Raw genomic sequence first — 72,089 nt, forward strand, 5'->3', positions numbered from 1 at the left:
TTAGGGGTTTTAGCAGAGCTGTCATTATAACTTGAGTCTCCCAACTGGCCAGATGTGCCCCCGCTCCGCCTGTGCCTGCCTCAGTGTTTCTCTTTCTTAATGCTTGCTGTACTCTGCTGTAACGTGTGCCTTTTCAGCTGCACTAACACAGTAGCCACTATTTGGCTGTGGCTATTAAGAATTTGAAATGTGTACAGTCCAAGATGAGATACAAGTGTAAAGTAGACAGCAGGTTTTGAAGATTTAGTATATAAAATGAGTGCCATTTAGGTCATTAATATTCCATATTGTGTTAAATAAAATACATCATTAAAATTCTCATCTTTTTGTTTTTTATGTGCATACTAGAAAATTTAATATTGTGTATTGCTGCACTATATTTTATTGAAATAATGCTGCTTTATATTATTTAACACCAGGTTTGTTCTTTTTTTTTTTAAAGACACTTATTCAGCATCATGATCAGCCTATAAAATTTATCAATTACCAACATGGATGCAAAAAAAAAAAAAAAAAGAGAAAAAAAAGAGAGAAAAAAAAAAGACATTAAATCCTTTGCTGGAATGCTTTACACTTTCCGCAGAATAGAAACTAAAATAACCTGTCATACAAGCAGTCACACATATAGTCCTCCAGTTTTTTTGCCCATGCGCATAAGTATTGTCTAACGCATGTCTTCTTCATTGCAGCTAGGCCCTGCCACCACTATGCTTGGCTGAATTCACAATCTGTTGTAATCCGCAGCTTCCATGCCACTCTTCTGGCTCTCCCCTCCTGCTAAGCTTTGTTTCCTGGCAGCTATTAAAACCTTCTGCCCATGCCATAGCTACTGCTGCTGCTAGAACCAACATAGCCATCTTGATTTCATGGTTTGGCAAGATGTTGGCTGCCACCACCATAGGGGCCAGAGTTCTGCCTCCAAAGTTTCTTCCCTAAGTGGGTCCAGAATTTGCAGACTGATTGTTGTAACTGCCAACATCATTGCAGCTTCCACCACCTCCAAAATTTCTTCCTCTACCACTGCCTAATCCTCCTCCACTGTTGTTACAGCTGTCATAACTGGCAGTCCCGCCATAGCCACGACCCTGGTTTCTAAGTCTGTCTCCCACTTCCATATCCTCTGCTTCCTCCAGAGTAACCAGGGTTGCCTCCTCCATAACCACCATCATTACCAAATCCATTGTAACCATCCCCACTGCCAGCATCGCCGCCACCACCCCGGCTGACACCAAAGCTACAATGTCTATTGAAATTTGCTCTATGACCAAAGTTGTCATTGCCACCAAAGCCACCTCCACAACCATCACCAAAGTTCCCAGAACCTCTTGAATCTCTTGCAGTTCGTCCAAAGCACTAGGCATCTCCAGCTTCCACAGAGCCTTCCTATTTCACAGTTGTGACCAGTCGTAGGATGGTATTTCTGAACGACAGTCTCATCCAGAGTCGTGGTCATCAAAGGTCACAGAGGAAAAGCCCCTCTTCTTGCCACTGCCTTGGTCAGTCATTATCTCATTCACCGCAGTTTTCCCATCCTGTTCAAATTCATCTCCAAGAGTGTTCTTCAGTGTCTTCTTTAACACCACCAACGAAGGTGTTTTCCACAGCTGGACAGGCCCCTGAGAATCTTCCCAAGGGACAGCCCTCTTTGGTCCCACAGCTGTCCCTGCTTTCATGGCTGCATCCACCTCCTCCATGGGGTCGTGGGTGACAAACTCAAAGCCCCTGGAGCACTTGTTGTTCGGGTCTCTCATGGCCACACAGTCCGTGAGCGTTCCCCACTGTTCAGAACGGCTCCTCAGACTCTCAGCGATTGTTTCCAAGCTCAGCCCTCCAAGGAAGAGCTGCTGCAGCGGCTCACGCTCTTTAGGGGGCTCTGACTTAGACGAGGCAGTAGTGAGAAGGGAGAATTCAATGCTTCCTCGGTGGTGTCCATGGGCAGAAAGCGGTAAACCAATGAACATGTCCCCAGATTTATCCTTCACACAGAAGCAATAAAAGCGTTCTCCAAAATGTGATCTTATCTACATTACAGAAAAACAAAGGCTATGTTTGAAAAAAAAAAACTTACTAGCTATTTCAATGATGAATAACAACAGTAGCCGATGTTTGCTGAGCTCCTGGGTGCCACTTGTACCAAACACCGTGTGCATTGTCATGTTTAAAATTTAACCTGGGGTGTGAGTCCTGTAGTTGTCCTAAGTATACAAAGAAACTGAGCTACAGGTCCAAATGATATTACTGCTTTTATGGTGTGGCAGAGCTGCGGTTCAAGTCCCTGCCTCTTGGCTTCAGTGCCCGCGTCCTTAACGCCACTGGTTCTGCTCTCACGGGGCACACCCTGCAGAATCAAGTGCTTCACATGGCTCTGCAAACATGGCCAGTGACTGAGATTCTTACTTCAGAGAAGCGTTTGCCTTGTGTGACATCATTCTGGCTGCCCAAGTAGTCATTCTGGCTCATAGATGAAAAAAAAGTCAATGTCCACTATTAATACAGCATCGATGCCAGGACTGACAGCAATGGCATCCAACAGGTCCGTGTAGGAGCCAGGCATCTCCTCACGTGGCTTGGAGGGGAGCAAATATCTCAGAAAGAAAGGATTATAAACCTCTCAGTTCTGTGAACCCCACAGTCACCACCCATTATGTAAGAAAGCAGAGAAAACGGAGAGGAGGGAAGGACTATTCCAACTGGGTTGTTGGAAAAACTTAAATAATGTGTGTGAAGGCCCTGAGCACAGCACCTGGGTTAAATTAAGTCCTTAATATTATCTGTCCCTTTCCTGTTTCCCTCCCTAAAATCTAAAGTTTAGGATCCGCTACTAACTTTACTAACCATGGCACAACTCAAATGCACCCATTTCCAATTGCAAACAGATCATTGAGAGACAAACTAAGAGTTTAGCCAAATGCCCACAGAATCAGTTAAGGAGTCACACTTTCTGACTTGCTAAGATTTTCCATGCCTTTCCTCAAACATATTATTGCTATGAGAAGTGCCATCATCTTTATAGTTCCCCACATTACACTTTTGTTTTTCCCTCCCAATTCCCATTAACTGTTTTTTTTAAGCACATCTGAGACATGCATAAATTCCACTTGAAGCTTGTGGTCCATTGGAAACAGATAAGAACTTTAAAAATAACTAGAAAATTAAAATATCTTTATAATAACCATTTCCCTTACTTGTCTTAGAAGTGTCTTCTTAGAGTTGCTTTTCTTGATGCTATGTTTCTTGCATTTTTTAGAAAGATTTATTTATTTATTTGAAAGGCAGAGTGATAGAAAGGGAAAGAGATCTATCTGCTGGTTCACTCCTTAAATGGCTGCAACAGCTGGGACTGGGTCAGGCTGAAGCCAGGGCCCTGAGACTCCATCCGAGTCTTCCATATGTGTGTTAGCAACTCATATACTTGAAATATCTTGTCCTGCTTTCCCACATGTGTTGTCAGGGAGCTGGATCAGTAGAACAGCCAGGACTCAAACTGGGGCCTGAAGAGATGCCAGCATTGTAGGCAGAGACAACCTGCTGCACCACAATGCTCTGTTTCTTGCTTTTGAATTCCATTTTTCTTGTTCTCTCTTTCTCTCCCCCCTTCCCCTCTCTTGCTCCCTCTCTCCCTCCCTCCCCTATTCTAGGAAATACGTAAGTGATCTTTCAAAGATACACATGAGATCGTGAAACAAATTAATTCCAAGGAAACAAATTAATTCCAAATTATTGCAAAGAGTGAATACACAAAGAAAAGAAAGATGCAGCAGAGATTGTGATGAGGGTAAAAAATTCCAATTATGATATGTCTTTAAGAGCTTCCTGGCAGACACTGCAAAGAGGGCATGTGTGCACTTGAAAGACTCAGAGTTCATAATATACAATGCAACTGCTTGCAAGTAGAACAACCTAAGAGAAATTTTCTCAAGGAAACATTGAGTAATTTGAAAAACCATGTTCTCAACTGTAGTCTTGAAGTCCAAGGGCAAAGAGTTTATTGAAGATTTTTAAAAATTGCATTTGAGTATTCTAATGTTACTTATGTTAATCAAGTCCCTTGTGGTATGAACATTTCTTGGTGTTCAGTCACAAATCCTTGCCCAGGTTTCTATAGCAGGTGCTGGCTGATCTTATCTAGAGCAACTCCCCTACCTTCCCCAACCCAGAAGGACTGTATTGAATAGCCTTGTCATGCTGATTTTCTTAAGGAATTATTTTCAGTCTATTGCTGCTTTTCTCAAGGATCTTCAGTAACTCCTTACTGGCCACTGAAAATTCAAACTTGAGTTTCTCTATGGCAATGATACTTCTTACTGCGACCTACCAGTGTTACGCTGAAGAAGGAAAGTTTACTTGAGTTGCAAAAATCTTGGAGAGGGAGAAGAAGTGAAAGTCTAGGAGGGACCATGGAATTAGTGATTAGGAGACTATGGAGTCATCTTCAAGAGAGCAGTCTGTGTAAAGTGGCTGGGGGAGAGCTAGGCTTACATTTAGGGTCATATGGTTTGGCGCATAGATGTTCTCTTCTTGTTTAATGTGGGCTTTAGGTTTGTCATCCTTTTTTGGATTCCTGTTGTGGTTACACCACTTACCGCTTTAAACAAGGTACCTAAGCTTGTTCTACCTGAGTTTTCTTATCTTTTGCACTCTGTAAGGGCTAGCTGCTCATCGTCCTGGGGTGAGGCAGGGCCTCTTTGTGTGGAACACAACACTTCTTTTCTCAAAAGAGCCTGCATCTCTTTTACTTGCTACATATTCTCTCCCATCACTTATTTAAAAAAAAAACTCTGAAAAGAACATTTAAAACATAAAGCTAGAAAAACAATTGCTTAGTTTTGTCAGATTAAAAACCATAGGAAATATAGGATGGGAGACTTAAAATGTAATGGACTAGGCATTCTAGAAGATACATCAACAGTTGCCCAATAGTAAACTCTCAAAGACACAGGAGCACATGGACTCTTCTAAGGTGCCGTTTGTCCAGTGATATTCAGCAGTCAGTACCTCTTTCTAAAGGAGTCTCCTGCTTGTTCTGAGGTGCAGTAAAAAGGTCAGATGCTTTGCTTTTGCTTCAGGGTCCTCTCGTACTGCCATCAGCTATGAAAATAACACCAAAGATTCTCAAAATTTATCGTCTGAAACTCCACCTGCATTCAGCCATGGCCCATGTTTCCATGAGCTCATTTTTCATCAAATCAATTATTTATGAAATTCAATTTTAGAAGCAGTGGATCCAGAATCATGCCTTGCGTGCATCAAAGTCCTCACAGTCAAAGCACCTGGCCTCAGTCTTCTTTCTGAAACCACTGAAAACAACTAAAATGGGTTTTGAAAATTAGGAAAGAAAATACACATAAGACTTGAAGACAATCCAACTTCTGACAGGTGCAGTCAGGCTGAGCGTAGTTGAGGGATGAGGCTGGAAGCAGAGGGGTGACTCTGTAAAGCTCAGGTGCTGCAGAGACTGAGTGGGTTGCTTATTCTAATGAGCAGAACCACTGGGCTTGTAGAGCTATGAGGTCTGAGTCGGAAGGAGGCAAGTTTTGGGCATCCCTGACCCTTCTGAGAGGGCATAGCTGAATGGACAAAGAGCCATATCATTTCTGCTAAAAAGCAGCAGCGTACTTTGGAAACGTATATTCATTAAATAAAAGTTAAAAAAAAAAAAAAAAGAAAATATGTAAATAGGCAGAAGGTATGCATGATATCTATTGAGAGTCTTAAGGATGTTCCAGGGTCATTTTGAACTTCTTCATTCTCATGCTGTTTCATATGCTTATGGGCTGAGCTGTTGGATAGAATAGCTTTACTCTTAATTCTTGTCCTGCCGTCATAATGACTGTGTAATTATATGGCTGCTATTCATTTGTTAACTCCATCTGACCCTAATTCTAAGTTGTCTCTTGTTACATTTTAGTATCATATACATTTGCTCAGATGTAGTTGTAGTAGATCATTTATGATTTCTCTCCGTAGCTAATGAGAGTGTGGTCTGTTTACTACCATTCAGTCCTCTTTAATACAGGAGAGGAATGAATTGTTTTGCATAATTGTAGTTATGTATTTTAGAATTTTTGTTTTGCTCTGTTTTCATCAATTATCATGTTAATATTATAATAATACGAATAGAACAGATTGCATGTTATTCATAGGTACAATTCTAAGAATATAAAGATACTTCCCTCCCTCAAAAAAAAAAAAAAAAAAAAAAGCAGCAGCATGGAAGTGCGGGCCATTGGCCTTGGAGCTGAAGGGAAATGAATGCTGAATCCCTCCTTGTTGGTCAGCATGGCTGGCAAAACCTACTTCCTGCTAAGGACAGAGACCCGACCGCTGGACAGAGAGAAATCCAAGCTGATGGCTGATCCAGCTCATTCCCTGGCCTCTTTACCATATCATCCTTTAAGAACATCCCTATAAATAACAGTCCACCTAAAACTATGAGTAATCTCATAACAGATGACTAATCAAGCCAAAGGGATTTGCATGGAACGTAAGGCAAATATATCACAAGAAAAATAACTGAGAGGGAAATAAAAAGCAGATTAATACTCCATAAGATTATACCCTACTATAGATAAAAATTATAGAGAAATCTGTTTTCACACAAGTGAGTATAAAAATGGCTTTTCTGAAGCAATAATTGAAAGAACTATGCTAACTCAAGTAAGAGATAACTAAACAGCTGAGTGTTTTTTTTTTAATAAAAAAAAAGAAATTGTCTAGCCTGACTATGGGAAGAAATGACATAATTACAGGAGTAAAAATTAACATTAGAAGAAGTAGAAACAGAGACACTGAAACAAGCAAGGATAAAGAATATAGACTTGGAAAAAACATAAAGGAAAATAAATAGGAAAGAACCAAATGTTTACAATGATAGTGCGAGATGGGTGGATATGGAAAATAGGAAAAGGAATTTCAGCTTTCACATGAATGATGTCCCTATTAGAGGAAACAGAGCAAATATTCAGATAGAATAGAATAAATATTTTCTCAAGTAAAAATATCTAAATCCACAGTTTTGAGGTGGGCCCAGTTTTTTCTGGAAAGAAATAAAGTCAGCAAAGTCAACCGTGTGATATGGCTGAGTAAAAATCACTAACCTGAAAAGACAGAATAAGAATATGAGTTTCAAAAAATTAAACAGTAATAACAGGAAAAATTTAAGTTCAGTCTCAAACTTTTTGATAGCAATATTAACTAATATTAATAACTAACTAAGCAATATTAATATTTCTAATATTAACTATTAGAAAATGGCAAAAAATGTTGTCAAGTCCTCAGAAAATGTCTAGCCCAAGAATTTTCTGCGTAGTCTAATTGTTTGATATTCCTAAGCATGTAAGAACTACAGAAAATAAAGAATTAGTGTGTCCTTTCTTCAAATAACAAGAAAATATTTGAAGATGCCCATCAAGAGAGCTGAAGAGGGGCTAAGGGTGGTGATGAGGCTAGGCATTGAATTTGTCAAATAAAGGAATAGGGATAGGCAACTGGAGGAACTGTGTTCATAGAACAGAATTTAACATAGAAATAATAATAACAAAGCAAGTAAAAAATTCAAGATAGAGCAAAGGAGAAAAGGCAGTATATGTATGAATTCTTAATAATTTGTAGCATGATTTCCAAACCTACTGTTTAAATGATAAACCAAGTATTAGAAGTGCTAATGTAATACTTAAAAGTATAAAGATAACAACTAGAAGCATTCATGATGATTATCAGAAGCCAGAATTGGGCAGTGTAGGATAGGCAAGGTGAAAGAAGTAAGTGTAGTAATTTTCTAATCTCCTATTGTCATAAGACACTATCTTACAATTTTTAAAAGTGTGATAAATCATGTTTGGGCCAGAAACATACAATTTTGTTAGTAGTAATATTACAGACGGCATCACATGCATAAATAAGCCAAAAGTATGAATTACTTTTTTATAATTTTTAAATTTTTAATTAGTTTTTAACAGATTCAATGCGATTTGTAGATATAGTTCTCTCCTTGATATATAATGCTATCCCCTTCTTCCCTCCCTCTCTCTTCCATCATCTTTCTTTCTCCTTTTTTTTTTTTTTTTTAGTTTTTGAGGTAACACATTTTAAAATTCCATTTTAAAAATGTAAAAATTAAATACAGTAAAAAGGCTTAATACTTCACTAAATAAGCAGTTTAACAAGTATAAACCAAAAAGACCCTAGTTTAGTGGGAATATAGACAATGGCCATAAACAATAATTGAGTGGAAGAATGATGACTTCACCCATATACAATAAATTTTAAAGTATTAACAGATTATTAAAACTGTTGTAGTATGTTAGTATAACATTCTTAATCATTGGTTTCACAAAGTTATAAAATGAAGTTTTACAAAACCATATTTGCAGCAACACTGCAAATACATTTATTTCTTTTCTCTATTTTTTGTTTTTGAATTTTAGCTCCCACATATAAGGGAGAACATGCAATACTTGTCTTTTTGAATCTAGCTTATTTCACTTAACATGATGTTCTCCAGTTGCATCCATTTTGCTGCAAATGGTAGAATTTGTTCTTTTTTATAAATGAATACTATTCCATTGTGTATATATACCACATTTTCTTTATCCATTCATCTGATGATAGGCACCTTGATTGATCCCAAATGTTGGCTATTGTGAACAGTGGAGGCTTTTTTTTCCTTTAAGATTTGGAATATATCATCCCACTTTCTTCTGCCATGAAGGATTTCAAGAAGTCTGATGTTAATCTAATTCACTTTTCTTTATATTTAATGACATGTTTCTCTTATGGTCTTTAGGATTCTCTCCTTGTTTTTAACTTTGACAGTTTTATGATGATATGCCTTGGAGAAGACCTTTCTTGGTTGAGTCTGCTTGGGGTTCTTTGAGCTTCTCGTATCTGCATGTCTATGTCTCTTTCAAGACCTGGGAAATTTTCAACTGTTATTTCGTCTATCAGCTTTTCAATGCCTTTTTCCTTTTCTTCTCCTTCAGGAATACTTGGGATAAGGATGAGCTGCCAAGATAGTGGTGAGAGCTTAGCGGTGGGGGTGGGGGGGGTAGAACTTGAAAGTCAGAGTAACACAGAGAGAGAAGGAGAGGCAGAGAGAGAGAGAGAGAGAGGTCTTCCATCCTCCGGTTCACTCCCCAGTTGGCTGCAACGGCCAGAGCTATGCTGATCTGAAGCCAAGAACCAGGAGCCTCCTCCATGTTTCCCCATACCGGTGCAGGGGCCCAAGGACTCGGGCCACCCTCCACTGCTATCCCAGGCCATAGTAGAGAGCTGGATTGGAAGTGTAGCAGCAGAGACTCAAACAGGCGCCCATATGGGATGCCAGCACTGCAGGAGGCGGCCTCACCCACTACGCCACAGTGCCAGCCTCATAAATAAATCTTTTTTTTTTTTTTTAAAAAGAAGCATGGGCCGGCGCCGCGGCTCACTAGGCTAATCCTCCGCCTAGCGGCGCCGGCACACCGGGTTCTAGTCCCGGTTGGGGCGCCGGACTCTGTCCCGGTTGCCCCTCTTCCAGGCCAGCTCTCTGCTGTGGCCAGGGAGTGCAGTGGAGGATGGCCCAGGTGCTTGGGCCCTGCACCCCATGGGAGACCAGGAAAAGCACCTGGCTCCTGGCTCCTGCCATCGGATCAGCGCGGTGCACCGGCCGCAGCGTGCCGGCCGCGGCGGCCATTGGAGGGTGAACCAACGGCAAAGGAAGACCTTTCTCTCTGTCTCTCTCTCTCACTGTCCACTCTGCCTGTCAAAAAAAAAAAAAAAAAAAAAGCATGAGGTCATGCAGGTTCCACTTTTAATGAGATTAATGCCCTTGTCAAAGTAACTCAGCCTTGGAGGCAGCAGATGGCGCAAGTAGTTGGGTCCTAGCACCCATGGGGGAGACTCGGAGTCCTGCACTCCTGGCCTCAGCCCAGCTGTTGTGGGCATTTGGGGAGTCAGTTAGTAGGTGGGAGATCTCTGTCTTTGTCAGCTGTTTCTGTCTGCCTCTCTCTTTCAAATGAAAAAAAATGTCTTGAGGCAACCTTTTAGTCCTTCCACTATGTGAGGACACAAAGAAGGTTGCATCCATGAGGAATGAGCCCTCATAAGAAACCAAATCAAATGGTGACTTGATGTTGACTTCCCAGGCTCCAGATCTGTGAGCAATATAAGTTTCTGTTGATGATAAATCATCAGTCCAAGGCATTTTGTCATGGAGGTCAGAATATGTTAAGAAGTTAGCTCAGGGTGAGTTAAAGACAAAGATACTAGAGACAAAGAGCATTTTGTAATGAAAAAAGATATAATCCATACTGAAGGTCTAATTTTCATGAATTTTTAAAATTTTATTTCATTTTGTTTATTTGAAAGGCCAAGTTCAAGAGAGGAAGAGAGGTGGTGGAGGAGGATTGATTTTCTATCCACTAATTCACTCCCAAAAATGGCTTACAAGGGGCCAAGACTGGGCCAGACCAAATCCAAGGGTCTGGAACTCCATTGAGGTCTCCCAGATGGCAGGGACCCAAGCACTTGGGCCATCTTTTGCAGCCTTTCCAAGCTCATTATCAGGACACTGGATCAGAAATGGAGCAGCCTGGACTTGAACCGGTGCTCTTATGGGATGCTGGCTTCACAGGTGGTGGCTTACTCCACTGTGCACAACTCTAGCCCCTGAATCTTTATATATACACTATGAAGGCATCAAAACTCATAAATCAGAAACTACTAGGGATATAAAAAGAACAAAGTAAAGAGGAGCTTACCGGTACAAGAGACTTTAATTCACGTGTAAGGAAAAATCCTTTAAGAATAAATTGGTCCTGGCCGGCGCCGCGGCTCACTAGGCTAATCCTCCGCCTAGCGGCACCGGCACACCGGGTTCTAGTCCCGGTCGGGGTGCCGGATTCTTTCCTGGTTGCCCCTCTTCCAGGCCAGCTCTCTGCTGTGGCCAGGGAGTACAGGGGAGGATGGCCCAAGTCCTTGGGCCCTGCACCCCATGGGAGACCAGGAGAAGTACCTGGCTCCTGCCATCGGATCAGTGCGGTGTGCTGACCGCAGCGCGCCGGCCTCAGCAGCCATTGGAGGGTGAACCAACGGCAAAAGGAAGACCTTTCTCTCTGTCTCTCTCTCTCACTGTCCACTCTGCCTGTCAAAAAAAAAAAAAAAAAAAAAAGAATAAATTGGTCCTAAATAGAATAATTTTTAAGCTAGATCTCTCTACCCAATAGTCACACACACACATACTTGTTTTTCTAGTTATATATGTATTGCCAAGATGGGGAATATGTCTTCTTTTCAAACTGTGCAACATTAAAAAAGCTGCAACAGGGGCTGGCATTGTAGCATAGTGGATAAAGCTGCCACCCGTGATACAGGCATCCCATAAAGACATTCGTTCAAGTCCTGGCTGCTCCATCCAATCTAGCTCCCTGTTAACAGCCTGGAAAAGCAACCTGGCCCAGCACTGGCCATTGTGGCCATCTAGGGAGTGAGCTAACAGATGGAAGATTTTTTTCTCTCTCTCTCTTCCTCGTGTGTGTGTGTGTGTGTTCTTCTTTCTCCCTCTGTAACTCTTTCAAATAAATTAGTTAATTTTTTAAAACTGCAACAGGAATTCTCAATAGATTTCAAAGCTGGACTTTAATAAAAAAAAAAAAAAGTCCGTAAATGTATTACAAAAGTAGACACGCAAAACTCCACTATCCAGATATTTAAAAGCCACATACAAAGATCAGAATGTGCTATGGCAAAAGTACAGAAAAGAGCATTTTTTAATTTCATGGCAGAGAATTGCCACACCACTTGATGGGCTCATTGCTTCATTAAAAAAAAAAAAAAAGATTTATTTGAAAGGCAGAGTTAGGGTGTGGGGGGAGAGGAAGGGAGAGAGAAAGAGAGAGAGAGACAGACACATCTTTCACCTGCTGGTTACTCCCCAAATGGCTGCAAAGGCTAGGGCTGGGCAAGGACAAAGTCAGAAACCAGGGGCTTCTTCCAGGTCTCCCACACTGGTGCAGGGACCCAAGCACTTGGGCCTTCTTCCATTGCTTTTCCCAGCCCATTAGCAGGGAGCTGGATTGAAAGTGGAACAGTTGGGACTTGAACCGGCACCCATGTGGGATACCAGCATCTCAGGTGGCAGCTTAACCTGCTATGCCACAATGGCAATCCCTCATTGCTTAATTTTCTAAGGTTTCTTGCCTCCTCCCAAAAAGAGGGAAGAATGAAATTTATTTCTTCAACATTGCTCTTAGAAATAAACCGTTAAGTAGAAGTATGGATAAAGTGAGGATGTCATCACAAAGATGGCACTACTGTTGTATTGTCTTTGGGATCTGAGGACAGCGCTCCCGGACAATCCTGCCTTCCATCTTGTCTGTGCTGGGCCTGATTTAGTTGTGTGCTGCTGAAATACCCTTTGTACTTCATACCTTGCAGCTACAAAGACATTCTTTTCACCTCTAAAGTTCATTCTGGAGGCCTTAGTAGCTTAGAAACCCTGATTTCACTTTCTTCAATTTCAGTTATACTGTCAATTGCAGTTGGAAAATACCGAATGGAAAATCCCACAGATAAGCAACTCATATATCTGAAATTGCTTGTCATTCTGAGTAGCACAATGAATTCTCACTCTGTACTGCTCCATCCCTCCCAAGATGTCAATCATTGATTTTTCCAGTGTATCTGTGCTATATGTGCTACTTGCCCACTTGTCACTGGGTAGACCTCTTGATTATTAGACTGACTGTTATGGAATCACAGTACTTGTGTTCACATAACCTTTATTTTGTTTAATAATGGCCCCAAAGCAAAAAGTAGTGATCCTGGCAATTTTATTATAGCATAGTGTCAAAGTTTTATTATTATTATTATTATCATTCATTGCTGTTAGTATTTTACTGGCTTCATTTATAAATTAAACTTTATCATAGGCATGTAATGTGTAGGAAAATATACAGTATATAGATACTCTCTAGTTTCAGGTTTCCATTGGTGATCTTGGAATATGCACCTCACCCCATGGTTATGTGGGGACTACTGTGTAGAACAGCCTGCTCCCATTAAGTCTATTTGTTCCCTAGTCCAAACCACAGCTTCCCACATAACCCAGATGTATTGAGATTGTGCTTTCCCGACTCACTCAAGGCCTTGACCACTCATTTTCCTGGAAAGCATTTTGTAAATGGTTGAGAGAACTAATGTATTACTGTGTCCCAGAGACATTGTTCAGGTTATCTTCTCCAGGGACATATTATAGTATTGAGTAATTATCTTCTGATGATGCCTGGTTTCTGCATATGTTGCTCTGTTTTTATATTAATTATCCTTCACTTACATGTAGATAGTTGTTAAGAAAATAGCCTTTGATTGAGAAAAAAATGATGTCAGCACAACATGAAACCCTACCTTGGAGCAGGCATTTAGCTTAATGGTTGACTGCATCCTATATTGGGGTACAGATTCTATTCCCAGCGTTGATTCATAACTCTAGCTTCCTTCCAATGAAGACCCTGGAGGTAGCAATTATGACTCAAATAATTAGAATTCTGTCACCCATGTGGGAAACCTAAATTGAGTTTGTCTTCTGGCTCTTGTCCCAGCCCAGCCCTGGCCATTGTGGACATTTGGTAAGTAAATCAGAAGGTGGTAACACTCTCTCTCTCTCTTGACAGCCCATTTCAATACTTTTGTTAAAAACTAGAGTGGGGGAGGATTTTGAAGAATTTCCTATGATAAAATTTACTGCATTCATCACACTATTCAATCCATTCTTCAATATTATAGTAAAATTCTTTGCAGCAAAAGCATCCTGGTGCAGTATTATGTGGGATAAAAAGAGGGGCTACTTTCTTATGAAGGCAATGGATCTTGCATTTTTCTTAGAGAGTATCAGGGGCAGAATCAATGCAAAATGATTCACATATGTCAAGCATTAACTTATGCTTTCCAAAAGCACTTGTGACAGGGCTGAACGCATCCATTCCTTTGTAGTTGTTTGCAATGGTTCACAGAACAAGCATTCTTTGATCTGTTTCTCCTTTATGTATATCACAGACACAGGGAGCTCACTACAGCTATCATCCTCAAATGATCTAGGTGAATACCCACATCAAGAGGGCTAATGTAAATATCTCCTATAACTTGCTCCTTAATGAATTCTAGAACAGATCACCTCATTTTCTTGGGGACAAATTGTTCTTTTCTACATCTGCTTTTAATACTTTCTTTTTCAGAACTTATAGCAATCTGAGTTTTCAGAATTTTCTGAGTATTGTAGAAATTTCTTTCCTTTTCCTTACAAATATGCAACAGGACAAGAAACGTACCATAAGCATGGACTTCTTGGGTGCCAAACTCAAACATTTCAAGACATTTCTAGAAACAATTTCTTTTTATTAAAAAAGATTTTATTTATTTACCTAAGAGGTAGAGTTACAGACAGTGAGAGGGAGAGACAGAGAGAAGGGTCTTCCATCCTCTGGTTCACTCCCCAATTGGCTTCAATGGCCAGAGCTGAGCCAATCCAAAGCCAGGAGCCAGGTACTTCTCCAGGTCTCCCATGCAGGGGCCCAAGTGCCTGGGCCATCTTCCACTGCTTTCTCAGGCTACAGCAGAGAGCTGGATCGAAAAGTGGAGCAGCCAGGACTAGAACCAGCATCCATATGGGATGCCGGCACCACAGGTGGAGGATTAGCCTACTGCACCACAGCACTGGCCCTTATAGAAACAATTTCATTTCCAGCTGCAGAGACTTATTTTGATGAAATGTTGGACTGCTGTGTTGGTTTGAACATGTAGTTTAAAAATAATGAATTGCAAATGATGCATTGCTGTCCATAGACATTGCACAGCAAACCTCTAAGAAATATAGCCCTGCTCCCATTTGTGTTTTCCCAGAGAAATGACATGAAATTTTACTGAGTGAACAAGCCCTTGCATTGCCTGTATTACCTGTGTGAGCATTTTGATAGCCATTAATCCATGATAAACAGTTTCCACATTCTAAGCCCAGGGCTAAGTGCTTTATAAGTATTACTGGATATCTTTCACAACAACACAATGTGGGTAAGGATTATTGTTAACCATCATTTTAGAGAGGCAAAAAATGATGCTTAAGAGGGTTTAGAAGATTGGTTTTTCAAATCCAGTTTCTCTCAAAAGGACCCAATATTGCTAGAGAAATAGATAATTCCAAGTCTGGAGCAGAAAATGTACACATGAGTCTAAAAAACCTTGTCTTATCAGATGGCAATGGAACTAGTAAAGACTAGTAAGGTTAGGGTGACCAACTCATCTGAGGTTGCTCAGAAGTCTCCCTGTTTTCAAACTTAAAGTCTCACAGCACAGGAAAGCCCTCAATCCCAGCAAAACTGGGACAGTGGCCATGTCAAAGGTCACATCAGAGGGACAAAATAGGCTCCCATGGGACAAAGATAAGAAATTTTGAGAATTAGAATGAATTAACATATACCAAACACATGTGAACCCATGAATTAATGACACTAAAAAACAGAACAGGCACACAACTAATTGGTCACCATCAGAAAGAACTGATTTATTATTTTGAGAATCAGCAATTTATCTAGCCTTTCTTAAGCAAATATGGTATCCAGACTGTAAATGATGGAGAATTTCTTTTTCATGGAAGTATTCTATCTAATGCACAAAGAGGGAAAATAAAATTAGAATATCAACATTTTGCAACCTCCAAAACTCTACCTAGGCATTGAGTATAAATTGCTGCTAGAAAAACTAACTCCATTTAATTTATGATGAATTCTCATGCCAAAAAATTGCCTCTAAATCTGAATCTGCTTCTAATCAAGTCTGTAGATCCAAACACAGGAAACCCAGAGGACAGAGAAGGACATTGAACACCCAGGATGCAATCCAGAAAATGCTGATTGTGGGAAATTTACAGGGCAAACAACCAGTTTACTTCCAGCAATTCTTGCATGGTAAGCCAATAAGGGCATGGTGAATGGCTGAGTCTTTGAGGATTTACTGAGCATGACTCCAGAAGCTCAGAATTCCCTGAGTGCTGGGAACAGACATAGCAGAGGGCTCCAGGCTCACACTGTGGAGCACAGATTCTTTGTTTAGTTCATGTGCTGAGTGAGTTCTGTGTAAGGGGGTGGGGTGGCGGAGGGAGGTTGCAGGCACAGAGAAAGGCAGAAGCAGTGATCATGACAGCCGGGGCGATCACCCCCTCTCCCCTACTGACTACAGAGGACAACTACAAACTGATCATAGCTTGTCCCACCTACAAACTGACCATAGCTTGCTGGCTCCATCCAGCACGTATCTCTGAATACACCCTAAAACTGCAGGCATTCCACTATACCTAGAGGTACATTCCCAAAAACTAAGACCAAAGGAGATGCCAACAAATATTTCTCCAGATTCATAAAAATAAATGTAGAAATTCAAGAAACATGAACAAGAAGACAAAATATCTTCTCAAAAAAAGAACACAATAATACTTCAATATTATATTGTGACCATAAGGAGATTGATGAAATGACTGAAAAGGAATTCAAAAGAATGGTTGTAAGATTACTCAGAACACAGAGAAGCAATTACATGAGTTAAAGAAAACTGTGAATGATGTGGGTAAGAAAGAAATACTAGAAATGAAGAATTCATGTGTTGAATAAAGCATACAGTGGAAAACCTAAGCAACAGACTCAGTGAAACAAAAGAAACAATATGCAAGCTAGAAGACAAAGCTTTTGAAATATCTCAGAAAAAAAGAAGAAGAAATTAAAAAAACTGAAAACAGAGTTCAGGATCTATGCGATATCATCAAATGACCAAATATACAAATCACAGGCATTCCTGAAGGAGTGGAAAAAGCAGAATGACTTAGAAAACTTATTTAGTGAAATAATAGCAGAAAATTTCCCTGATTTGGACAAAGATATGGACATCCAAGTCTAAGAAGCACATAATTGATTTTTTTTTTTTTAAGCCTTCTGGCTTTTTTTTTTTTTTTTTTTTTTTTTTTTTTTTGATAGGCAGAGTTAGACAGCGAGAGAGAGAGACGGAGAGAAAGGTCTTCCTTTGTTGTTGGTTCACCCCCTAAATGGCTGCTATGGCCGGTGCGCTGCGCCAATCCAAAGCCAGGAGGCAGATGCTTCCTCCTGGTCTCCCATGTGGGTGCAGGGCCCAAGCACTTGGGCCATCCTCCACTGCCTTCCCAGGCTACAGCAGAGAGCTGGACTGGAAGAGTTGCAACCGGGACAGAATCTAGTGCACCGACCAGGACTAGAACCTGGGATGCCGGCACCACAGGCGGAGGATTAGCCTAGTGAGCGGCAGCACCGGCCAAGGAAGCATATAGTATCGCAAATAGACATGATCAGAGAAGATCTTCACCATAACAGATTATACTGAAAGTTTCAAAACTAAAACACAAAGAACAAATCCTAAAATGCACAAGAGAGAAATGCCAGATTACCTTTAATGGTTCCTCAATTATACTGACAGGGGATTTCACATCAGAAATCCTGCAGGTTAGTAGAAGATGGAAAGATACAGAACAAATCCTTAAAGAAAAAAACTGTCAGCCCAAAATATTGTACCTAACAAAGCTCTTGTTTATAAATGAAGGTGAAATAAAGATCTTCTGGCTGGCGCCATGGCTCAATAGGCTAATCCTCCACCTGTGGCGCCGGCACCCTGGGTTCTAGTCCCGGTCGGGGCACCGGATTCTGTCCCGGTTGCCCCTCTTCCAGGCCAGATCTCTGCTGTGGCCAGGGAGTGCAGTGGAGGATGGCCCAAGTGCTTGGGCCCTAAACCCCATGGGAAACCTGGAGAAGCACCTGGCTCCTGCCATCGGATCAGCGCGGTGCACCGGCCGCGGCAGCCATTGGAGGGTGAACCAACGGCAAAGGAAGACCTTTCTCTCTGTCTCTCTCTCACTGTCCACTCTGTCCAAAAAAAAAATCTTCTAAGACGAACAAAAATTGAAAAAAATTGTCACCACATGGGCAGCCTTACGAATGATACTTAAGGAATGTGCTACACACAGAAAGAGAGAAAGATAATCAGCATCATGAAAGAATGTGAAAGCAGAAAGCCTCCTAATAGTAGTACAAAAGAGATCCAAAACAAAAATAGGAATATTTATGGAAAATGGCAAGACCAAATCATTACTTATTAGTAATAACCTTAAATGTAAATGGACTAAACTCTCCAATTGAAAGACACAGACTGCAGGATTGGCACTGTGGTATGGTAAGGGTAAGCTTCCACCTCTGGCATCAGCATTCCATATGTGTGCCAATTTGTGTCCCGGCTGCTTCTATTCTGATCCAGCTCTCTCCTAATGTGCCTGGGAAAGCAGTGAATGATGGCCCAAGTCCTTGGGCTCCTACATCCCTGAAGAAGCTTCTAGATCCTGACTTTGAATCTGCCCAGCTCTGGCCATTGCAGCCATTTAGGGAGTAAGCCAGCAGATGGAAGTCCTTTCTGTCTCCACTTCTCTCTTTCTGTTACTCTACTTCTCAAATGAATAAATAAAATCTTTAAAAAATACTAATTAAAAAAAAGATACTGACTGGCTGAGTGGATTAAAAAACAGACCATTTCTATGCTGCCACAAGAAACACATCTCACCAACAAAGATACACACAAACTGAAAGTGAAAAGATGGAAAAAGATAATCCATATAAATGGGAATAAAATCAAGTGGAAGTAGCTATCTTAATATCAGAAAAATAGACTTCAAATCAAAGACTATGAAGAGAAACAAATAAGGTCATTATCTAATGATTAAAGGACCAGCTCAACAGGAAGATTAGACTATATAGTAAATGTGTATGCACCCAATGCTAGAGCACCCAGCTATTTATTTATTTTTTATATTTATCTATTTATTTATTTGAAAGTCAGAGTTACATAGAGAGAGAAGGAGAGGCAGAGAGAGAGAGAGAGGGAGAGAGAGAGAGAGGTCTTCCATCCACTGGTTCACTCCCCAGTTGGCTGCAATGGCTGGAGCTGTGCCAATCTGAAGCCAGGAGACAGAAGCCTCCTCTGGGTCTCCCACATGGGTGCAGGGCCCAAGTACTTGGGCCATCTTCTACTGCTTTCCCAGGCCATAGCAGAGAGCTGGAACATAAGTGGAGCAGCTGGGACTCAAACTGGCAAACTGGCGTCCATATGGGATGCCAATACTGCAGGCAGCAGCTTTACCAGCTATGCCACAGTGCCAACCCTGCACCCAGCTATTTAAAACAAATGTTCATAGATCCTAAGGAAAATATATATTCTAATACAATAATAATGAGAGACTTCAACACCCCACTTTCATCAATGGGCAAATTAACTAGGCAAAAAATCCACAAAAAAATAACATAGCCAATCTACACTATTGACCAAATGGATCTAACTGGTATCTATGTAACATTTCTTCTCCCAGCTGCAGAATACACATTCTTTTCATCAGTGCATGGAACATTCTGTAGCACAGACAATATGCCAGGCCACAAAACAAGCCTCAACAAATTCAAAAAAATTAGTTCTCTTCTTAGGATTATAGCTATAAAATACATGAAATCTGTTCTCTTTATAGTAATAAAATGTTTTTAAAATGTCAATTCCTTTAATCCCAGAGCACAGACACACATACAAATGATGGCAGAGTCTAGAGATCAAAAGATAACTTCAGAGGCATCAACCAATTGCAATATGTAAATATTATATGGAAGCTGATTCAAGCTCTTAAAAATTGGCATGTTTTTAATAATTATAAATTTAAATATTGATTGCGTATTTGATTATAAAGAGTCATTCCTAAGTTTTAAGTGTGATAATGTTGTTGTAGTTTTGTTTTAAAAGAATCCTTAGGTTTTAAAGATATATACTATAAACATACTATGAAATTGCTATGAATAAAGTGATATAAAACATTATCTGGGATGTGCTTCAGGATAATATAGAGTGAGGCTGGGTAGTAGATTACAATATAAATGAAAGATTGAGTTAATAATTGTTGAGGGTGGGTACATGGGATACACGAGGACAAATATGTGGGGATCCTATATTATTTCATCTATTCTAATTTTTTAAAATTCTTCAGAGAGAGAGAATACCAAGTTTTTAATGCCTCATAGCTAGAATGTGCATGAATCAGGATTTAAACAAATACAATTAAGACTGTTGTAGTCTAGAGCTGCTTTTATTCAGTGCTGTATCGCCTCCAAAAAATCTTGAAATGTGGATATTGAAAGATGATGAAAAAATGCAATGTAGTACTCCTCAGCTTCCCAGTACTAATCATTGCAGAACCTAAGTTGGCACATGGACCCTGTGAATTGAATTTTGGAAAGCCGGACTTTCTCTGGGTGTAATATGTTTCTTTATTTACTTTACTACCATCTTTCTCTACAATGGAAGATATCTTATTTCCCTACAGGTTGCATATATCATTGGCAAACAGTCTTTCACAAGAGTTAACACTTAAATGTCTCCAAAAACAATCTGCCCCAAGTTTGTATTTTGTGTAAAAGATAAAGCTTAATCTCAGGCATTTCATATCTTGGTCATTCATTTAGGATTTTCTAAGTTAACTCAGAATTGACTTGTTGATTTATTTCCAGTTTCTCAGTGGGACTATCAGAATTCTAGATTCTGGAAGCCATAAGTGAATGGGGAAATGTCAGGAAGGGCGTCTGGCCTTCTTTTTGCCATCTGTCCATAGAGCTTGTACTCATGGATCCTTGACCTTATCAGGGCCCAGACACAGGCAGACACACTCACATAAGAACTCTGTTTCCCCATGTGGTCTCCAGTCAAAGTCCAGTGGAATCATCCTGTGTCCCTTTTGGTCCCATGGTGAGGACCTTTCACGTCCGCTGCCTTCTGAGAGAGCACAGCTCTCTTCAGTGTTCTTCTTTATCATGGAAGTTGTCTCAAGCTGTTACCCACACCCGCTGGGCTACTAGGTTTCATCTAGTGCTGTTCCTCCCACCCTGGGTGGGAAGTTATCTGTCCCTTCACTACTTTCCAGCAGCCACCAAGGATCAAGACACAGGTCTAATCCATTCTCCCAAAACTTGTTCGTCCCCTTGTGGATTTTGGCTCTAGGAGAAGAAAGAATGAAATACCCCTTCTAAAACTCCTGTAATATTGCTTTCCTTTTATTCTTTCTCCCCAAGTCCAAAGAATTTTTTATCTAGTACCCAGGGTAGAACACTCACTCTGATTATATAATCTTTCAAATCTTTTGTTTCACATCTGGATTTCAGATTTTGTAGCTCAAAAGCTAAAAACTCTTAACTTTTGTTCTCCATAGTCACCTGCAACTTCCCTGCAGGCAAAAGATTCTTCTTATCGAGCTAGTTAAATAAGGGCGGGTCATGGGTTAACAGTGGATACATGAAAAATACTGTAGCTGTCTATACGTAAAACTGTCAGTCCACATGAGGATAGTAATTGTACTGGATGAGCAGCTGCAGAATTCCATGAAACCTGGATTGTTTTCTTTTACATAGCTACTATTGGGGGAAAATACCATTTCATTGGTTCTTTCTGGCATCAACTGCTATGATTAATGCATTCCCCTTTTTTTTTAATTTTTATTTTTTGACAGAATTAGACAGAGAGAGAGAGACAGAGAGAAAGTTCTTCCTTCCGTTGGTTCACCCCCCAAATGGCCACTGTGGCCGGCGCTGCGCTGATCTGAAGCCAAGAGCCAGGTGCTTCCTTCTGGTCTCCCACATGGGTGCAAGCGCCCAAACACTTGGGCCACAGCAGAGAGCTGGACTAGAACCCTGAGCAATGCATTCCCTTTTTATAGACATTTTCTTTTTAAGTGAAGCTAAGCCTCCTGGCTGATTTGACCAAGGAACAATTTCTTACACTTATGAATTGAACACAGGGGAGCTGACTGCCTCTGAGGCGTCTGGGCAAATATGTGTCCTGTAAGAGTGCACCTTTGATGGATGGAAATAAACTGAGCCAACCAAATCCTCCTTTTCATGATTTGTTAGAAGACAAAGGGAAGGCAGTTCCTTTGAACTCAGGTAGCTATCCCAAAGACTAGCGAGCTGCTATGTGCAGCAGCACGGGGAGTTCGGGCATCTAGAGAGGATCATGTGGCTCCCATATTACCTCATTGTTCTCACAAATTTTTGCATGAATTTCCATTACTTAGGTAACCTACTGAAGCATCTTCTACAAGGTACTGATAGGATACCAACCTTGTCGGATTCGGGGGACTTAATGAATAAATTATGTATGTGAATGTTTTTTTTTGCCAGGTAGAGTTAGACAGTGAGAGAGAGAGACAGAGAGAAGGTTATAGACAGTGAGAGAGAGACAGAGAGAAAGGTCTTCCTTCCATTGGTTCACCCCCCCAAATGGCCACTACGGCTGGCACTGCATTGATCCGAAGCCAGGAGCCAGGTGCCTCTCCTGGTCTCCCGTGCAGTGCAGGACCCAAGCACTTGGGCCATCCTCCACTGCCTTCCCGGGCCACAGCAGAGAGCTGGACTGGAAGAGGAGCAACCAGGACTGGTACCTGGCTCCCTAACCGGGACTAGAACCCGGGGTGCCGGTGCTGCAGGCAGAGGATTAGCCAAGTGAGCCACGGTGCTGGCCTGTATGTGAACTTCTATCACAGTGCCTGAGGAAGTAAATAGCAGTCTAGTAACATTCAAAATTTCTCACTGATTGACTATGATTAACTCATTAATCTATTAATACTATGAATTTTCTGTTGAAACCATGACAATAAGATATTTTTGTTACATTCAAGACTCTTCAAAAGGTTAATAATAATTAATTCGTTGTTGTCATTAAACATATAAATTTGTTGTTGACTTGCTACGGTACCAGTGTCTCAGTGTCAAAAAAGATTTTGTATTTCCTCTTTCCTGAGCTTGTAGTCTTTTTGGGTAGAGAAGATAAAAATGAGCCTCATTGCTTCTGTTCAAAATTTCCTAATCTCCTGAACAAAGCTATTTTTGTTGCTTCTTAGATTGATAAAAGGAGTTATATGATTTGTTTAAAATGATCAGAGCTGGTGGCGATCTGAGTCTTCTGGCTAGGTCTATAACACTCTCTAAATGGTTTCTGGTGACAAGGTCGCTTAGTAATCTTTGCTGTATAATGAATCACACTAAAACTTTGCAGTTTAAAGCCATGAACCCACATTAACTGTGTTCCTGAGGGTCAGGCATCTGCGAACAGTTTGCCTGGGTGACTTTGACTCAGGTTCTCTGGAAGGCTGCAGTGAAGGTGTTGGTCAGGCCTTCAGACACGGAAGCTGGCTTTTCCTAAGACTGAGGGATAGAAGAGAAATCAAGAGACAGAGAGACTCAAGACAGAAGCACAGTCATTCATAACCTAATCTTGAAGCGCCATCCATCACTTCCACCGCATTCTCCTCATTACAAGAGTCATGACATCCAGCCCTACCCAAGGAGCGTGTATACCAGGGGAGGGTCATTGTTGGAGACTGCTTGTCCCACGTGGATGTTCTCAACACTGCACAGTCAAAGAAATGGTTGGGCCTGAAATTTGCCCCAGCTCTGAGTTGCTTAGGGAATTTTCTGGCTACACGGAGAGTTCCAATGTGAGAACAGTAGATTCCAGAGAGAGCTTACAATGAAAGACATAGATCCAACACCACATTGCTAGAGCCAGTTGAGCCCAAATAATGAATGTAGAAGGTTGGAAAGAGGGCTCTACTCATGTCCATGTTCAGAGAGGCTCTGGCTTGCATAAAATCACTGCCCATTAAGCACATAGCGCTAAATTTTAAAAATATATTTTTGATTAGAAAACAGCTCTACCCCAAAACACAAGAGATGGCCTTAGAGACTGTTCATGTTTCCACGTGTTATGGCTTTCTCTCAGAGAGGCAGATATCACAGAAAATATTTAAAGGATCTTCATTATGCTGTGGTCAGCTGCCTCTACATTCACAGGGAAGTTCCTAGTGGACATGTGATGCTGATTTTATCTTTTAAACTTTATGGTCTTTTTTGAAAATAAATAGTACCTATAATTATCATAAGATCATTAATAAAAGATACTTTGAAAAGAACACATCTGCTTCCAAGATGTTTGAATTCATGATCATTCTAACAAAGCACAAAATAGAAATACAAATGGATTATACAGTGTAAGCTCAATAGGCAGCAAGTCTACACTTTCTGAAAGGGCCACAGGAAGAGATGGATGAAGAAGCATTTCAGTTGCAAAAGCGTAACAAAAGTCATAGGGAAACATGTAAATTTTACAACTCCTGTGGAAGTCTATTTGGCAATATACATCAAACTTACAACATGCTTCTACCCTTTGACCCAGAAATTCCTCTTGTAGGAATTTATCATGAAAATGAATTTGCACACATATGGAATTCCGTATTTATATGGTTATTTGTTGCAACACTATTTGCAGTGGCAAAATCCTAGGAATAATCTAAACATACATCAGTGGAGGAGTGGTGCAAAAAATTAATATATCCTCATAATGAAAAACTCTCCATACCAAAATCTGTACACAGATGTTTATAGCAATTTTATTCATAATTGCCCAAACTTAGAAGAGCCAAGATGTCATTCAGTGGGTAAATGGATAAACTGCAGTATATCCAGATAATGGAATATTATTTAGTGCTAAAGAAATGTACTGTTGGTCAGCGCTGCTGCTCACTTGGCTAATCCTCTGCCTGTGGCACTGGCATCCCAGGTTCTAGTCCCGGTTGCTCCTCTTCCAGTCCAGCTCTCTGGTGTGGCCCGGGAGGGCAGTGGAGGATGGCCCAAGTGCTTGGGTCCTGCATCCGCATGGGAGACCAGGAGGAAGCACCTGGCTCCTGGCTTCAGATTGGCGCAGCGCAGTGGTGGCCATTTTGGGGGTGAACCAACAGAAAGGAAGACCTTTCTCTCTGTCTCTCTTTCTCACTGTCTAACTCTGCTTGTCAAAAAAAAAGAAAAGAAAAGTACTGTTAAGTCATGGAGGAACCTTAAATGCATATTACTAAGTGAAGGAAACCAATATGAAAACACTGTATGAGTATGAGAAGATGATATTTTGGAATAGGCAAAACTAAGGAGACCGTGGGAATATCAGTGGTTTCTAAGGTTTAAGAGGGAGGAAGAGATGAGTAGGGGCACAACAGATTTTAGGTCAGTGAAACTACTCTGTATGATACTGAAATGGTGGGCACAGGTCATTATACCAAGAGTATGGACTTTGGGTGATAATGATATGTCAACGTAAATTCTTGATTCCAACAAACACACTACTTCGGTGAGTAATGTTGATAATAGGGGAGTCTATGCATGTATATGAGGAGGGAGTAGATGGGAGAACCCCGAACTTTCCACTCAACTTTGCTATGGACCTAAAACCACTGTGAAAAATAAAGTCTATTTTTAAAAAATAAGGAAATTCTTTATGTAGTACAATGGAACTTCTCCAAGACGGATTGTTAAGTAACAAAAGCAAAGTCTTTCCTGTGAGTTCAGTCTGTGGAAAGAGAACTTTGAAAACTAGTGTGCCTACCTTCTCAAAGGCACTCACCATTGTGAGGAAGTATTTGTATAATTTGCCACTTGGACTTATTTTCCTTTTCTAATATAATAAAGAAGTTTGGGAGAAAGACTGCACACTTAACAGAACTTGCTTGTTTTTGAAGCATTCTTGGGCTCCCAGGGATATCAGCAGCACTGTCTAGTGAGAGGTAGGGTGTCACAACTCCAAAGGGCTTCTGTGGGTTGTTGTGCGTCAGGTTGTAGATCTACAGTACATCCACACTGGCCAGTTTATCTTAACTCAAAAGCAAACAGCTCATTAATCACAGCACAACCCCCTCTCACCCTGTCTCCCCATTGCCTGACTGTAGGGGAAGCTACATATTTATTTACTGAACAAAACAAGACTTCTGCTTCCAACTTGTGGGAGAGAAGGTCAAATTGCCAAGGCATGATGTAATCAAAGGGCTAATGGTAAATAGCTGTGAGGTCATGTCTGTAGTATAGAATTATTTGAAAGAACAGAGGAGTGTTAAGCAGTTTGAATGCTTTTAATGACACTGAAATGGAAAGAATGTGAGCATATTGGCAGAGTGCACTGTATAGGGATTGCTCTGGCCATCACCTCAGAGGGTCCAACAGGCCTGATATGGGTGGGAACTCTGTTCTTATACCCTTCACAAAAGAAATAAAAAGAGGAGGAAGTAGAAAAGTGGATCCGGTGTTCTTAGGAGTCATGAGTGGAAATAGACAAATTCTGATTTGTTGTTTTAAGAGGAAAATTGTAAGAGTTGAGGAAGAGCATGTTTCCACTGGCTCTGATGCCCCTGGAAGTGCTTTCTAGGGGCCTGATTCCTGGGAGGGGAGAGGAGGTCCCAACAAGGACAGGAGGAGGGCGAGAAGGTAGGGAATGGCAGCAGACAGCTGCGGGTGGAAAGTTCTTTATATTCCCTCGGAACAAACCAAGTTATTTCGGTTCTCACAGAAATTTTTTAAAAAGATTTTTATTTATTTATAAGCACTTGGGCCATCCTCCACAGCCCTCCTGGGCCACAGCAGAGAGCTGGACTGGAAGAGGGGCAACCGGGACTAGAACCCAGTGCCCATATAGGATGCTAGCACCGCAGGTGGAGGATTAACCTAGTGCGCCACTGCGCCGGCCCCAGTTCTCACAGAAATTTTATCACAGAAAAAAAATTTTCTTTTTCTTTTCCTGAGACTATATAACCAACTTTTAATAACTTGTAATTCCATATCAGCTTCCACTTTTGTCAGAGTGGTGAAGGTGCATCCCCCAGCGTTGGCTGCATGCCCCTCTGTGCAGGGAGGAGGTGCAAAGAGGACTTCACACAGAGTCTCCCATAAAATACAGTTTCCTTGAGCACACCTGGGCTGGCCACAGACCAGTCTTCCAGGGCCTCATCTGTTCAAGGCTGGGGCAGCCACCAGGGATATAGTGACTAGATGGACTGGGACCAATCAAGTTCCAGAGTAGTTAGGGGTTTGGCCTTGAACCAGATAGTCTGGTATTTGAACTCTTTTTTCCCTGGAAGAAAATGGAGAAAATCTAGTCATATTATTGTTGAGTGTTCGGCTCACTTGGCTAATCCTCCGCTGGCGGCACCGGCACCCTAGGTTCTATTTCCGGTCGGGGCGCCGGACTCTGTCCCGGTTGCTCCTCTTCCAGGCCAGCTCTCTGCTGTGGCCCAGGAGTGCAGTGGAGGATGGCCCAAGTGCTTGGGCCCTGCACCCCATGGGAGACCAGGAGGAAGCACCTGGATCCTGGCTTTGGATTGGCGCAGCGCACCAGCCATGGTGACCATTTTGGGGGTGAACCAACGGCAAAGGAAGACCTTTCTCTCTGTCTCTCTCTCTCTCACTATGTAACTCTGCCTGTCCAAAAAAAATGAGTAAGCTTTATTTTTATCATGTCATGAAGTACTTGTGCACAAGTATTCATTTTAGTACGTGGCATGTGTTGCTGTACCAGTTGGATGCTGTCATGCCAAGAATCCTGCATGCTGAATATAATAGACTTTTTTCCATTCATCTTTGTAGACTTCTTAAAGAACTAAAAATTATATTTTAGGAAACTGCATTGTGGTACAGCAGGTTGAACTGTTACTTGCAGTGCCAACATCCCATATCTAGCACAAATGCAAAATAGAAAAATATAACCACACTCTATAGAATATGGATCATGCAATTAAATATAAGTAATCGAATTCACTTTGGAAAATTTAAAAATCTGAGTAAAATTCTAATTAAAATGTTGGTAGTCATCAGCATGAACTTAAGAATTCTTAGAATTAAAGAGTTAGTAAAAATTCAGAGTTAAATGATATAAAGAGATACAAGGTATCCTGAAAGTTTAGTGCAGTTCCAGGTTATTAAAGTAATTATTTGTAAAGTCTAACCTCCTGCCTTACAGTTTTATATTTTTAATTAAGGTATTTATATGCACATAAGTGCCTTTGTAATTAGAAGAGAATGTTCTAGAAAGATAGCCTCAAACAAAGAGCAGTTAAGTTACCTCTGGGAGGGGAGGTGGGCCCACATGAGACAAAGCTTATGAAGGGAGACTTTTTGTTTTGGGGTCTCTATAAGGTTGCATTCACCCCACCAGCCAACTAGGACTGCAAGAGCTAAGGCAGATTCGTCATTTTAATAAATCTCTTGTCGCCCTGCACATCACTGGTCTTGCTTTCCTACCATTGCCAGATCTAGTGTCTACACCACTTCCTCTCATCCCTTGACACACTTACTCTCATTCCTTTTCAGAGGTTACAGAAGTTCCCTCTATGCCTTCTCTCCCCTCCCTCATATGGGAGTGCTCATCTTGACCAATGGCTGGAAGAGCACATACATTTCTGAGTAGGCAATAGGACACTTATTACCTTCCCAATTTACAGATGGGCAAGTGGAAGAAGAGTTTAGAATACATCTCTCAGGGTTGCTAGTTTGGTGTGAAGGCTCAAATTCCCAGCTCAGAGATCTCTCTACTCTCAGATTACACTTCTGAGCCTTTGACCTTGAAGGTGTGACATAATAAATGTGCCACTTAAATGAAGACAGATTTCCAATGAACTTCCTAGGTCAAATACCTACAATGGGTCCCCATTGCCTATTAAAAACCCAAAGATAGATATGTTGGGAAACAGGGACTTAAAAGAATTCCGAGAAAATTATTCATGTTGCAAAAATAATCACTAATGGTCCTCGATTTACAATAGTTTGACCTTTGATTTTTTGACTTTATGATGGTGATAAAGCATACCCATACAACCATTCTTGTGTGTACCTTTGCTACAATATTCAATAAATGACATGAGATACTCACCCCTATGTTATAAAATAAACTTTGTGTTGAATGATTTTTCCCATCTTCGGGCTAATGTCAATGTTCTGAGCATGCTTAACACAGCTGAAGCTAAGTTCTGATGTTCAGCACATTGGGTGTGTTAGATGCCTTTTGACATAAGATATTTTCAATAAAATATTATTAATTAATAAAATTAGTTAATAAATTAATAGTGGAGGATGGCCCAGGTGCTTGGGCCCTGCACCCCATGGGAGACCAGGAAAAGCACCTGGCTCCTGGCTCCTGCCATCGGATCAGCGCGCTGCACCGGCCGCAGCGCGCTGGCCGCGGCGGCCATTGGAGGGTGAACCAACGGCAAAAGGAAGACCTTTCTCTCTGTCTCTCTCTCTCACTGTCCACTCTGCCTGTCAAAAACAAAAAAAAAAAAAAAAAAAAAAAAAATTAATTAATAAAATATTAAATCTACTGTAAGTGAAAGATCATGTGTATTTTCTAAAGGAGGCAAGCATATCGTCAACTACTTGCTGTGTCCATATGATTGATTACTTAGTAGTTTGCTAATTACAAAGGCATACTTAGAGATGACCAGCAGAGACTAGAACAAATGAATGTTCCTCTCCCATTTCTGAAGAAGATATGTGGGCTGTAAGGGAAACTGATTCTCTAAGACTTAGGACTGCAAGGAAGTCTCAAAGTTCCGAGGGCTTGGAAGAGGGCCAACTGAGCCCCTTCTGCCTCCCACTTTGTTTTTTCCCTTCATTCCCAGGCCATTCGCATGTCATCTCCTTCAGTGCGCTTGTCCAGCCCAGTGGGTGATGGGGGTCTGGGAACATCTATGCTTAAATTCATGTTTAATGGGGCTGGCGCCGTGGCTCACTTGGTTAATCCTCCACCTGCAGTGCCAGCATCTCATATGGGCGCCGGTTCTAGTCCCGGTTGCTCCTCTTCCAGTCCAGCTCTCTGCTGTGGCCCAGAAGGGCAGCGGAGGATGGCCCAAGTGCTTGGCTCCTGGCTCCTGGCTTCGGATCGGCGCAGCTCCAGCCATAGCGGCCATTTGGGGGGTGAACCAACGGAAGGAAGACCTTTCTCTCTGTCTCTCTCACTGTCTAACTCTATCTGTCAAAAATAAAATTAAATTAAATAAATAAATAAATTCGTGTTTAGTTAGTGAGGCTTCCAGCTGCTTCTCAGTTTAAGAAAAGTCAAAAAGTCACTTTGAGTTAGGAGTCTTTTGTTCGTGGAATCCCTGAGCCAGGCCTTCTAGCTAAGCCACAACAGGGTGAACAAATCACACCTTGTCTTTCACCTGTCTTAGGCTCCCATTAATATACAAAGCTCTGGGAAAGAGTGGAGTAGCTTTCAGCAAGACTTTTAATGTCTTAAGAGGCAAAATATTCCATAATCTCAGTCTTTCTCTGAGACTGAGGTTTAGAAACCTGTTCAAGCAGGACAGATTGCCACATCAGGGATTTTTGTATGCAAAATAATACAGAGATAAGAAAAAAATGAAGAATCCATATACTGTTTTGCATCATTATGGCAAGGAATTAGAGAAAAAAGAAATGAACAGAAAACTATGATCTTTTGGTGATATTATAGTCTAGGAAAATTCCATGAGCCCTCTGGCTCTTCTCATGCTAAAAACTCAGTGTTATGAATGAATGGAGGACTTGGTTTAAATAAATCACCTAGAAGATCCTAATTGTGGACACCAGTAGAATGAGTATGTAACTAACCCTGGTCTGGCAACAAAGTAGCAGCCACTGAGAAGCCCAATGCTTCTAGAAAGAGGGGCTACAAGTTCGCTAAAATCAGGGACATCTCTCTTCCTACTGGGAGGGGCTGTCCCAGACTCAACTTCTCTTAAGTTTAGGACCCACAAGGCCTCCTGGTGTTGGGCCTCTGGCATTTCCTAGCCACCCCCCAACAACTAGGACCTAAGCTTAGCAACTTGGCAACTAAGCCTAAAATATCGATTCCCCCAGAGTGAGACTGACTTCTCTCACATTGAGGAGTCATGATTCAGAGAGAGACTCCACGGCCACAAAAACATAAGCAAAAGGAAATGGGGCGCCTTTCTCAAGTCTCTATGCCTCAGTGTGTTTACCTCTGCACATAGCCAGGCTCTCTGGAGATGCTGAGATACACGTGGACACCTGCAGACCCGTTGGTCAGTTTCAGAGCACTTGCTGCTGATCACCCAGCCTCAGTTCGCAGCCTAGGCTGTGGAGAACCAGAAACTGTTCTCATTTTACAGACTGGGAACAGAGAGCCGTGTAACTGGAGTGCTGGTGCTAAGTCACGCAGTGAATAAGGACAGGCCCAGGAGGCCAGCCTGAGTCCTCTGGGTGCGGAGTGCCTGCTCCACGTCAGCTCTGGGGTGACTGAGGGGGACAAAGGATGACTGCCACGTGTGCTGGTGTCCATGGGTAGGAGGACCTCCACACAGAGCCACACTTCCCTTCCTAGACAGCAGAAGGTCCAACACCCTCCCAAAAAGACAAACTCAGAACTAGGCACCCATGTTTGCTGATTATTTTCTGCTGATTAAGCCTTTTTCTGCTGATCAGAGAACTCAGTCTTCATATTTCCAATGGGCTCATCAACGTATTTTTTAAAGTTTGGCGAGTTTGAATCAGGATTCAAATATCAGCAACAATTTTGTGACTGGCAGGTATGTTTCTTTTTTTTTTCTTTTTTTTTTTTTTTTGACAGGCAAAGTGGACAGTGAGAGAGAGAGACAGAGAGAAAGGTCTTCCTTTGCCGTTGGTTCACCCTCCAATGGCCGCCGCAGCCAGCGTGCTGCGGCCAGTGCAGTGCGCTGATCCGAAGGCAGGAGCCAGGTGCTTCTCCTGGTCTCCCATGGGGTGCAGGGCCCAAGCACTTGGGCCATCCTCCACTGCACTCCCTGGCCACAGCAGAGAGCTGGCCTGGAAGAGGGGCAACCGGGACAGAATCTGGCGCCCTGACCGGGACTAGAACCCAATGTGCCGGCGCCACAAGGTGGAGGATTAGCCTACTGAGCCATGGCGCTGGTGGTATGTTTCTTAATTCTTTCTTACTCTGGAAGTTTTACTTTCAGCTCTTCTTATATTTTCTTTTCAATTTATCTACTAAAAAAGCCAATTTGTCCTTTAAAGTTTTCCACTGTTTTGGTTGTACTGATTGTAGCCCAGTAGCATCAATTAGCATGTTTCTCTCTTAGTTCATTAGGGATTATGAAATTGTGACAGACTGTGCTGGTACTTTTTTACTTATCAACCAAAATCCTCTATAAAGTGAAACCTTCCATCATCGACTATTTTGCTAACTCACTATCACTAAAATTGGCACTTCTGGAAGTAGCATCATGATTTTCTGTGGTTTTTAGTTCTTTATGACGAATTATTTGATCTGTCTTAATTAGGAGATAAATGTAGCGAGCTATCAGGACTATTACATCACACAGGGACCTAAAATATTTCTGAATAAGTTGCCTTGTTTTCAAATCGGTTAGAAGGCAGCGGCCTATTTTCCCTGTTATTTAAGAGTATCTTGAATTCCCAGTCTCATGTTGTACTTTCAGAGGGGACCGGGTGAGAGAAGAGCAGACAGAGTAAGTTCTTCCTCCCTCAGCCTTCCTGCGTGTTCGTGGTCTGTGTGCTGCTGCCCTGGAGCTTGGTGTGGCCTTGTGCTCACACACACAGTAAAGACCTGCAGCTTTGCTCATTAGTGACGTCATTTTTGGCAGAAGAAACGTGACATGACTTGGCTCTGTTATTTATTAGTAATGGCTGCTATCTTTGTGTCTGCTTTCTAAATGTGTGTCTTCCCCTTTGTTCCCTCAAATCACACTTTCTGATTCTAGATTTCCCTCTCCCCTGCCACCTCCAAATAATTTAGAACTCATTTCCTTGAATACTTTCCTTTGTATTTATTTTTATTTTTAAAAGATTTAGTTTATGTATTTGAAAGAATTACAAAGAGAAGTAGAGACAGAGAGGTGTTCCTATCCACTAGTTCACTCCCCAAATGGCCACAATGGTCGGAGCTGAGCCTAACTGAAGCCAGGAGTCAGGAGCTTCCTCCGGTTCTCCCACATGGGTGCAGGGGCCCAAAGACTTGGGCCATCCTCTACTGCTTTCTCAGGCGATAGCAGAGAGCTGGGAGCTGGATTGGAAGTGGAGCAGCCAGGACTTGAAACAGTGCCCATATGAAATGCCGGTGCTGCAGGCCAGGGCTTTAACCCACAGTGCCACAGCAGCAGCCCCGAATACCTTCCTTTTTGACCCGGGGTAGTTTCTTTCCTTTCCAAATCACCTTTCAGTGAGATGGAGGAGCCTTTTGAGGTCAGATTCCATTTAATAAGTAAATATAAATCCACCGTTTCGGTTCACAGCTTATGAAGCTGAGAGGAACAGGAATATCTTCCAGGCCAGTGGTCTTCCAGGTGCATTTCCAAGTACAGATCACCTGAGAGCTACACAGAAAGGAGAAAGAAGCCAAGCAGCCCTTGCCTCTGTTTCCTAAGGGCCACTCGGGCGTTATCTGCTCTAAGTTGGAGACCCCACCCTCTAATCTTTTCTTTTAAAAAAAAATAGAGTTTCACTATGAAAACAGTTTGGGGATCATTGATTCTAGACCAATTTCCTAATTTTAAGCTGAGAAACATACAGCTCAAAGTAGTTGATTAACTTGTCCAAGATCATAACATCAGTCAATTGTAGAATCCTGACTTAATCAAGATCTCTTGATTTTGCCACTTATTATGCCTTCTAGGATTTTACAAGATAATAGAAATAAAAATGGAAATGGAAACTTAAAATTATTAAGAATCCTTTAAAACAACTGGAAACATGTTTTTGCGAAGTCCAAGGGTCATGTGTGTGTGTGTGTGCAGTGTACGTGTGTGCTACAGATGTGCATGTGTTGAGGAAGGGGTTGGTATGGGTAGGTATTAGTATATGTAGGAGGAACCTTGTGTGACATGAAGAGTAGCAGCATTATCTTGCATTCTATAAAATAACCACTTGGGATTGAAGACCTTGCTTTCTCCAGGGAGCTCAACTTCCTTGATAAGCTGAACTGTATCAGGTAGGAAGGATGAGGCTTGAGCAGCTGAATTGCAGAGGAAGTCATCCCCATACTTGCATTCCATCCTGAAAAGTCACAACTTCCCACTTCTGTGTAGAATGTTCCAGACATCAAAGCTGGCCTAAGTATAGAAGCATAGATCCTGGGAAAGGCGGTTCTGGGCAGCTGACCCTACAGTGGAAGCCTAGCTGAGGGGCAGGGGGAAGGTCAGCACTGGCTGGCAGTGCTGGTAGTTCGAGTCTCCATGCAGTTTCCACAGTTTGTTGCGGAGAACTCAGTGGAGATGAGTACCTTGTACCTATAATCTCACAAGCAGCTGTCTTCACTTTCTCATTGTGGTTTTTACCATGTTTAATGTATGTAGTTATTCAATGATCTGCCTCCCACCCTAGTGACTTATCTTCCATGAAGGCAGAAAGACCACTTCTGTTTCAATCCCTATTGTATCCTTAATGCTCAACATATATTTGTTAAGAGAGAAGTGTTTTAAAAACCCCACACATATCAAATAATATGTACCTTACTGGAAACTTGAACTTCTTTAGACTTCTCTTCAAGGATCTTAAGGAAGAAGGTTGCAGGGAACCATCTTAGGAGAACTGGGTCAATCTTGTGACTCAACCATTTGACGCATTGGAGCAAAGCCCCTTTGTTTATTTGAGCTGCATAGGCACTTGTGTCTTCAGTCTTCATTTTTTTCTTGCAGTCCTGACCTTGAGTGATGACTAGGACTTTGATACATCCAACTACAATGGAGGGAATGGAAAGAAGGGCAGGGGAGAGGAGCTGTGTCCTCTCCTACGTGCCTCCCACCCATGTGCCTCATGTACTTCCTTTTCCTCTGCCCCCCATTTCCCCATCTTCACATAAATAGATATCTCTTTGGTTTTTAGCCTCTGCAATATTTCCATTCTCAGTCTCTTTTCATTCTTGGACCTCTTTTTCCTTCTCGAAGAACACTCAAAAAATAACCTCACTTGTCAATTCCTGGTCACTCTCCCTCCTACTCTCTGGATGACGCCATCATCCTTCTTCTGTCTATTCAAATCTCTGACATCCCTTGCATTCTGAAAATAGAACAAAATAGAACAAAACAGAACAAGCAAGAGAAAATTATCTCATCTCCTTTGAAGACATCTAGCAACTTCCCTGTGTCAGTTCCCTGCCTCCCTTCCTGATACCAATGGATGAACTGCACCTGCTCCTATATCTCAACAATTCCACGTGTGCCCTAGATTACATTTCACCCGATTTTTCTTTGCATTGTAATTTCTCCCATTATGCTAAATTCCCACCAGTATCCAATCCTGGTAAAATATCTTATATATTATAAACAGAAAATAAAAACTCTCAGACATTGTATGTATCCCTACTAATAACCACCCCTACTCCATTGCCTTGGTAGCCAAATTATCAAGAGACATCTTGTCTGTCTTCATCTCGCCTTCTGCCTTCACCCACTAGTCCCCTGAAACTGCTGTATGGGTTGAACTATGTTCCTGAAAAGATGTGTTAGGCCTTTTTTGAGAATGGAGTTGTTGCAGATATAAATGGTTAGGATGAGGCCATGCTGATTTAGGGTGGGCCTTTAACACCATATGACAGGTGTCCTTATAAGAAGAGAAGACAGAGACTCTTCCCTAGATTCTTCACAGAGAGCATGGGCCTGCTATATCTTGATTTTGGACTTTGTGCAATGCTATGAAAGAAGGAGTTTCTGCTGTTTTAAGTCATTCCAGTTGGTGCTACTTAGTTCTGATAGACCTGGGACACTAATCACTGTGCATATCCAGGTTACCAAGAATCTTCACGTATTCAAATCAAATCATTGTCTCTTCTTGTTGGTCTTAGGAGACCTCTTAGCAACCACTGGTCACACTCCCTCCTTGACACTCCTTCTCTTGTCTTGTGGAATTTTACGTTGTCCCATTGTCCCTCCTAGTTCACTTTCCCATCCTTCTTGGTCTGCATTACCAGCTCTTTCTCCATTTCTCTGTCTCTAAAATCTGATTTCCTCAAGAATTCTCTTCCCTTCTTGCAATCCACCTTCCAGTTTCATCTCTTCATAAACACTGTAAGGCTAAAAACTCTACAAATTTATGTCTCTAGTCAAGGCCTCCCTATTAAGCTCCATGCTGGTGTATTTCTGTTGACTCAGTCTCTATACTTGAATCTCTGAGAACCACATGCAAACCTAATCTTTCCAAACTCAAGCTCTTGATTCCTGCCCCTCAAACTTACTTCTTTCTCTCTTAGTACATTACAGCCAATTGCTCTGGCTAAAAACCTATAATTCATCTCTGTTCCTTTTTTCTCCCATCCCAAATGTAATCTACTAGCAGGTTGTATTGGTTCTACTGTCAAAGTATGTCCTGGTAGTCTACAGCTTAACAATTAATTTACTCAGCAAATTTTTACTGAACACTTACTGTATGTCAGATACTAGTCTGTGCATTGTAGTAAATAAAATAAGTACAAGAACCAAAGACTACTGCTTGTATGGAAAATATATTCCACTGGAGAGTACCTGATTGTGAATTCAGTAAATAAGTAAATAAATGTCAGAAAGTGATGATGTAGAAGGACAAGAAGAATGAAGGTAATGGATGAGAGTATGAGACAGTAGGCAAGGGGAAGCATACATGCTGAATCTGGTAATTCCTTACCATTCTCATCAGCTGCAATCTAATCTAAGCCACCATCATCTCTTGATTTGAAGGAGGCAGGAAGCTCCCCCCCCACTGCCTGCTTTCATATTTATTCCTTTACAATTCACCCTTCACACTGCAACAAGAATGATCTTTTAAAAATGTAAGTCACATCAAGTCACTGTTCTATAAAAGCTGTCCAGAATAAAATCTGGCCTATAAGCCCTCATAATTCCTGTAGCTATCCCTTACTCATCTACTTTTGCCACACCAGACTTCTTGATATTCTTCCTACACCCAACTTGACTCCATTGAGGACTTCGTGCTTACTGTTCCCTCTGCCTTCAATACTCCCCCTAAATCTTCACCTGACTTGTTTTCTCAATTCATTCATGATTCCATTTTAGGTCAGCTCTTTAGAGCATCCATCTGGCCACTTCTTTAAAAATAAAAATAATACCAGTCCACCATTATTCCTTTAGCCCAATGCTATGCCTCCATAACATCTGTTTCCACCTGCCATTACATTATTTGTTTATTTGCTCATCATCAGCATTACACAGTCTACTGGGAACACCTTGAAGGCAAGAACTTCGTCTTGTTCACTGCCATATATCTGCATGTAGAACACTTCCTGAGTGACTTTTGGTGTTTAATAGTATCTGTGAAAAATAAATTAACTTTGACCCTAGCGTTATAATTTTTATACCTTTTGCTTCTCAGGAAACCTGAAGGTGACCTTGATGCATCCCTTAAGGGACAAAATAGTGGTCTCTGCAGTTGCATATTTGTCCTGATTGTCAGACTTTGTTCTCTGAGGTTCTTCCAAGTCACTATCATCTGCAATTATGGGGAGCCTGGAGCACCCCACCGAGAGCATCCCTTCTACTGCTTGACTGAAGATTAGATGCACTACCAAGTAGCCATAGATGACTTACAATCTGGCTTCTCATTTAATTCTGCCTGACTTCATCTTCTTTCTGATATAATTTTATTAAGGCCCCCAGCATCTCCATTGTATGATTTCTTTCTTCCCACCCCCATGGTTTCTGTCAACAGAGGGCTGTTTACCCTCCCCACAGCAGGTGGGGATTTAGGGTTATACATCTGTGACAATGAACACTTTTTTAAGTGACTTTTCATGTGGGTCCAGATCCACCAAATCAGATTATTGTATGCTGAAGAGACAGTGAAAATGCTTCTATTTCTTTCACCAAGACTTGATTTTCCTCCAATTTTCTGGGACTTAAAACAGAAAGCTTGCTTGAGGAGAAGGTGGTCCAGTTGTTGCCTTAGGATAAAGTGAAGAACCTCCCTTGGCATTCCTTCCAGTTCTATCCTCCTAAGAAAGCCAGTGTCCCCGGAGTGTTCCTGGGAGGAGTGCATCCCCTTATCACCTTCTCCATGCTCATACAAGCACACTTCAGGATAGGAATCCTGTTTGGTGAACTGTTACACAAATTGGTATCATCAGCTGTCTTTCCTCACTTGCTTTGTGGACAGCCTTCCGATGAAAATAGTTCCCTTATCTGTTTAAAAGTACTGAGAGATTCCACGGTACAAGCATTGCCAGTTTATTAGCACATTCTCCCAGTGAAGGGTAGAAATCGCTCTCTGTTTGTTGTTCCCTGACAAGCCTGATTCTGTAACCAGGGTCCTACTCAGTATTTTTGATAACTTGATTTTCTGCTGAATGTTTCTGCAAAAATTCTGACTCATCGTGGAGAAATGGGTTTGCTGGAAAAGTCTTTATGTGCGTTTTCCCCAATGCCCTGAGTCTCCCTCCACCCTTGCCATTGATCTCATCAAATCACGTGGTTAGAGAGTGGAAGGTGATGTGCAGTGGGTTTAATGGGTTGAAGACTTCCCCATGTGCTTGAAAGCAGTGTGAAGGCACACAGAAAAAGCCCTGTACCAGTGCTCAGGATGGAATTCTACTTTTGTTTCTACTTAACAGTGTGGTCCAGCTTAAGTCATTTGCCCTTGTAGGGTTTAAGTTCTTCAGATTCAATTAGGTGGTGGGGTAAGGTGAAGCTTCTCAATCTAGGCAAGCTGAGCGTCTCTCTCACAGAGCAGGCAAGGGTTCTCCAGGCTAAAAGAGAAGCAAAAAGCATGTTTCTATGATATGTGATACTGAACTGTTTTAAATTCAAACTTCCTTAGGCATATTATGGCATACAATTTAAAATCTGTATGGATAAAACTGTGACACAGGAACCCAAGGAAGTTCCCAGTCATGGTTGCTTGTTGTGGTTCTGACTGTTTCTTCTTATAATTTCTTGAAAACAAAGCATGGAAAAGAAGAATTTGGCCATTCCCCCAGCAACTCTAATGAACAGACCAGGGCAGTATTCATTCCAAGTGCACCTGCTTCTCAGTGAGGCCATAGTTAAGTTTCTGAAAGAGGATTTGAAGCTAAAGTTGAGAAATTTCAAGTCAATGAGTATGTTTTAATGGGAATTACCCTAAAACTCAGTCTTGCACTTTTCCCCTCCCATGTTACGTTACTTGGAATACTTCATTCATGTAACAGGTGTTTCTTGAATGTCAGCTCAAGGAGAGAAGCAAGAGGCAAATCATGTGAGAGACAAGAGTGAGGCCCGAGGTGGAAGTGTGTTCAGCATGCAGAGGACAAGAGGAGGCCAGTGCCTGTGCAGTGAGGAGGGGAGGGCAGGAGAGATGGTGCTGGATAGGACCCAGACCCTGTGTGAGCCCTGGCCCAGACCCATCTAAACCGATCCAGTTGCATGGATCACTTAATGCTTCCTAGTTGACTTTCATCACCAGTATGAGTTGAAAATCACTGATGTGGGGTCTCATTGGCTTTCACTCTGAGTAAGATGGAAAGGTATTAGTGAGTTTTTTAAAAACTTTTTTTATTTCTATAAGGTGAACAAATTTTATGTGTTTCATATATACAGATTTAGGAACATAATGATACTTCCCTCCTAGCCTCCCTCCTACCTACAATCCCAGCCTCCCTCCTCCTTCCTTTCTTACTTTTTCTTTTAATTTTCACAATGACATACTTTCAGTTTATTTTATAATCATAAGCTTAACTCTCCACTAAGTAAAGAATTCAACAAGTAGAAAGTAGAAAAAAACCACTGTTGATGTGAAAGGCACACAGAGAGAGAGAGAGAGAAAGAAAAAGAGAGAGACAGAGAGAGACACAGAGAGAGAGAGAGAGAACTCCATCCAGATCTTCCCTGTGTGTGGCAGGGACCCAAGTACTTAAGCCATTACCTGCTGGTTCCCATGGTGCAGATTAGCAGGAAGCCAGATCAGAAGCAGAGTAATTAGGATTCAAAGCAAGCACTCCAGTACTAGATGCTGGCATCCCAAATGGCGACATAACTGCAGCACTAAACACTTGCCCCCTCCACCCTGCCTTTTAAGAAAATTTCTATTCATCTGTGAGTTTTTGAACTCCTGTGACCATGCATCACTCTGGACTTATGTTGAGAACTGACCCCAGGGAGGCACGCATGGGTGCAGAGCAACCTGGTAGGAGATATGATGGTGCTTGGCTGCCACAGGAATGCTGTAGTCATACCATTAGAATCTGGATACGCACAGGAGGAAGTGAGGGAGGGATGCAGGAGGGGAGGGAGAGAGGAAGACAAAAAAGAATCTGGATATGCTTGCTAAGGTAGAGCCACCAGGAGGAACGGTTGCCGAGTGAGAAACAAATGAAAATTATATATATATATGTGTGTGTGTGTGTTATATATAAAAGTGAGAACAGTAAATGTGTTTTTAAAAATTTTATTTTTTAATTTTGATTTTCAATTAGTTATAAGCAGTCAATGTAACATGTAGATACAATTCTATGAACATAGTGATATTGCCTTCCTCCTTCCCTCCCTTTCCCTCTCTCTCTTGCTCCAAAATCTCTGAAATATCCCAAGAAATCCTAAAGAACACTAGCCTTTGACCATTAGTTCTGATGTTCCCTGTCTTCATGATGCAGTTTATTTTATTTCTTTGAAAAGTAGAGTTGCAGAAAGAGAGAGAGGGAGAGATGGGAGAGAAAGAGATCTCCCATCTACTAGTTCACTCCCCAGATGGGTGCAAGGCTGGTGCTGGGCCAGGCTGAAGTCAAGAGCCAGGAACTCGGTCTCCCTCATGAGTGCAGGGACTCAAGCACTTGGGCCATTCTCCACTGCTTTCCCAGGCACACTAGCAGGAATCTGGGTCAGAAGTGGAGCAGCCAGGACTCCAAACAGTGCCATAATGGGATGCCGGCATTGCACGTGGTGGCTTAACCCGCTAGGCCACAATGCCAGCCCCATGATGGCAATTCTTACCAGTGTCCTTGGCCATGACTGTCAGTACTGGCATGTCAGCTCTTTCTCTCTGGTAATTACATTGGCAGGACTCGGTCTTCCTGTATTTTCTCTTGTGTGAAGCCTGAGACTACCCTTTCAGTGAGCTTCAAAATTTGCATGTTGGCTCCAAAGAGAAAAGTCATTTACTGCTTCCCTGAGAAGTTGGCTGGCTTTTTGCAATAATGGCTTTATTTGGACACATGTACAAAGACTTAGAAGAGTAAGCACAGTCTATCAGAAACTCTCTAGCATCAGACCAACTCTGCTAGCATCAGACCCTTGAAAATGTTAGCAAGTGTTTTCAACTGTATTATTCTGAAATGAGCGTGTCTTTCCAAAAAGGATTTGACCTTTACCCTTCAAAACTGTGACAGTAAAAGTCATCACTCATCTGCTTTTCCCATCTCTGGTTCTTTCTCCCAGCTCCTTAGTGAGGGGTTAGGCTTGATATCCAGGAAATAGCCTTGAAGTCCTCCGAATCAATGAGAAGCACGAGGGGAGGTGGGAGGCCGTCCCACATGTGACCACGTTTCAGGGGATGTGGTTCCAGTGCAGCCAGTCTTGGGGCTCCGGAAAGTGAAGCTCAGTAAACTTCGTGAATCCTGGCGCGCTCTCCGTGGCCAGCCCGCTTTCCAGGGTGTTGAATGTCTGGCTTGGCCCTTTGTTGTGTTTAGCTAAGCTCTCAGCCTGTTTTAACACGTGGAACCTCCTGAAACGTGAGCCAGAGAGCCTCACAGATCTAGCTCCATTTCGTTCTGGTCTGTCACTTCGGTGTTAGCATTTTCCTCACTCTTGTTTCCAGTTTGAGTTATGAAACCATTTCAGTTCGGTTTTAATAACCTCCCTGGCATGGCGAGCGCTACAAGAGCTGCCAAACTTAATACGTCGCCTCCGTGGGATGAGGGCAGCCGCTCTGGCCAGGGGACCGGGAGGTGGATTTTCTCTCAACGCATCCGTTTTCCATTACGGCCCGTCCTGACTTGGTAGCGGGAGGCCAGGTGCAGCTGGTTTCCTCTTCCACACGCAATCACTTCTGACTTCAGTTTCTACGTTTCCCCGTCTCCTGACCCACTCGTCGATCCTCTGACTGAATCGGCTACCTCAGGAGCCGTCTTCCTGCCTGAGGAGTGCATCCCGGGGCTCAGCCGCGGTGAGAGGACAGAGCTGCACCCTGCAGGACAGAACTCTGCCCGGAGATTTGCACGCGGGTTCTGGCAGCTCCCGGCCACCATAGAGAGACAGCTGCTCTGGCCCAGAGAGTCGTCTTTGTGGTGCAAACGCAGCACCCCCTTCTGAAACCCTTCTGCTTCTGAGTCCAAACCTATGCCAGTGAGCACGGCCCTCAGCGCTGCTCCTATGCCTGCTAACAAAGGCCCGGGCAGGAGACCAGGACCCCATTGTTCATCCTCAGGCCTGCCTCACAGTCTGTGTTGCAGACACTGACACACTCATCTCATTGAATAAAGGACACAATACATTTTCATTTCTTCTGAAATGTTCAAATACATCATAGATTTCATGGATTGCTTTACAATGTAGAGACACCCTCCTACAAGTTAAAGAAACACAAGAGGTTCTAAATTTATGAACAAATAGGTTAAATTGCTTGGTTGACAAATAGAGTGGCCAGAAGAACCTTTCAATAGCTGTACTCTAGTGGAATAATAATGTACTACAATGTCTTTATTCAAACAAGGTGAGCTATTCCTGTAGCAGAAGCAGTTAGTAAAAAAAAAAAAAAAAAAAAAAAAAGGTGAGAAACAGAGCCAAAAGGCTGCCCCAAACAGGTGTATAAATTTTCGTTTGGGAATGTAGCCACCTATGATGTTCTTTGGAACCTCAGCTTAATCTTAGAAAATTTCCACTAAAAGTCTCCAAGAGAATTCAGTGATGGGGCCACGGGGTAGAGTTTCCTTAGGTTTTAGCTGATCTTGCCACACCTGTGTTTGTGGCATCTGGAAGGAGAGACTGCAAGCCCCATAGGTGGAGGGAGGGCATCCACCTGGGGTCTCATTGCCTCGCAGCTCTCAGCTTTAGGTGGTGGGTGAGTGGTGGGTGACACAGGCTGGAGGCTGCCGCTTTGGTGAAACAGACCGGGAGCGAGGTGCCGCTCTGCTGAGTGCAGCTGAAACCTCACCAGTTTCTGCCCTGCTCAGAGCAGTGTATCAGAATGCAAGAAAACAAAAAAGCTGCTAGTATGGGGAGGTATTGGGACTGAGCTCTGTGCATTTGGTTTTTAAGTTTCTTACTTAGCAGTGTTGCCTATGTTGCTATCTGCTCACTTTGACTCCTAGTGACTTGGTTTTTACAAACCTTCCTCCCTGAGACAGCTACTGGTGTAATGGGACATTGCTCGCTGCCTCTTAGCACCCAGAGCCCAACCAGCCAGGGCAGCCTCAGCGCAGGACACTTCCTGGTCTCAGCAGGTCCCAGCAGGCTTCCCGTGGGGACTGAGCCACAGGAGGCAGCACGAAGGGAAGCCTGTGGCTGGTTTTTTTCTTTGTTTTGTTTTAAGATGCATGGATTTCTTTTCTTTTCTTTTCTTTTCTTTTCTTTTCTTTTCTTTTCTTTTCTTTTCTTTTCTTTCTTTCTTTTTTTTTTTTTTTTTTTTGACAGGAAGAGTGGACAGAGAGAAAGAGAGAGAGAGAAAGGTCTTCCTTGGCCGTTGGTTCACCCTCCAATGCCCGACGTGGCCGGCGTGCCACGGCCGGCGCACCACGCTGATCCGATGGCAGGAGCCAGGTGCTTCTCCTGGTCTCCCATGGGGTGCAGGGCCCAAGTACTTGGGCCATCCTCCACTGCACTCCCTGGCCACAGCAGAGAGCCAGCCTGGAAGAGGGGCAACCTGGACAGAATCCGGCGCCCCGACCGGGACTAGAACCCGGTGTGCCAGCGCCGCAAGGCGGAGGATTAGCCTAGCGAGCCGCGACGCTGGCCATTGATTTCTTTTAAAGGCAGAGTTGCACAGATAGAAATGGCCGCAAAGGCCAGGACTGGGTCAGGCTGAAATGAGAAGCCTGGAACTCCACCCATGGACGTCAGGGGCCCCAGTTCTTACACAATCTTCCTCTACCTTTCCAGGTGCAGGGAGCTGGATCAGAAGTGGAGCAGCCAGGACTCAAACCAGTGTCCACAGGGGATGCTGGTGTCCCAGGTGGCGGTTTGCCCCCACTACTGCAAAAACATCAGCCTCTTTGCAGGGTCTTGAAACTCTTCTCAAGAGGAGTTTGAGCTGGATCTGCTGGCCTCAGGCTGCCCCCAGGCAGGTGGATACCCATCACTCCGATCCTGCCTCGTTCTGGTTTTGTTTCTTTGCCTGTTTTTAACTTATTCCCTTTCCCATGGTTTTCAAAGCACAGGACTTTTCATATTTCTGAAATATCATAAAACATCCTAATTAGTCATCTCTGTCCTGTGTCGCCCAAGATAGCTGGACTGTTGTTAAGGGTTGAAAACCCAAAGTTTCATTTGCAGACCTAGCCAAATGTATTTATGGCAAGATAAAATGACACAAATTCTTCTGCAATATTGAAAATTATTTTTAGGGGCCGGAGTTGTACGGTAGTGGGTGAAGCTGCTGCCTGTGGTACCGGCATCCCATATGGGTGCCAGTTCCAGTCCCAGCTGCTCCACTTCTGATCCAGCCACCTGCTAATGGCTTGGGAAAGCAGCGGAGGATGGTCGAAGTATTTGGGCCCCATCACCCACGTGGGAGACTTGGAAGAAGCTCCTGGCTCCTGAGCTCAGCCTGATCTAGCCCCTGCTATTGTGGCCATCTGGGGAGTGAACCAGTGGATGGAAGATATCTCCCCCAGCCCCTTAGCTCTGACTTTCAAATAAATAAATCTATCTTAAAAATTATTTTTGAATTTACCAGAAGCACTCACTGAACTTTCTGAAGGGAAAAAGAAAATATAGCAACAAAAATAAATCTTAAGAAAATGAACAATCCGATGATTTTCCGGCTCTTCTGCACTCTAAACCCAGAGGCCCTTTGTGAACTTTCCTTGAATGGAGGCTGATCTGGAATGTGGGTCGGGGGCTGCTTTGGGCCAGCAAGGTTGTGTGTCTGAACAAAGGGGGAGAATGATCCCATATCGCAGAAGAATCCTCAAGAGAGAAGAGTCAAGGCAAAGTCCAGGGCTTTGCAGGGACCCCGTAGGGAAAGGAGGGAGGAGGTGGGAAAGTAGGAGAGGGGGCAGAGGAAAATTAGACTGGGGCTACTTCAGGGAATCTCCTCCAATCAGAGGGATTCTCTCCTTTCCTTTACATAACTCTGGGTCTAGATGTAGACATTCTCCAGGTTTATTATTTGATATCAGGGTTCTAGGTGTCATGATTTAATGCCAAATGCAACTTAACATTTTCAAGAAATCTGATTGCATTTCTAAGAAATTGCCAAAAGGGTCATTCTCCTGTCTCCTAATATTACTGTGCCTGTGGAGAAAGGAACAAAGGCTGGGTTAAAACAAAACGACAAGTAATGAAAAAATAATTTTTCATTTTTGTTTAGTATAGGCAACTGCACTTGCTGTAGTGAGATAAAACGATATGCACATCCAATAATTCTTCCATCAAGAGCTCCTCAGTGAGGGGAAAGTCCTCATTAGTACATTGACAAATCACAGTTCTGCAAAGTTTATTTGCATGGCCAGATGCAAAGGATCACCCGTACGCATGGCAGTTCAAGAACAGAGGAGTCAATGAGTGTATTTAGAATGTGCACTCCCATCCTGCCAAAGAATCCCCCTGTCTGTGAATGACAGCTATGTCCTGGATTAAGTAATGCTTTCTTATGACTGAACAGAAGGGAAGCTGACAGACACACATGCCTTATCAGTACCGACTATCTTGTAATGGAATGGACAGACGTGTTTTTTGAAAGCTTGATTCTTAATGTCGTTCAGGTAGATAAACAGTATGAAGATACTTCAAAAGGTCAGAGAAAATGGAATTAAAAGATAAGTGTATTTTGGTGCACAAAAATTTTGAAATGCAGGGCCAGCATTGTGGTGTAATGGAATAAGCTGCTCCCTGCAATGCCAGCATCCCATGTTGGTTCAGGTTTGACTCCCAGCAGCTCCACTTCTGATCCAGCTCCCTGCTAAAGGCCTGGGAAAGCAGCAGAAGATGGCCTAAGTCCTTGTGCCCCTGTACCCACATGGGAGACCTGGAAGAAGCTCCTGGCTTCAGCCTGGCCCAGCCCCAGCCATTGTGGCATTTAGGGAGTGAACCAGTAGATGGAAAAATCTCCAAATTTCTTTCTCTCTCTGTAACCCTCTCTCTGCCTTCAAATAAATAAAATTTATAAAAAAAAATGAAATCCATACTTTCAAAAAGTTCATGAAAAATCCATATTTCTGAAAAAAGACATAGATTTCAAAATTCTTGTGCACCAAAATACACTTCTGTTAATTGCATTTTTGCACAAATAACTTGAAGTACCTTCATACAGCATATAATTGTAAATTCAGATTCCATGAGTGCGATATTGTCCTTTACAAAAGAGGGAATTGAACAGAGGAATGCCCTTCTTTTTGCTAGATGCTGTTCAAAGCAAAGTATTATGGTCTGAGCCCCCTCAAAGTGCATATAGTCTACTAAATGAGGACATCTGGCTTTTGCAGTTTAAAAAATGCACCCTGTAATACGGCACCTGTGCCCATTAATAAGGTAGTGTTTGTGCCTGAGAGACACCAGCAGTAAGAGCTGGAGCACAGGAGGAACCTGGGCTTCAGAATTTGCCTAACCTAAACTCCATCTCTTAGCAGAGTCATCTGGATGAGTTATGAAGCCATCCTGAGCCCTTGTTTTCCTCATTTGTAAAATGAGAGCAAATCTACCCGTAAGCCAAATGAAGTAGGGAAATCATATTGCAGGAAAATCATCTTGTATGAACATACCTTGGGACAGGTGTTGTGGACCACTGGCTAAGCTGCTGCTTGGGATGCTAGTAGGATCCACCCTACATTGTAGTGTCCTTTTAATGCACATATTGGGAGGTAGCAAGTGATGGCTCAAGTACTTGGGTCACTTCCACCCATGTATGAGACCTGGAATGAGTTCTGGGATTCCTGGCTTCAACCTGGCTCAGCCCTGGCTATTGCAAGCATTTGGGGAATGAATCGGCAATGGAAGATTCTCTCTCTCTCTCTCTCTTTGCCTTTCAAATATAATAAAATACAATGAAATGAAATAAATTTTAAGAATGCCTTACCCACAGCAGATACTCAGATATGTTAGATTTCTTTGTACGTCCCTTATAGGAAGTTCAAGAAAGGGTAGATAAACTTGTCAGAAGGATGAGGAAAGGAAATCTTGAGGAATTCAGCTGGGTCTCCCTTTTGATATGTTTCTGCTTGGTCCAGAATGCAAGGCCAGAATCTGGAGAATGATTGGGCATGTCCAGGTAGAAGACTGCCAATGAGGGCTGCGTGACAGTTGCTACAAGTGTCTCCTATCCACTAACAACAGTGCAGGCTTTCGTCTTCTGGTTCTGCTGAAGTGTGGGAGGTGCCTGGGTGTTAACCTGCCTGGTTGATGGCACTGCCCATCAGTAGCGAAGAAGCTTTTAGAAAAAGAAGCTTTGGGGCCGGTGCCGCGTCTCACCAGGCTAATCTTCCACCTGCGGTGCCTGCACCCCAGGTTCTAGGCCCGTTGGGGCGTCGGATTCTGTCCCGGTTGCCCCTCTTCCAGTCCAGCTCTCTGCTGTGCCCTGGGAAGGCAGTGGAGGATGGCCCCAGTGCTTGGGCCCTGCACCCGCATGGGAGACCAGGAGAAGCACCTGGCTCCTGGCTTTGGATCAGCATGGTACGCTGGCTGCAGTGGCCATTTGGGGGGTGAACCAACAGAAAGGAAGACCTTTCTCTCTGTCTCTGTCTCTCACTGTCTAATTCTGCCTGTCAAAAAAAAAATCAATTATTCTTCCAACTACCAAGTACACAAATGATCTCATCTCTCATAACCCTTCAGTTTCAAAAACCAACTAGATCGTTTCTTCACACACATGCACACAAACACACACATTCCCAGGAGCCATGCCAAGTCCTGCACCCATCATGCAAGAGACAAGCACAATTGGTCCCATCTTAAAAACAACAACAACAACAAAAGAAGCTTTGGGGCCAGCGCTGTGGCACAGCAGGTTAAAGCCCTGGCCTGAAGCGCCGGCATCCCAAATGGGTGCCAGTCCTAGTCTCGGCTGCTCCTCTTCCAATCCAGCTCTCTGCTGTGGCCTGGGAAAGCAGTAGAAATGGCCCAAGTCCTTGGGCCCCTGCACCCACGTGGGAGACCCAGAAGAAGCTGCTGGCTCCTGGCTTTGAATCAGCACAGCTCCGGCCATTACGACCATCTGGGGAGTAAACCAGCGGATAGAAGACCTCTCTCTCTGTCTCAACCTCTCTTTGTAACTGTCTTTCAAATAAATAAAATAAATCTTTAAAAAAAGAGAGAGAATTTTGAAGTTTTAGAAGGCTCTTGATTTCCTCTGTGTTTGGAGTTGAGATAAGGAAAAATCAGTTTTCTTGGTAACTCTAGCCACTTGGCGAATATTTTGAAAATTGAGAGAAGCCATGAAATTGACTTGGAATGATCAAGTGGTTTCACTCTGTTTTGAATATTAGATTTCCTGGAATGATCATTTAGCCTCATGGTTAAGATGCCACTTAAGATACCTATTCCCCACATCAAAGTACTGGCTTTGATCATCTGACTCCACTCTCAATTCTAGCTTCTTGCTTATCAGACCCTGGGAAGCAGTGATGATGATCCAAGTAATTGATTCCCTGCCATCCAAATGGGAGACCTGGATGGTGTTCTTGGCTCTGGTCCCAAACTGGCCCTCAGCTGCTGTGGGCTTTGGGGAGTAAGCCAGCAGATGGGAGCTCTGCCTGATCGTCAAATAATTAATTAATTAAAAATATATTGGACTTCTTGAGATTTCATTGAAAACAATTTTCTGTAGCCCCAAAGAATTTACAAGGGTATTTCAAAAAGTTCAAGGAAAATAGAATTAGAACTTGCTTGTTTTAGTGCAAAAAGTTCATGAAATTATGCATAGGAAGGGTCTTCAAAAAGCTCAAGAAAAATACAAATTATTAAAAGAACTATGCATGGATTTCAAAGTCTACACTAAAATAACTTTCTTCTTTTTTTTTTTTTTTTTTTTTTTGACAGGCAGAGTTAGACAGTGAGAGAGACACAGAGAAAGGCCTTCCTTTTTCCGTTGGTTCACCTCTCAATGGCCGCTGCAGCCGGCCGGTGCACTGCGCTGATCCAAAGCCGGGAACCAGGTGCTTCTCTGGTCTCCCATGGGGTGCAGGGCCCACGCACTTGGGCCATCCTCCACTGAATTCCCCGGGCACAGCAGAGAGCTGGCCTGGAAGAGGAGCAGCCGGGACAGAATCTGGTGCCCCAAGGGGACTAGAACTGGTGTGCCGGCGCCACAGGCGGAGGATTAGCCTATTGAGCCCCAGCGCCAGCCCAAAATAACCTTTTTATGCCATTTATTCATGAAGTTTTTGTGCAGCACCCTGGGGTGAACTTCTGGCTTGGTGCAAGAGAGGTGCTTTGTGCTGGTCTAGTTGACTGCTGCCATGCATTTGCTCAGGAACTCTGTTGCTTTGTGTGTTTCCTCAGCATCTTCAGAAGAGGGAAAAGATAATAATCCTGAGCACATGTGAGGGAATTTTTCAAGGCCTAAAACAATATTTATTTCATAGAGATCTGTGAGGAGCAACTCGGACTATACTGTTACTGGAATTAAGACTTATTCTATGCATCTGCTCTCCCACAATATGGCGCTGGGAGAGGAGGAAACAGCTTCTACACAGCTGCCTCCAGTTCAACCAATAAACAGCAGGACCTGCTCCTGATTGGAGGAGAGCAGCATACTCGGCGTGTGGGTAGCAGAGTTGGGATTGGTGGAAGAGGACTATAAAGGAGGAGAGAGACAACATGCACCAGGAACATCTATCTGAAGGAACACCTGTGCAGCCCCCGAGAGAGCCGGCCGGCGGTGTGCCGCTCCCCCGCGGAAGTGGGGAAAGTGGCTAGGGGGAACCGCCCTTCCACGGAGGTGGAAGGGACAGTAGCCAACCCGGGAAGAACCAGCAGCAAACCTGGGGAGGGCCGAGCAGACAAAAGAACAGCGCAGGGTCCTGTGTCGTTCCTCCACGAAGACGGGGAGCGACAGAGATCATCAAGGGTTTTTTTGTCGTTGTAGTTGTTATTCAGGTTATTTCAATATCACAAAACATGACTGAAGTTAATTGGTTCAGAATGGAAGAAAGATCTTTTTGTTTGCATGTATTTGTAATAGTAAGCATCTAGAACTTCCCTGGTTCTTTCCATTAAAGAAAGGATATCTATTTGTTTATAAATGTGTTTTCTTGCCAATTTCAAAATAAAAAAATTTCATGGATTGTCACTCCCCCTCTTCATGGAGGAACGACACTAAGCCCTGCCTAGGCTTCATATCCGAGTCACGGCACCATTATGTCGCTCCCCCTCTTCATGGAGGAACGACACAGGACCCTGCGCTGTTCTTTTGTCTGCTCGGCCCTCCCCGGGTTGGCTACTGTCCCTTCCACCTCCGTGGAAGGGCGGTTCCCCCTGCCACATTCCCCACTTCCGCAGGGGAGCGGCACACCGCCGGCCGGCTCTCTCGGGGGCTGCACAGGTGTTCCCCTTAGATGTTCCTGGTGCATGCCGTCTCTCTCCTCCTTTATAGTCCTCCTCCGCCAATCCCAACTCGGCTGCCCACACGCCGAGTACGCTGCTCTCCAATCAGGAGCAAGTCCTACAGTTTATTGGCTGAACTGGAGGCAGCTGTGTAGAAGCTGTTTTCTTCTCTCCCAGCGCCATATTGTGGGAGAGCAGATGCATAGAATAAGTCTCAATTCCAGTAACTTAGTCTAGTCCGAGTTGCTCCCCACAATGGATCAAGTCCCAAGAGTAATAACAAAATAATTCCCCCAGTTCCAAGAAATTCGTGTTCAGAGTGAGTTCTTCAATCTGACTCAATTTAAGGTGAAAACTGGCTCTGTTCAATGAGAGAACGTAGGGCACGCTTCCATTTGTACCTGCTTTTCTGGCAAACACAGTATACAAGCAATAGACAGGACAGACATTGCAAGATTACACTATGGAAACATGTATCAAAATATTCTCACAAGAAATATTTGCCATAGCATGATTTATAATTAAAGAATGCTTGTGAACATCCATAACAGCATTTTGTAATAAGCATAAATATTTGATTACTTAATGTAAATGTAATAGGAAATGTATGTAACACTGATTTAAATTTAAAAGCTGGCATTAATTGGCTAAAGTAATTTAAACATGAGTTATTAAGTTACCATCTAGAAGTCCTAATTAAAATTAAATACTCCAAAGAATCATAACCTGTTACCCTCAATTTTATCATTTTAATTTTAATTTTAATTTTTTGTCATGCTCATAATACACAGCTCTTACCAAATGTGATCATAGCATGAGATACCTTTCCTATTTTCAAAAAAACAGTAGGTTGAATACAGTTTATGGCAGGTGTCTCCAGAAACCAGATTGGGAACTGAAGGCTCCTTGGTAAATTCCAGTTTTATTGTTATAAAGATGAACTTGTGTCATTTATATTTTTGCTGAAATAAGAGTTTGGTCCTTGGGGCCAGTGCTGTGGCACAGCGGGCTAATGCCCTGGCCTGAGGTGCCAGCATCCCATATGGGCGCCGGTTCAAGACCCGGCTGCCCCACTTCCGATCCAGCTCTCTTCTATGGCCTAGGAAAGCAGTAGAAGATGGCCCACGACCTTGGGCCCCTGCACCAGCATGGGGAACCCGGAGGAAGCTCCTGGCTCCTGGCTTCGGATTGGCACAGCTCCAGCTGTTGCAGCCATCTGGGGAGTGAACCGGCAGATGGAAGACCTCTCTCTCTCTGCCTCTCCTCTCTCTTTGTGTAACTCTGACTTTCAAATAAGTAAAAAATTAAAAAAAAAAAGTTTGGTCCAGAGAAAAATTGTAATCACTAGAGTGGAATGATCTGGTCAGTTACAGAGGACTCTACAATGGTTTGAGTCCTTGTTGAAAAGAAAAGATGAGGGAGAAAATTACTTTCCTGTGTCACCAATGCCCCACCAACTTGTCCCAGCCCATAAAGGGCCTCTCTCCCCAGGTGGGACTCCCTTAATCCTTTCCAAGATAGACAGAGTCACTCATTTGATTGAAAAGAGTTTGAAATTTATCAGATCTGGGGCAACGTGTCTTCAAATAGGGCCCCCTCCTGCTATTCTACCTGTGCCCAGGTGGGTCCTTAGCCCCCAACTCTGGCCGGCAGGTGCACATATGTTTCCTCTCTGTCTTGCTCTGTAGGGCACCTCCTTACACAGAATTCAAGATTTAGATTTGAGGTAGGAAGGTTGACATTTACGCTCTTTCTAAGATACCCTCTTCCTACCCTGTTTACCTGAAATCTTGACTTTTCTAGTTTTCGACTACTTGCTTAGGCTGATAAGTTCATATTTCACTTTTCATTTGTTTGTTCTATTTGCTCTATCAGAACTGGAGTGAGGAAGAGGGCACGTGATAGCCAGGGAGAATTTGGGAGTGAAAAGCAAGTAGAAATACTTAAAACAAGTCTTCAATTCTTGAGTAAAGAAAACACACAGAGAACAAGGCTGAAGCAGGCCAAGGAGGCAGGCTGGGGAAGGGTGTCTTTTTTTTTTTTTTTTTTTTTTTAAGGGGAAGGGTGTCTTCTTTCCTCCTCCTACCTCTCCTCTCCTGCTCGAGCCACTGCCTGCTAGCTGTGGGAAAACTCTGACGATGACAACTGACAGAATCACAGCTGCAAAAAACCCAAATGACCAAGAAAGGAACGCTTGGAAAAGTAAATTGAATGCCACAGTCTTTGATCCTAATATGGGAACCTGAGACAGGGTGACTTATGCAGAAACCAGGTTTATTCGGTTCACGGCTCTGCAGGCTGGCAGTCCCCGGCAGTGGCCCTGGCTCGGCCGCTGGTGAGGACCTCATATGGCAGCAGCATAACCCAGTGGAGAAGCAGTAGAGCAAGAGCTGAATGTGGAGGGACAGAAGGCTAGCAGCAGCAGCCTCCTTTTACACAACCACTCGCAGTAACTAATCCAGTCCTGCGGGAAAGGTGTTAATCCCTCTTAACAACCCAATCCCCTCTTAAAAGTCCACCCCCTCACAGCCACAATGGCAATCAAATTTCCACGTGAGTTCTGAAAGGGACGAACCATATTCAAGCCAGAGCATAGCACAACCTGTTGTTTTTTGGAATTAGTATTTTTTTTTTTTAATTTGAGGAGTAAATACGCAGGGAAAAACAGAGGATAGCATAAAAAGGAAAACAAGTGTCCCCTGCCTCCCTGCCGCCAGGAAGAGTGATTTCTCTGTTTCGGAGCTCCCCCTGCCTCGGCCAAGCTGCTGGCACACCCACCTGCTTCTGCTTAGCCTCAGCTGCTGGTTGTAGCACAGGCGTTAAAGACCTCATTAGCACAGTTTTGCTGCTCACTCGGACAACTAAATACCCTCAAGTGACTCTTAAGTTCTCCCAGCGCAACCCTGTCTGCAGCTGGTGAGTTCGGGGTTGTAGAAGCTCGTGTGCCACTGCTGATTTCCTCCTGAGCCGTTCGATTTGACATGTATGACCACACTGTGTCAGGCCAGGCTGCTCCCGGGCTCCTGGCTGCAGCTCACTTCAGCACAGCGAGTTATCACCGGATTCATTGGATTTCAGGTACAGGGAGGTACTAATAATAGTCCTCTTTCTGTCCTCAACTGCACATGGAAGCAAAAATTAAAAGACGTAGCAGGTTGAGCTCATTTCCAGCTTCATCCCAAATTGTTCCAGGACATGAAGTTTTCACACCATGATTGTGATGTGCTGAAGGAGAACCCCAGCTTCCCGATGGCGGAATGAGAATCCAGAAAAGCCAGGTTCCTAAGGCGGGGCATTGGGCCCACAGACCTGATGGCAAAGTGCTCTCTTAAAGGCTCAGTGTGAAGTCTCGGAGTAGTTCAAGCAACACAGAAGGAAGTGTTTTTTTCCCCCACAAATATGTTGTCCCCCAACGTGTTAAGCGACAATTTACATCAGGGTACCCACTTTCTCCGTGACTGTTCCTTTTCAATCACCCCTTCCACCTCCTGCCCTAAGCCTGCAGGTTCCATGCTTGAGTATTGGTCCTTCTTTTCTAGAAGTCCCCTCGCAAGGATGTGGGAATTCACCTTCCCCTTCAGTTGCCAGAGCTCTGCCTAGGATGCCCTGAGCCCGGAGCAACACTTCCTGGCTGTGTGCCCTTGGAAGGGCTTTGCAGTCTCTGGGCCTCATTTCCTTCATCCACTGAGTGGTGAGCAGCACAGGAGAGAGTACTGAAGCCGTTTAAATGTTAATTCAAGTGCGTTGGCCGTACATTATCTCAGGAACCTTTGCTCCTTCGAAAATGCTTTTACTTCGTTTTAATTAAAATCAACTTGGGGTTTCTTTACCTTTGGAATAAGTAATACATGTGCATGCAAAATGTCAAAATGTAAAAATGTACAGCAGAGTGTGTGTGAAAAGTAAATCTCTTCATCTTTATTGCCTGTTAATCTTTCAGGAGCAACCACTGTTTCGCAATTCTCCTCTTCTAGTTGCTAATATTCTATTGTACAAATATACAACAGTTGGTAAATTTTCCTATTTGTGGATTTCAGGCTATTTTCTGTCTAATTATTAAAGTCAATGGCAGAGATGTTTGAATATAAGTGAGAGAGGATGTCTAGAATTAATATTGGTGAATCAAAGGATGTATGCATATTTTGTGGTCAGGATTTTTTGAGTTATAATTTACATACAATAAATTCAGCCTTTCCAGTGTACAGATCTATAGTTTTTGACAAATGCATTTGGTTATTTAACACCACCACATCAAGATATGGAACACTTTCACCACCTAAAAAAACTCCCCTCGTGTCTAGTGATGAATGTATTTTGCCTTTTGAGAGTCAATTGTTAAACTTTCAGGAATTTTCCAGGCCTGTTGTTATAACAGCTATTATTTAAAATTAAATTAAATTATATAAACTTACAAGTCAATTTCTATTAAAGACAGGAGTAATCATCACTTCTAGAGTTGAATGTGACATGGGTTCCCAAATTTGTGCAGGAGTTTAAAGTTTGTAATGATACTGGGAGGGTGGACACTTAATCCAATTAATCCAGTTATGGGGTTTAGAGGTGGGGACTTTGGGAAGGGACTGAGATTAGGTTAGATCATTAGGGAAGAGCCCCCACTGCATCTCAGTGACTTTATAAGGGGAGACAGAGAGACAACAGAGCTGCAGACAGGCTTGCTCCCTATCTCTTGCCAAGTGATGACTCGCTCCACCTTGGTGCTCTGCCAGCAAGGCCAACACCAGAGGCCAAAGCAAGGGGGCCTACCCAGTCCTGGAAAGTGAACCTCCAGAACTGTGGGCCAAAATAAGCCTCTTTTGATATCAAATAGCCTGCCTCAGGTATTTTGTTACAGAAATGGAAACTGACCAGTATGAGTATATAAACTCATTACTTTCGAATTATTTCATACTTTATTATTGTCTATGTTCATGGGGATATTTATATATTACGTCTGTATGGTGGAAATGCTATATAATGATGTACTATTGGGCACCTTTTTTCAACTCCACCAATGTTTGTTGTCATCGTGATGGGAATGCCATGATGGGAATATTTACACTATGATGACTGGTAATAATACACATCAGAGAAGTTTTATTTGTAGAACTTTTTAGTACTTGGGCTATGTCTCGCCATTCCCTTCTAGCCTGTAGGGTTTCTGATGAGAAGTCTGCTGTGAGTCTAATTGGAGATCCTCTGAGAGTAATCTGACGTTTCTCTCTTGCACATTTTAGGATCTTTTCTTTCTGTTTCACTGTGGTGAATTTAATTACTACGTGTCGTGGTGAGGATCTCTTTTGGTCATGTTTACTAGGGGTTCTATGAGCTTCCTGTACTAGGATGTCTCTGTCCTTCTCCAAACCCAGGAAATTCTCTGCAAGTATCTCACTAAAAAGGCCTTCTAATCCTTTATCTCTCTCCATGCCTTCAGGAACTCCTAGAACCCGAATGTTGGGTTTTTTAATAGTATCCTGTAGCTTCCCAACAATATTTTTTAGATTTCTAATTTCCTCTTTTTAGTTTTTTTTGGTTTGACTGTAAACTTTCCTGTTCTCTGTCTTCTAAGTCCGATATTCTCTCTTCTGTTTCACTGACTCTGTTTTTAAGGCTCTCTAATGTGTTTGTCATTTGATCTATTGAGTTCTTCATTTCATTTTGATTTCTCTTCACTATCACACTTTCCTGTTCTACTAGTTTCTGCATTTCATTTTGATTCCTCCTTAAGATTTCATTTTCTCGAAGGAGATTTTCTATCCTGTCCAGTAAGGATTTCCGTAGCTCAAGCATTTGTTTTTGAAAACTGCTAATTGTTCTTATCATAAATTTTTTGAAATCCGTATCTTGCATTTCTTCCATCTCATCATCTTCATAATCTTGGCTTGGGGTGTCTTGTTCATTTGGGGGTGCCATAATGTCTTCCTTGTTCTTGTTTCCTCGGTTTCTGCATTTGTTGCTTGGCATTGTGGAGATAAAACTAAATCTGGGATTTAGTTTTTAGGAGATCTAGTTTATTTCCAGGCCATCCTTACTCCTGGTTGTAAATCTTGGGTTTGTAAATGAAGTCCGGGGTTACTCTTGGTAGTCTTTGAACTCCAGTTTTCATCACCTCCTTATCCCAAGTTCTATGAAAGTATTGAAAATTATCCTACTTTTCAACCTCTCAGTCACTAATTTTGAATTGACAGTCAATCCTCTTGAGTGAAAATGTTTTCCCAGATATTTAGCCTGGAACTTAAGACATCATTAAGATTCTTGCATTCCATATCCAAGTGCCTGGGCTCAATATCCAGTTCTGGTTCCTGACTCCAGCTCTTTTCTAATGCAGACCCTGGGAAGCAGTGGTGATTGCTCAAGTAATTGGGTCCTTGCCACCCATGTGGGAGAACTGAATTGAGTTCCTGACGTTTGGCTTCAGCTCAGTGTAGTCCTGGCCATTGGGAGCATTTGGAGAATGAACCAGTGGATGGGAACTTTATGTCTCTGTCATTCCCCCTGCCCTCTCTCTATGTTCTGCTTTTCAAATAAATAAAATACAGTAAAATTTTCCTCAACAGTCATTTCATTACTCTTGGCTTTCTGCCTCTTGTCAATATTGGACCTCCAAATTCTAACTTCCTTAGTAGCTCACAGATACCTTCAAACAGATGTTTTTTAAGAAAGCTTTTATTTAATAAATATAAATTTCATAGATACAGCTCTTGGAATATAGCAGTTCTTTCCCCCATATCCACCCTCCCACTCCCATCCTACCTCCCACTCCCTCTCCCATCACATTCTTCATTAAGTATAATTTTTAATTATCTTTATATACAGAAGATCAACTCTATAGTAAGTAAAGATTTCAACAGTTTGCACCCACACAGACACACGAAGTATAAAGTACTGTTTGAAAACAAGTTTTACTGTTAATTCCCATAGTACAACACATTAAAGACAGAGGTCCTACATGTGGAGCTAGTGCACAGTGACTCCTATTGTTAATTTAACAATTGACACTCTTATTTATGATGTCAGTAATCACCCAAGGCTCTTGTCCTGAGCTGCCAAGGGTATGGAAGCCTTTTGAGTCCACAAACTACAATATTATTTAGATAGGGCCATAATCAAAGTAGAAGTTCTCTCCTCCCTTCAGAGAAAGGTACATCTTTCTTTGATGGCCCCTTCTTTCCACTGGGATCTCACTCACACAGATCTTTCATGTAGGCCATCCTTTGCCACAGTGTCTTGGCTTTCCATGCCTGAAATGCTCTCATGGGCTTTTTAGCCAGATCCGAATGCCTTAAGGGCTGATTCTGAGACCAGAATGCTGTTTAGGGCATTTGTCATTCTATGAGTCTGCTGTGTGGCCTGCTTCCCATGTTGGATCATTCTCTCCTTTTTAATTCTATCTATTGTTAATAGCAGACACTTGGTCTTATTTATGTGATCCCTTTGACACTTATTCCTATCTTTATGATCAGTTATGCACTTAAAATGATCACTTTAACTAGTAAGATGATATTAGTAGCTGCCAACTTAATGGGATTTGGAGTCCCATGGCAAGTTTTTAGCTTTATTCTTACATGTAAGTCTGTGGGAAAGTGTGCCAAACTGTACATCTCCTCCCTTTCTTATTCCCACTCTTATTTTATACAGGGATCAATTTTCAATTGGATTTAAATAATTTAAATACCTAAGAATAACTCTGTGTCAAGTAAAGAGTTCAACTAATGGTATTAAGTAGAAAAAGAAAATAGTAAAAAGAATAAAATAATAATCTGTTCTGTGACAAGACAAGGGCTGATCAAGTCATTGCTTCTCATAGTGTCAATCTCACCTCTACAGGTTTCTGTTTAGGTGCTCAGTTAAGTTGTCACAGACCAGGGAGAACATATGATATTTGTCCCTTTGGGACTGGCTTATTTCACTCAGTGTGATGTTTTCCAGATTCCTCCATTTTGTTGCAAATGACCAGATTTCTTTTTTTTTTTTTTTTTTTTTTTTGCTGCTGCGTAGTATTCCATAGAGTACATATCCCATAATTTCTTTATCCAGTCTTCTCAAACAGATAGTTTTTTAAAATGTTTGGGACCAGTTTTCCATTTTCTAAGTATGCAGGTGGGCCCCAACAGTCTAGATAGTTGTTTTGGAACACAGCACTCCATCAATATTCCTTAAAAACTTCCAGATAATTTGAATATGCAGTTGAAGTAGCAAACCATGGACATACAGCATAAAGTGCATGGAAGTCCCCTTCAGAACTGGACTCTTTCAATCTTATGTAGCCCAACGTGTTATGACCCTTTTTCCATCTACTTCCCCTAAGGGAGCCTTCCAGCCCTATGCAATTATCCCCTATTTCTGATGTGTCAGTCCACAAGGCTCTCTTATCCCCAATCCTTTGCTTCTGCCATATTTCTCTGCCTGGTCCATTCTTACTCTTGCTTTGTATTTTGTTGTTGTTGTTACTGTCTCAATTACTACACAGAATTGTTAGTCTCTTTTGCATTAGTGTGTGAGACAGGATTCCTAGCTTGCCAGGATTTGTTTATAAGCAAGGAAAATTCCTCTGGGATTTACTTCCAGTCTGAGAATGATTTATTTTTCATTCCAAATGATTCTCATGTTTTCCTCTTCTGGTCTCCTGCTACCATCCTATACCTAGTCATTAAAGCTATAAGCTGTTTGATGTAAGGAATGAACACCAGTGCCTAAATAATGGTATTGAATTGAATTAAATGAAACTTATTTTTCAAAAATAACAAAGTTTCATGACAGTAAGACTGTCCCAGAAATCTGTAATCTGTATAAGCATTCTTCAAAAAGTTTATGGAAAATGTACATTACCTTTTAACTCCATACAAGTACTTTCACATGTAGCCAGATTTTTGCCTAAATTCAGTACATATCGATTAGAATTCACAGGGAGAAAAACATTGTCTTACTATAAATGAAAATGAGGCTCAAGTCTTAGTCTGCTGACTTACTATTTCCTCTGTGCCAGCTTTCCTGGCGATGCTCGATTAGCTTACTTAGCACTTACTGTGTGCCAAACGTTATGCTGGGCACTTGCCATGTATTGTTCACATTTGCTCCTCACAAGACTTCCATGTAGTGGAAGGTAATAATTCTAAGGCTGAGAGATACTAAATGTTGTCACCAAGAACATCATGTAGCTGATGAGTGCCCAATGCAGGACACAAACTAAGATATATTTGACCAAAAAGTCATGCTTGTATAACTCTATACTGAAGTCTGGGAAATAAGCACGACTCTGGAGTCGTCTATGCCTCAGTTCAGGCCTCAGTCTCATCCCATCATTAATTACTAGAATGTCACAGTACAAGCTGCTTAACCTTGTGAATCCCCACTGTTATGATTTAGATAATAGTTTGGGTGGCTTCCAAAGACTTACTGTTGGGGGCTTGGCCCCCAAAGTCTCATGTTAATGCATAATGGATTAATGCTAGTGACTAATGGATTAGGGGTACAGATTTGATCTAATTATGGAGTCTCTTGGGTCCACTGGGAGGTCTTTAGGTCATTGAGGACTTGCCCTTGGAAGGTAGTTCTCATGAGAGGGTTGGCTATCAGAGCTGAATTGGGCCTCGCTACTCTCTTTGCCCCTGGCTTGCCATGCGACCCTCCTTATGCACATGTTCTGCCATCCATGCTCCTCTTCAGACTGGTGCTACCCAGTATTGGGTTGTGAATCTCAAAACTGTAGGCCAAAATTAACTTCCTTCCTTTCTAAGCAGCTCCTCTCAGGTATCTTTTTCTAAAAAGACATTTATTCATTTATTTGACTCAGACAGAGAGAGAGAGAGAGAGAGAGAATTCTCTCTTCCATCTGCTGGTTCACTACAATGACCATGGCTAGACTGTGCCAGGCCAAAGCCACGAGCTTCTTCCAGGTATCTCATATGGGTGACAGGGTCCCTAATGCTTGGGCCAACTTCTGCTGTTTTTCCCAGGCCATAAGCAGGGGGCTGGATGGGAAGTGGAGCAGCTGGGACACATACCCACATCCATCCACATTACCAGTCCTGCCACAACACCAGCCCCTTGGGTATCTTAAGGCAACAAAAAGCTGACTAATATACTCACTTTCCTCCTCTATAATAACTAAATTAAGTAACTCCCTAAAAAGTTCTGAACAACTTTTTGGGTATAATTTCAAATGTGTTGTAGGTACTTGATAAATATGGTCACCCACACAACTTTGTCCATGTCTTTAATTCTCTTATTGTTGCCTTTTTCACACCATCTGTTATTTGATTATATGGACTTCATTTATTTACACATTCTTTTTCTATACTCTATGCAGTGGTAGTATGGTTCTAATTAGCTTCATATGAATTAATTACTTACCAGTAGTGACATATTTATTATCAATTGCACAATTGTTTTATGTAGTTCTAGTAAAACATTACTTCAAGTGTAAAATATGTCTAGTTAAGAACAAATTACCCATGCTAATAAACAAATTTGACACAAGCCATTATTTACTGAGCTTAAAGCTGGTGTTTGTTGAAAAGCCTCGAGTCATTTCATTTTTGCTGAGGACTCATATTTAAGTAATTGTGTAATATAGCCATTCATTACTGTCAAGCTATACTTCTCTCTCTGCCTTTGCGACAAAGGAAACAGCTCAGCATTAATGCATGTTCCACAGATTAATTTCTCCTTTGGGAAAAAAGCCAGAGAGATTTCTAAGAATCCTGGACTAAAGGAAAAAATAATGGCTTAGCACTGCTCTCTCTATTATTCATTCAGTGGCCTGAAAGGGATCATAATATAGCACACTGGCATTTAGTCTGTCCACCTAGTGTTGCTTTCTCCTCTTGATAAAAGGCCCAGGCCACATCCAGTTCCTTGGTGAGTTTGACTACTGAGGTCTGTTTAACGACTATTTTCTATGCATCCAATTGGTTTACCCATGCAAGGGATTCACTCATGCCACTGGTGTGGTAACAACACTCGAAGGTCCCTTGTCTATGTAATAACACTGACCATGGAGAGGGCTATAGTAATGCACACGATTTCTTAACTTTTCTGCTAAGACTCACCTTGGGTACTTGTTAAATACACAGCTTCCCAGACTGAATTCTGATCCAGTGGACATTGACATTTAGAGCTCTAACAAGAACCTCCAGTGACTTTTCAAGCATCCTCCAATAAGTTTGGAAAACACTGTTATAAGTGTTAACATGGGCTTTAAAATGACTGCCTTTTCATCTGAAACAAGCAGATCCAATTTATCTGTGTGTGCTTCATTGTGGCACAGGGGTTAAGCCACTGCATGCTCTGCTGGCATCCCATGTTCAAGTGCCAGTTTTTAAGTCCCAGCTGCTCTGTTTCTGATCCAGCTTCCTGTCCATGCAGCTGAGAAGGCAGCAGCAGATGACCCAAATACTAGAGCCCCTACCACCTATATGTGAGACTAGGATGGAGTTCCTGGCTCCTGGCTTCATCTTTCTCAGCCCTGACTATTGTGGTCATTTGGGGAGTGAACCAGTAAATGGAATCTCTCTCTCTCTCTCTCTCTCTCTCTCTCCCTCCCTCCCTCCCTCTCAACCTCTCAACCTCTGTCCTTCTTTCTCTGCTGGTTTCCTTTTCAAATAAGTAAATCTTTTTTTAACAATACTACTGGGCTCTGGCCATATAGATCAAGTGATCATCTGAGCAGAGCTCCCTGTCTGTCAAACCCACCAAGTCATAAAGTTGGGTGATCCAGTAGCAAGCAATTGTGAGATGACCCCACTCCATGTCACCTCCCATTCTTGCACTGATGTCTCTTTCCCAGTGCACACAGCTTTATTACCAAATAGAACACGGTGTTCTAGGACACAATACACTGGAAAGCAACACACATTATATAGTGCTGGGACCCCAAAGATAGAATGTATATGCCTAGGAACTAAAGGGTAGAAATAGGAGTAGTCCACCTTATCGTCATTCCCAGGGTCTTACCTGGGGGAATTTGTGCTTCCTATCTCTGCAATGTTAGTCTCAGTGGTTCATCATGCCAAAAGACTGCTTTTAAGGAAAAAAGTTACCTTGCAGGTAGGAATAATCAGCCTTCACCATCTGGACGAGGTAGGGATCTGTTACACAAAAAATGTAACAAACTACCATTCTGGCAGACTGTTGAGCCACTAGGGTTGGCATCTCTAATTATGGCCCTGTGAAATTTGGACAGTAAAGGACAAGTACAGTAGTCATAGCCTAAAAAGAGCCTGCTGACTAAGGACTGAGCCCTTAGAAGATGAAGGTTTGTTACCCTAGAGATGAGCCACCCAGAGAAGCAAAGGTAGTAGCTAAGAGTGGAGGGACTCTGGTATGGGCAGTGCAGATGGGAGACTGTGAGTGTTAGGTAGAGCCTGTATCACTGGGGCCGAAGTCCACTGGACTAACTTCTTCTGCTTGGTAAAATCTCCCAGGAAACAAGATCAGCCAGAATCAGGGAGGTCTTTGCAGATGGGTTAGCCATAGCATAAGCAAGTGAATGGGTGCTTTGGAGTGGGCTTTGGAGGCCTGTGGTAGGCCATTGACACTTACCCATCAGGACCTGGCACATATTCTTCCAGCTTCCATGAACTTTACGGCTGCAGGCTGTGTCCATATATGAAAATTACCCTTGACTGAGAAGAGCTGCCTTGCCCAAAGTCAGTCCTGTCCCTGGGAACAGCTCACATTCAGTGACTCATGGATGTTGGGTGTGCTGTATTGGTCCCAGCTGGCTCTGCTGGGGACAACTCTGAATGGTCTTCCCAGCTTGAGAGCACTCTGTGGGGATTGGTTGAGGTTTCTCTTGCAACTACATTAAAAATCAACTTCTCCCCTGTGCAATAAGGCTTCCTTATTTCTTTCTGTGTGTTGTTCCCCAAAGCGGTCCCTGATAAAGCTCCTGCATGCAAATTGTTGCCTCAGAATCTGTTTCCAGGGAACCCAACCTAAAATACCACGGAGCTTCATTCCAAATCTAAATTGCAGGTAGTGCATCTGATCACTGCAATCTACATCACACATAAGATGCTAACAACATTAGGGGCCTAGGGAATGTGGTATCCAGCCTGACAAATTCTGAGTTATTGAAAAGTATGCCGGAAAGAGGATAGATTATGTCAAGCGAGTCAAACCAGAGTACCCACCAAGGCAGACCATAAAGGTATATCTAAAAAGCCCTTCAAGCCGGCGCCGCAGATCACTAGGCTAATCCTCCACCTTGCGGCGCCGGCACACCGGGTTCTAGTCCCGGTCGGGGCACCGGATTCTGTCCCGGTTGCCCCTCTTCCAGGCCAGCTCTCTGCTGTGGCCCAGGAAGGCAGTGGAGGATGGTTCAAGTGCTTGGGCCCTGCACCCCATGGGAGACCAGGAGAAGCACCTGGCTGGCGCGGTGGGCTGGCCGCAGCGCCCCGGCCACGGCTGCCATTGGAGGTTGAACCAACGGCAAAAAGGAAGACCTTTCTCTCTGTCTCTCTCTCTCACTGTCCACTCTGCCTGTCAAAAAAAAAAAAAAAAAAAAAAAAAAAAAAAAAAAAAAAGCCCTTCGAGGGTGCTGGTCTACTTTGTAAATAAGGAAATGCCGGTTGTTGATCACTGTCTCCCGGAGTGGAGAGAATGTTCGCCTCTGCCTCAGTGTCTGTTCCTGCTGCAGTCATTACAGTTTGGGAGTCAGCACATCACCTTGTACAAGTGTGTGCCTGGGCTGATCATCACGCACACAGAAGGGCACTGGTGCTTACTGATGATTTACTCCATGCCAGGCATGGTGTGATTGCCTAATGAATTTTCACAGAGATTCTACACTTGGGGCATTGCCATCTAGCAAAATGGAAACAGAGACTGAGGAACTGGTCATGTCTTTTCCTACGTCACAGTGGCAATTGTGGGATTTGAACTTTCCTCGCATTTGTAAGCCCATTCTCTTTCCACAGTGCTGTGAGGTCCCTTTGGAAGCAGAGCAAGGCTCCCTTTTCCACCAGAGTGTAGTTGAGCTGATGGCTCCATGGGGCTGATGAAATAAAGGGGCTTGGCTTTGTGTTTCCCCCAAAGATGCCAGTGTTGTGTGTGGTCTCACTGCCACGGAGCATTATCCTGGGCAGCAATCCAGCCCATGTGCCACTAGGCACAATGGGAGTCAGTCCAGACAGACTTGGGAGTCCGGACCCAGCTCCGGTGCATTCCCACACGAGTGGGAGGTCAGGGCCTGCCGAGAGCAGTGCAGGAGGAGTGCCTCTGAGTCTTCAAAGCAGCGCGCAGTCCTCCCAGGGTTCTGCAGGGAAGGCAAACTCAAAGCCAACACGTGCAGCTGCAGGGTCTTAAGTAACCGCACCATGCCAAAGGACAAGAGGTCGAAACCTCTGTTGGCAAATTAGAAGGCAATTTGAACCTTGTCAATTATTTACCTGAACATATGGAAAGAATTTTTCCTTCCATGTTTAATCTGGTCAGAGAATTGCACTTACGGGAGAGGAACTAACATTGACAGAGTGGCTCTTGCGTACCAGGCACTGAGCAAAGCCGCTCTGTAAATGAAGTCTCCCCATTACACTGTGAGTCAGACCTTGTTAGCCACCATTGACGGATAAGGAAAATTGGGACTTAGGGAAAGTTAATCAGTGTCTCTGCTCTTGGGAAAACTGAGCAGAATTTCTAATCCACTCAGGCCTGCCTGGAGCTCACAGTTTGTCTAAGACACTATTTCGGGAGGAGAGCAAAACAAGGCATTGCTAAGCAGTGTCTGCGGATCTCCTATATCCTTGGAACGTCTTCGCTGAAATGCACTTGCTTTGTTTATCTTGGGACTCCAGGGTGGTTTCATTGTGTCTCTGTGGAAAGGATATGTTCACAGGTGCTGTGTAGATTTCCAGCCAAGGGCTCTTCCATGTGATGTGAATATATTCTCTTGGGGAATTCAGGGCGCACACGGGGCCTTCCTGCCTGGGACTACACAGACACCTGCACACACAAAATTCACACCCTGCCCTGCACGTTCTTGTGCGCGGATGCACGTTTTCTCCCGTTCCTGCTCACAGCACACCTGTGACTGCCTCTCAACAAAGGCGGTCTTGTGCACTAAAAGCAGCATTCAGAAGAAAAGAAACCATATGGAGGGAATGGCAGAAGGGAAGTTCTTAACCAGGTGAATAACATGGCTTGTCTCGGGAATTTTCCCATGTTCCCCTGGGGCTAGGAAGAAGGCAGGGAAGGTGGGGCCCACCCACTCCTGTGTCCTTGCCAGCTGTAGTTTGCTCCTAATTTTCATGGGGGAGCGAGGCCCTTTCCCAGGATGGTACAGTCAGGGACAACAGCACACAGGGCCTGGAAATGTCACTTGTTAGCAGAAACCTATGATGCAGCAGATCCCAAAATACTGAAGGAAATTGTGATGTTCCTTTGCTGAGACTGTCTCTAAATCCCAGAAAATTGAGAGAATATATAAACTGGGTACCAATTCATGTAATTTTCCAACTATAATCCTGGTTATACTATATGTGTCTATAAATGTACAAGCTGGTAGTTCAATAAAATATATTTTTAAATTATCCCACTGAACAGAAAAGATGATGGCACCCTGAAGGGGGTTTTCTAGCTGTTCTTAGTAAAAATGTCCCGAAAAACCCAAGAGCTTGGTGCGAGACAGGTCACAACCGGACAGGCAGAAGGCTTTACGTCCATTTTATTTTGTCTCTCTTTCTCATGGAGAGACAGGAAATCTTAGAAAGCAACATAAAAGCAGACATAGTGGCCAGGGAAGGAGTGAGAGCCGTGGAGTTGTTGGACATGAATTTTTTGGTGATCATCCCCAATTCTGTCACTTTACAAGTAAAGACCGAGGAAGCCCCAAAAGGTTTCCCACGATGGCCCCGAGACAACAGCTGGTAAGGGAGGAGCAGACAAGGTCTCCAACCCAAGTCTTCTGAGCCCAAGGCAAGTGCGTGTTCCGCTACATTGTCCCGCCCAGAGGAGAATGCTGGAGAGGGTAAAGATGACACCTGGAAACGTTCCTACATAAGACGGCAAGGAAAACCAGGATTGTACTGACACCATCTTCAAGACCATTTCCGTTGCCTGGGATTCGTGTAGTCACGACTGTTCTGGAGTGAATTTGGAGAAATATGAATTCACTCCTGCAGTCCCCAGCAATGGAGTGAATGGTGTGATACTTTGCATTGCCTGGCTCCTAACCCAATTCCAGGGAGTGTCTTGGGCACTCTGAGGGCTGGAAGCCAACACTGAGTATTTATGTCTCAAATTACATTTGCAGGGTCCATGAGCATCTCATTTTCTAATTCCATTTCTCACAAAACAAGCCAACATCTGCCTTTTGTTATTTCTAATCCTCATTGTTTTTGAAACATTCATAGCACATTTTGAGTAAAACTCCCTTTTGCAAAAAGTGCCCAGCAGGGTCTGGGCACAGTTGTCTTCTTGATGACAGTCACACACCCATGGGTTTATAAGCACCCAGAGGGCAGAACTCTTCCTGAGGCCACATGAAAAAGGGTGAACTGGGCCATTTTGGATGGGAGCTGATCTTACAGGATTTGGTGGGGACAAAAGCAAGGGTCCTTTTCCCTTTCCTTGTCATATTTTTGCAACTCTATTGTTCTCTTTCTGCCTCCCATTTTTCATAAGGGGGTTGTGGAAAGAGATGAAAGACTCACTAAGGAGGTGTTTTGAGCTAGGGCCAAAATGGACAAGGCAAGCTAAAGTCCTATAAACATGACCTGGAATTAATTCCTGCCACATCCCACTGCTGTAAGGAAGTCACAAGGAGAGAAGGAGAAAGAAGACAGAGAGAGGGGAAGGGTTTGCTTTGCTCCAAACAAATGGAAAGGTAAGAATCAGGAGATGAGGAGAGTGGTCAGCCGGGATTCTTCGCCATGAATTTGAAGAGATCATTCAGATCACGTTTTAAATCTATCTCTTATTCAAACTAATCAATCCATCACCCTTTGAAACAAGAAGTCACAGTTGGGGCCCATGTTGTGGCTTGGTGGATAAGGCCTGATGCTGGCATCCCATGTGAGCACCAGTTCAAGTCCCAGCTGTTCCACTTCCTATCTAGCTCTCTGCTAATGGCCTGGGAATAGCAATGGAAGATGGTCCAAATACTCGGGCCCCTGCCCAAGTGGGAGACCCAGCTGAAGCTCCTGGCTCCTGACTTTGACCTGGCTCAGCCCTGGCTGTTGCAGCCACTTGGAGAATGACCAGTGGCTGAAAGACCGATCTCTCTGACTTCCAAGTAAATAAATAAATAAATCTTTAAAAAGGAAGGAGAAGATGGCTGGCACTGCGGCTCGCTAGGCTAATCCTCCACCTGTGGTGCCAGCACACCAGGTTCTAGTCCCCGTCAAGGCGCTGGATTCTGTCCCGGTTGCCCCTCTTCCAGGCCAGCTCTCTGCTGTGGCCCGGGAAGGCAGTGGAGGATGGCCCAAGTGCTTGGGCCCTGCACCCGCATGGGAGACCAGGAGGAAGCACCTGGCTCCTGGCTTCTGATCGGTGTGGTGTGCCAGCTGTAGCGGCCATTTGGGGGGCAAACCAATGGAAGGAAGACCTTTCTCTCTGTCTCACTTTCTCACTGTCTAACTCTGCCTGTCAAAAAAAAAAAAGAAGAAGAAGAAGAAGAAGAAGAAGAAGAAGAAGAAGAAGAAGAAGTAGTAGTAGTCACAGTTACTGGCCAGCATCACAGGGAAACTGAGGCCTTGGTGTACAGATGACATAAGCAAAGATACCCCCCCATACACACACACATACACACACACATACACACACACACCTTCCTAAATGTCTTATTGCTATTTCACAAAGCCAACCTAGGTCGGGTCACATGAGAATGAAGACAGCATTTAAACAGGATGGGATAGAGAAGGAGAAATCCATCTGGAGTCAGAATGCCAGAATAAAAATCTGCCTCGGTTGGTATCTAACCAGATGCCCTTCTCTGAGCGGCCTGAATATTTCCAGTCTCAGCTTCTTCCTCGTGGATCAGTGGAGGGAGCCTGTGGGATTTAGCTGAGAATCAACTAACCATCGGGAGAGCACATGTGCCTGGTACAAACCATAGGGTGGGACCCAGGGACAGAGTCACGGGGCTCAGCTTGGGGCTGCCTCCCGCCAACCACCAGGGAGCCCTTGCACTGATTCGTTAAATTTTATGAAACCTGACCTCATTGTGAAATCTTGAACAAACAGAAGCTTTTTCACTCTTTTAATTGAAAACACTGCTGAAATGCTCATTTGGCCCCCCTTCCTGGCTGTATTAAGTAGAATATAAAGAACAGGCAGCATCTTGAGTTGAGCACTCCCAGGAGCCCGGCATCAGGGACAGCACTGGAGACAGGAACGTGGAAGAAGAGCGTCCCCGGGAAAGAGGCAGAGACGCCGCCCGGCCGCCCCAGGACGGCGGAGGCACATCCTCCGGGTGTCCCTGTGTGCCGAGGCCTTGCTATGGCTGTGCTGGAGTCCGCCCGGCTGCGCGCCACACGCCTGCCTCTCGCAGCCCCCTGGGACCGAGAAAACGTCAACCTGTTCTCACACTGGCTCCTGTCAAAGCGTCTGGACCCCGCGGTGGTTCCTAAATCACCCCCACATTGGCTCCATCAGCAAATCCCCGGGTGTCACGTCTCCGGGTGCTGAGACTCCACAGCTTGCGGTTTCCACCACGCAGCCCACGCTCACGGGCTCACTGTCTCCCTGCCACTGCTCACCCTGTTTCCTTCTGAGTGGCAGCCACAGCCATCCCCGCGGGCCTGAGCCCGCCTGGCCCTCTGGTCAAAGGCTGCAGGAGCCGCAGTCCAAGACCCCGCACACCATGACCTCTTACTTTCTCTCTGCTCATCCCCTGCTCTTTTCTTCATTCCTTCCTGGCCTCTTCTCTGCTTCCAACACACACAGGTGCTATCTTGTCTCAAGGACTGTGCATGGCCAGCGCCGTGGCTCACTAGGTTAATCCTCTGCCTGCGGCGCCGGCACCCCGGGGTTCTAGTTCCAGTTGGGGTGCAGAGTACTCATCCCGGTTACTCCTCTTCCAGTCCAGCTCTCTGCTGTGGCCCGGGAGTGCAGTGGAGGATGGCCCAAGTGCTTGGGCCCTGCACCCCATGGGAGACCAGGAGAAGCACCTGGCTCCTGGCTTCAGATCGGCGCAGCGCGCCTGCTATAGCAGCCATTAGGGGGGGTGAACCAACGGAAGGAAGACCTTTCTCTCTGTCTCTCTCACTGTCTAACTCTGCCTGTCAAAAAAAAAAAAAAAAAAAAAAAAAGGAGGAGGACTTTGTGCTTGCTGTTCTTGTTTCTGGAATGTTCTTCCCCTAGACACCTGCAAGGCTGACCCCCCTAGTGCCTTTTGGTCTGTATGCAGATGTCACTGTCTTGATGAACAGCTTGTCTAGAACGGGGACCTCCCCACCCACCCCCAGATTTGCCAGTAACTTGATGATTTTCAAATACATTGCACACTTGTTTTCTTTCCTTACTAGAACCTAAACTCTGTGAGGGGAGGTCAGCTGAAATTTTGTCTAGAGCAGTGCCTAGCACAAAGCAAATGCTCAACAGAATAGTTTTGAATGAATAAATGAGGTGTCTCTCTCACCCCCTCCCAAAAAAAAACCTTCACGAAACCAGTACAGGGAGGGCTCCCAGGCAGTGCCCTCAGGGACCTGGCTTCTCCCCGTTTTTCCTTCACAGCATCCTTAACCCATAGGTCTTCACCTTCGAGCATTTTCTTTCATAATTACAACACGGCTGCTGCACCACCAGGCAGCACACGATTTTTCCAAAGCAGAGGAAAGCAAAAACTTTCCCAGAAGCCTTCACCTTGTATAGCATTACCCAGAACTTTTGTGTTACATGGCCAACGCTAACTGCAACACCAAACAACTCAGGTTTTTTGTTGATGAGGAAGAAAAGGGAATGTGTGCAGGGCAGGCGGCTCACAGCTCCTGCCACGGAGTACAGGCCTCAGTCACCCTTCAGCATCAGCTCATGTCTCTCCACTTAGGCTTACGAGACCTCAAGGCTAGGGGAAGAGCAAGAGAGAAACCCTGGATCAGGGACCACTGGGTGCAGCAGTAGTGAAGCCACTGCCTGAGACACTGCCATCCCATGAGTCCTGGCTCTGCCACTTCCAATCCAGCTCCCTGCTAATGTGCCTGGGAAAGCAGCAGAAGATGGCCCAAGTGCTTGGGCCCCTGCTACCCAGCTGGGAAAGCCAGGTGGAGCTCCAGGCTCCTGGCTTCAGCCTGGACCAGTTCCAGCAGTTGCTACCATCTGGAGAGTGATACAGCAGATGGGAGATCTCTTTCTCCGTCTTCTCTCTCTCTCTCTCTCTCTCTCTTTCTCTCTCTCTCTCTCTGTAATTCTGCTTTCAAATAAACAAATATCTTTTTGAAAAAGAGAAAGAAATAGTGGGTAACACTGTGGCTGGAGAAGATGCCTCCAACGTGCTCTGGGGAGGAGCGATGGCATTGGACAGTCGAGACACTGGGGCTGCCAGCTCGGGGTGGTGCTGCCCTGAGAGAATGAAGGAAACGGGAAGAAACCTTGCACGTGCTCCAGGGCGACAGTCCCTGTGGCCCTCATGGCTTTGCTTCCAGGTGTTACGGAGGCCTCCCTGCGAGGTTGTCTAGCTGTGGTGCCGGTGATGCTTTGATTGCGTTCCTTGACATACATGAGAGACTCCCGAGTTCAGACGTGGTTCACTGGACCGTCCAAGCTGGTGGCTCTTAGCAGGGAAGACTCATCTGGGAGACCTGGCAACTTCTGCACTTGATCTTAGCCAAAAGGCCGAGAAGCGATTAGAGATCTGGCAACTTCTACACCCCACCCCCCAACCAGGACACTTGGGCCTCACAGAGACTCCGAAGCTAGCCCGCTTTCTTTGTCCCCTGCCAGGAGTATTTTTAAAAGTCCCCCCAGGTTCTGAAACCCACCTCTCTGAGCAGGGACCTTTCTGTCCTAAACTTGGGACAGACGTTTTTGTGTAGAGCAGCAAGGTGGCATCTGTAACCATCCAGTGGGTCACTGGCTCTGCACTGTTTCCTGTGCCTCTCTAGGCAGAAAACAGATGCTGATACTGTCCTTGGCTGCGCCAGCTGCCCTGGCTCCTGACCTTCAACTACACCCAACCCTGTGCTGGGCAGGAGAGTGGGGGAAGGGAAGGAGAGGCAGGAGGGGTGTGTGTCCTGCTCCTGTTCTGGATACACCAGTGTCAGGAACACGGGCCGTGGTGCACAGAGTCACTGTTCCGCCACACTTCAGTGCCAGTCACCATCTTGTCCCTGGCTCAGAAGCAAAGCCTTGTCCTAAAGCTGCTTGCAAGCCCCAAAGGCCACCAGGGAAAGGGCAGAGCGCAGACAGAGAGCATCACTGGGGGGCCGTGTGCAGACAGAGAGCATGGCTGGGGGGCCGTGTGCAGACAGGGAGCATTGCTGGGGGGCCGTGTGCAGATTGCATTGCTGGCCGGCTGTGTGCAGATTGCATTGCTGGCCGGCTGTGTGCAGATAAAGACCATTGCAGCCAAAGCTCTAGTGCTGAGGCTCACTGCAGAGCTGGGGGTGGGGAAGCTGTCTAGACTCCTGTGCTC

At 43.6% G+C, this 72,089-nt stretch overlaps 1 pseudogene; it reads right to left on the reverse strand.

Annotated features, from left to right (window-relative positions):
• Positions 1 to 801: 801 nt before the first annotated feature.
• Positions 802 to 37,386, reverse strand: LOC149124601 (heterogeneous nuclear ribonucleoprotein A1-like; annotated as a pseudogene).
• Between the last annotated feature and the right edge of the window lie 34,703 nt (positions 37,387 to 72,089).

Source organism: Oryctolagus cuniculus, chromosome 9 (assembly GCF_051225735.1).
Source record: "Oryctolagus cuniculus isolate XC-2025 breed Fujian yellow rabbit chromosome 9, ASM5122573v1, whole genome shotgun sequence".
Lineage (NCBI taxonomy): Eukaryota > Metazoa > Chordata > Mammalia > Lagomorpha > Leporidae > Oryctolagus > Oryctolagus cuniculus.